This window comes from Rattus norvegicus, chromosome 18 (assembly GCF_021556685.1).
Source record: "Rattus norvegicus strain SHRSP/BbbUtx chromosome 18, alternate assembly SHRSP_T2T, whole genome shotgun sequence".
In the NCBI taxonomy this organism is placed as follows: domain Eukaryota; kingdom Metazoa; phylum Chordata; class Mammalia; order Rodentia; family Muridae; genus Rattus; species Rattus norvegicus.
Window position 1 is genome coordinate 26639790 of NC_141551.1, and position 71832 is coordinate 26711621.

At 42.5% G+C, this 71832-nt stretch overlaps 2 protein-coding genes and 3 non-coding genes across 6 annotated transcripts; 1 reads left to right on the forward strand and 4 right to left on the reverse strand.

The window, feature by feature from the left end:
- Nucleotides 1–3526: 3526 nt before the first annotated feature.
- On the reverse strand, nt 3527–31948 carry Etf1 (eukaryotic translation termination factor 1). 2 transcript variants are annotated; one of them, XM_087592881.1, is made up of 11 exons: nt 31865–31933; nt 31474–31704; nt 14821–14996; nt 14407–14546; nt 10610–10748; nt 10157–10347; nt 9694–9823; nt 8408–8563; nt 7955–8019; nt 6682–6829; nt 3527–5793 (listed from the first exon to the last, which is right to left on the reverse strand). In XM_087592881.1, exons 3-11 carry the CDS (start codon nt 14981–14983, stop codon nt 5711–5713), a joined length of 1215 nt encoding a protein of 404 aa, XP_087449007.1. In that variant the 5' UTR covers nt 14984–14996; nt 31474–31704; nt 31865–31933; the 3' UTR covers nt 3527–5710. The 2 variants fall into 2 exon arrangements, with proteins under 2 accessions (XP_087449007.1, NP_001008345.1); NM_001008344.1 differs by having other exon boundaries at nt 4863–5793; nt 31601–31704; nt 31865–31948.
- LOC120098404 (small nucleolar RNA SNORA26) lies at nt 9138–9253 on the forward strand. Its single transcript, XR_015643182.1, has one exon. It is a non-coding gene; the product is annotated as a small nucleolar RNA SNORA26 (small nucleolar RNA).
- A 5398-nt stretch (nt 31949–37346) lies between the features above and the next one.
- Nucleotides 37347–55500, reverse strand: Hspa9 (heat shock protein family A (Hsp70) member 9). The gene is given in 17 exon segments (NM_001100658.2): nt 37347–38132; nt 38361–38501; nt 38712–38804; nt 39171–39265; nt 40331–40448; nt 40972–41076; nt 41914–42141; nt 43240–43449; nt 47636–47728; nt 48140–48302; nt 49464–49570; nt 49663–49736; nt 50627–50751; nt 52303–52484; nt 53546–53633; nt 53847–53905; nt 55317–55500. Coding segments are annotated over 17 exon segments (2040 nt in total). The 5' UTR covers nt 55398–55500; the 3' UTR covers nt 37347–38054.
- On the reverse strand, nt 41364–41431 carry Snord63bl1 (small nucleolar RNA, C/D box 63B like 1). The gene has a single exon (XR_015643170.1). It is a non-coding gene; the product is annotated as a small nucleolar RNA SNORD63 (small nucleolar RNA).
- Nucleotides 42694–42766, reverse strand: Snord63l1 (small nucleolar RNA, C/D box 63 like1). Its single transcript, XR_015643169.1, has one exon. It is a non-coding gene; the product is annotated as a small nucleolar RNA SNORD63 (small nucleolar RNA).
- Nucleotides 55501–71832: the final 16332 nt, after the last annotated feature.

Here is a 71832-nt window from a genome sequence, read left to right on the forward strand (position 1 = left end):
GATAAGGGTGCACCACTACTCTTGGCTATAAGCCCCATCTGCTTTAAACCTCTCGATACATCAACATGTACTTAAGAACACTCTCTTACAAAACCACGGTAATTATTTAACCAGAGTGGGTTTTGTCGATAGTCCACCTGAGTGTTATCTGTCCTATCAACAATATAATTTGAAGAGCAGGGGCAGGAGTCAGGCAAGAGGGCTCAGCGGGGGAAGAACCACCTCCTACAGGCTGTCCTCTAATTTCTCATGTACTGTTGCATGTACCTCTAAAGGTCAATAAAAATATAGCTAAACACAAACAAACGGGGGCAAATTTGGCACAATGCACACGCCCGTTGCTCCAGCTGAGGCTGAGCAGGAAGCACCACCTGGAGCAGCTGTGAAGTTCTGTGCCTTTAACCTCAGCATTTGGGAGGCAGCAGATCTCAGAGTTTGAGGATAGCCTGGTCTATATAGTGAGATTCAGGATAGCCAGGGCTATGTAGAGATCCTGTCTCAAAAAACAAAAAGAGCAAACAACAAAAATTTTTTGAGACCAAGAGTTGGTGGCTAACGAAGGCAGGGTTGCAAGACCTTCTTTTCAGAGGAGGTGGGGTAGGTGGGTGGCAGCAGCCCAGTGTCCTAGTGGAGTGTATGCTTGTTTAGAGTATAGAGGGCCTGGCTCAACCCCATACAGCAAAACTAACTACAAGGACAAACACTACCATTTGAAAATTCCACCTAGGGGTTGGGGATTTAGCTCAGTGGTAGAGTGCTTGCCTAGCAAGTGCAAGGCCCTGGGTTCGGTCCCCAGCTCCGAAAAAACAAAAACAAAAACAAACAAAAACACAAAAACAAAAACCTGAAAATTCCACCTATTCTTTGATGAAGACATTGGATAAACTATCCCCCGCCCCCACCCTGAAACAGGGTTTCATGTAACTCAGGCTGGCATTAAATGTACTCTATAGTAGCTGAGGGTGACCTTCAATTCCTTGAACTTATCTCCATTTCCCAAGGGTTATACCTAAGATGCTGGAGGAATTCTAGGTGCCCTCTCCAAGTCATGGGATCTCCTTTTATTTATTCCCAACACTGGTGGGGGACAGGCTGGGCAGCCAGTAAAAATTTGTGGGAAAGAAATTCTAATGGTGTCTTCCAGACACAATTCAAGCTGGTGGGCACCTTGGAAAGCCAGTAAGGCTCGCCCACTTAAACCTTGCTGGCAGGCTTTTTTTCCTCTTAAAGAATGAAGGGTCTGCAATTCATGGCTCTGGAACCAAACAGAGCCCTAGAGTGTTATGTAATAGCTTGGGAACCTTGACAAAAACACCTGAGTTTTTCCTAAGGATTATATAATTTACTCTTGTCATCTTATAGGTGGTAGTTGAAACCTAGATTTCAGAGGGCAAAAGCCGAGCAGAGGTGAAAAGCCTCCTGGTTCTTCTATGCAGCCAACCCTCCTTCCTACAGTTGGTTGCCATAGTTTCTGCAGGTTTTAAGAACAAAGCAAGCGGTCCCAGAAATGTGCTGATGCTTGGTCGGAAAGCCTGCCTTTTCCGATGAAGCCTACACAGTATCCTGGTAGCACAGCGCCACCTTGTGCCCATCAGCATAAAGTCACTCTGGACACTTCCACAGAAGAGATTGATAGCAGCCACGGAATTTTGATAGCAAATCTCATCTTAGGTCTAGCCAAGCGCCAGGAACTATGCAATTCACATATCCCTATGAAACCCTTAAGCCAATCTGTGAGACAGGGTCTTGGCAGGTAAAAGGCTGGCTTGGAAAACTCATGTTCTCCTGCCCTCCGAGTGCTGATGTCACAGGTGTGTCATCACATGTAGCTCAGAGCCAGGACTTAAGACTTCTTGTGCTGGGGAACTGGGTTGGGGGAGACATGGCAACTGGGGCCAAACCCAAAGCTGTCATACATACTGGACAAATACTGCCACTTAACTACATCCTAGCCCTTTGCTCTGAGAAAGGGTGTCACTAATTTGTCATGGCTGACTTGTCATGCCTCCCAAGCAGCAGGGATTACAGGTAATGACTAGGTAAGGATGACCTTGCCAAGTTCTGAGATCCTGAGTTCATGGGCCAGGACACAGGGAAACCCCAGAGACGGACGTCTGCCTCTAATCTCCATTCGGCTCCGTGTCACACTGTGGCACCCAAACTGCTACAAGGAGATAATGCCCCTGCCTCACAGCTCTAACACCGTGTTTCCACTCCCCCTGGCTAGTCAGCTCCTACATCTCTTGAGTCCCATCAGGGTGGGACTTTGGCGGATGGGAATTCCAATTGGCACTCATTCAAGTTGGCTACGAGGGAGAAGCTGGAGTGGATCTCAAATTCCACCTTGGCACTTGGCCCTCAATTGACTGGACCTGTCTGGGAGTGTTGTGGTATGGGAAAGGGAGCTGGAGAAGAAATGACAGCAAGGGCTGCTGGCCCAGACAGGTAAGGGGTGCAGCCCCTATATCTGCTCTCCCAACAGCTTGTTGGCTTTGAGAATACCACCGAGGCATGCTGTAGGAGAACTACCTTTACTGTGCAGCCTGCTTGTCTGTTTCCAGAGGAAGACTGGTCTGGATACCTTCTGAGTGGACGAGCCAGCATGCCGACAGAGCAAGCTGCTGGTGGCCAAGTTTTCTTCTCAACTGGAGACAGTGAGCCACCTATAATTTGTTCTTTGTCAGAACAACCTGTAGGCTCCCAAACCTAATTTCTGCCCTGCCACTTGGACTGTAACTGAGTATTTTGCCTGCTTTCATGTACGTGCATCTCCTGTGTGCCTGGGACCAGTGGAAGACGGTCAGAAGGCAGATCCACGAGGACTGTGGTTACAATCTGCTGGGTGGCACCATGTGGGTGAACCTATGCACTACCTTCCCCTTTTCTTTTAGTTTTTCTGTGTAGTCCTGGCTGTCCTGGAATTCAGAGATCTCTGCCTCCCAAGTGCTAGGATTCAAGGCATGCACCACTATGCCTGGCTTGCAGTCAGTGCCCTTAACTGCTCAGACAACTATCCCCCCACCCCTGGACTAGCTATTCTTTTGTTTAGACAGGATCTTGCTATGTAGCCAAAACTAGCCTCAAACGTGATCTTTCTACTTCTGCCTCCAGTGCATGTACCACCACAATAGACTATGACCCCCTTTTACAGGACTCAAATGCAAGAGGACTAAAATTAACTTGAGACTGGGATAAAATTTTCACCTGTCTTTATGGAATACAGGGAGGTTTGAAATACCTTAAAACAAAAACAAAAAAATCAAAGCCAAGCATACGTAAATTGCCTTCTGACTTACAAGTACAGTGGAGGAAGCTATACATCAGTTTGGCTGTAGAAAGTGGAAGCTCCCTATGGCATATCCCTACAGCACATCCCAGGACCACAACCTCAGCTGTCCTTCTTAGAGTGAGAATAACTAAGGCTGAGCATTTATTAGGACGACTGATCTAACAAACAGAAGATTTAGTCCCTTGTAGTCCAGACTTTTCTAGGAATATTCCTAAAAAATCTCAAGCACACAAAATATATTCTTAAATATGGTTTAATACTCTTCTCCATTTCTGTACATCACAACACCGAGATTCTGCTCTTAGGGTCTCTCTGCAGAGGCTAGGGAGTGCAGGCTACGGTTTCACCCCTCACTTATGTGTGTTTGTATGCGTAAGTGTAACACATATCGGTATATATTGATACACACATCAATATATAATGCAATATATATCACCAAGGAGAACACATTGATTAAAGAAATACAAAAATTTGGCATCATTTCCAAACTTAAATAGTAAAAATAAAAACTAGAAAAAGAGCTGCATACCCTAAATGTATCATGTGAGACAACAAGCATATGCAAATGTAGTTTACATCCGATCTCTCTGGTCTTGTCAGTCACATCAGACCCATTTACAATGGCAAAACCCTAAGGTACTGCTGGGAAGAGTGTTCGCTTGCTTTTGGGTGTTCTGCAAACAAACAGCAGAGCCCAAAGCAAAAGCCTGCTCTGGTGAAGCCTCCCATGTTGGTGAACACTAAAGAATTGACTCTTCTCACTGGGGTTGAGACATTAGGTTACAGGACAGACAGTCATTTGGACCTCAGAGTACAGTGTGAGAACCAGAGCTTTACATTTGAGACATGCTCCCTTCATTCAAGTGAGACAGGATTGATTATTGGAACGATAGGCAGGTCTGTAACCTGGGAACAAGGAACTGGTTCAGACCAATAAAGCTACAAGTGACTGAGTCAAGTCAGTGAAGAGCAGCAGTCAGGCACTAAAGTGTTAAAAGTACCCAATTTGAAACCCAATGCACCCTACCACCCTGGTGTGTGCGCGATACCAGCTGACTGTAAAACCCGTGATCCTTCAAAGCTCACTGGGCACACTGTTCCGCACTGCTGCGGCTGGGCACACCCACTCTGTTCTCTGTCACCACCTTGAGCACACCATGACTGCACTTCAACTGGGTTTAAATCCGTCACAGCCCAGCGGTGAAGCCCGAGCTTCAGGTTCCCAGGCTCTTTCGGCTCTAACATGGTTTTACAGTCCACGGTGCCAGCAGCTGTGTCCTACCCCACCCGCCCCTGCCCTCCCCACCCGCCTCCATACTTTCTCATCTCAGAGGTGCTTGTAGATCCCACTTTTTGAAACAGATGCTCCAGCCCCACCAGGGGTTTGAGATATACATGCACGGTCATACGTGTCTTGTCTGTCGTTCCCGTGAAAAATCTTGCAGTTCATTTGAAAAAAAAAAAAATCAAAACATTCACATAATCTCATGCCATCCAACACAAGGAAGCACCACCACCTCCCTTTACCAAGAATAGATCCAAGCAAAATCATCTTTGACATTTTTTTTTTTGGTTCCACTTAAATTGCATGTTTTATTTCTCCCAACCCCAGCCATAGCATAGAAGCCCCATATATCCATCCCAGACTGGTTTCTAGTAGGCTGAGGTTATAGGGAGCCTCAGTAGAGCACCGTCTCCCAAGAGCCGGGCACAAGCGTTGCCCCCACACTGATGAAGCCAACAGTGCACTGGCCCCGTGTTTCCGCACTCAGTCTGAGTTTACAACACAACCTCACCCTTGAAACGGACAGTCTGGGAGTGGGGGTGTGAGGGAGTGAAACTGAAATTGCCTATTAGCTCACCCTTTTCAACATTAAACAGAGACCAAGAGAGAAACGGTTCCAACATTTCACCACATATATTTCTTCTTGTGCAGTCTAAGCCGAGAACGCCATGTAAATGGGTCACTGCGGAGGCAGCGAACGCAGCAATTTAGTTACTCTCCGATCAGAGGGAGAAACCAACCAGTATGATCTCACGTCTACTGACTTCTGAAGGTTTACAGCAGTTAAAGTATTTTGCTTCTATGTATGAAGGTTAAAAAAATCATTTTTTTCATAAAATACAAGAGCAACCAATTTTACCATCAAGTAAAAGTAAAAACTGGGATTCTTTTAAATTAGTCCAAAGTGGCATTTAGGGACTTGGTTGTAGGCTGCTGCGCTGACACCACGACAAACCAAAGTGTAGGGTTGGGTCTGGTTTTGTTTCGCTTTTCTTTTCAGTATCCAATGCTCACGGATTAAGTTCTGGAAATGTTCCAATTGTAAGGCAGGGATCTGTTTGGACTCCACCACGGGTATGCTCCTTGGGTTGAATGCTGGAGGGTGAGGCACGTTTTGCCGGACCCATGTCGACTACCTAGTAGTCATCAAGGTCAAAAAATTCGTCATCTCCTCCTTGGTATTCCATTCCCTGGAAATCTACTCGGTACCGCAAGATACCTGGCGAGACAAAGCAGAGTCAGTAGCCTGGGTCCTTAGAGCAGAGAGGGGCTGCTCTTACAGGAGAAGCCCACCCAAGTCCAGAATTACAGTGTAATCAACAGTGAGTTCCAGGCGTGGTGCTCACCATGCCTTAGTACTTAGGAGGCAGGGCACAAGGACTGCCAGTTTTGGAGGCCATTTGGGTGGCACAGTGAATCCCAGGCTAGCCCCTACTCTCTAGAGAGGCTCACAAAGGGGAGGGGAGGTAACTCAGTGAACCCCAGTGCAGGCTCCATTGCTGGAAGCCATAGGAATAGGAGTAGTCTCCTGGTTATCTCGTGACACCTGAAGGTTTGCAGGCGCAAAACCACATTCCCCAAAACAAAACATGGGCCCAGCAAGATGGTTCTGTAGGTAAAGGCACTTGCTGCTCTAGCTGACTCTTCAGGACGCATAGGGAGGAAGAATGGTCTTCTGACCTCCACATGCATGCCAAGGCACTCTTGTGCCCACCCAAATAGACACAAAATAATACCACCAAACTGCAGAGATTAAATATGACTGAAATACATCATGTGCGTGCCTGAAAAAAAAAAAAGGATAGTGGCACCTGTCTTCAGCACTTGGGAGGGGGAAGCAGGGGCATCTCTGTGAGTTTGAGGGAAGCCTGGTCTACAAAGTGAGTTCCAGGACAGCCAGGGTTCCAGAGAAACACGGTCTCAAAAAAAAAAAAAAAAAAAGAAAGAAAATAAAATGCTAATAGAAAACACTAAAAATAACCAAAAATTGGTCCAAAAGTAAGGAATGTAGCATCACATGTTGATCCAAACACCTCTTCCAGTAGAGGTGTCCTTAATAATAAACTATTTCAGGACAGCTCGGACCCTGTTTGAGCTTGCTACTCACCTCCAATTCCACCAAATCCTTTCACAAACTGTGATCCTTCTTGTGACTTATCTGTGACAATTTCTAGTGTAGCTCCAAATTTTTTATAGTTGTTAGCAAACCATTCCAAGAGGGGCATGCTCTCTATCAGCTCATGTTCCTGTCCAGTCTACAGGGCACACAAACAATGGCATTAGTCACTCAGCCTAGCACATAGCACACACCCAGTGCCCTGCCCACCATCCCCCTCCCCCTCACCGTTCTCCTATAAATGCACAAAACTAAGCATATCTACCAGTTCTTGGTTACAAATGAAAAGGTAGATAAACTATCTGAGTATTTTCCCTTAGGCTGTGGGCTTAGCAACCATTCTTAGGTGTCACCTTGATTCCTGTGACTGATTCCAGAAACTAGGGTGTTAATAGTTTCTCATCATTCCTTAACCCAGAAGAGACACACACAACAGGACAGCCTAAATAAATGAGTACAGCACACAGGTGCCTGGTGCTCATGAATTAGAATCACAATCAGGACCCCCGAGGAACAGCTAGTGCTCTTAACTGCTGAGCGCCTCTCCAGCCCCACCACCAGCCTTGTTTTCAGAGTCCAGTGTTGTGTGTATGGAGTACGCACGCCATAAGGCATCATGTAATGGTCAGAAGACAACTTGCTTAAGTCTCAGGCTTGGCTATCTCATCAGCCCCATTCAGAATATAAAGCAGCCATTTACACCTGTCTCGTTTAGGAAGGCAGCATTCATTTAAAATTATGGTGATGCATTTAAGCCTAGCTAAGCACAAAGGGGAGCTGATAAAATGCTCAAAGAACAAAGCAAGCCAGGCGTTGGCGGTGAGTGGTACTCGAAGGCAGAAGCAGGCATATATCTGAGTTTGAAGTTAGCCTGCTTGCAGAGTGAGTTTCAGAACAATCAGGGCCACAGAGAGAAACTGTCTCAAAGCTGCCCCCTCTTCCAAGCTAATACAGCAGTAAGGTCTCAAACACAGAGCTGGGACAATGCTATTCAAATTAAATTTCTGTTACTTCAAGGATAACAATGTTTTTCTAATTTTTTAACTTATTACTTTAAATAAATTAAAAAAATAAAAAATAAAAAAATAACCACTATGATCCTGCCCTCCTTGAATTCAGGCCGGCGCGAGGCGGTGAGACATTGTTCTCCTTCCATGGCAGTCCCACTAGAATAAAGCTTTGTCTCCAGAGCTGATGCTGTATGTTACCAACGCTTTAAAACTCTAGCTTTTTGTATGTTATCACTAAAGAAAACTTTACATACCTCTTTGTCTGTGAAGTGAGATTTATCCTTCTCTTGTTCTGGCGTTAAATAGAGAATTTTCTCCTCTGTAGTATTAAAAGTTAAAAACAAAAACAAAAACCGTTAACCCGGTTTGCAAAGTACTAACAGACATCAACTCTGTAGATCAGATAAGAACAGGACTCCTGGACTAACTCAACCAAACCTTCCCAGAAACATCTCAGCACACCAAGTACCTGGTACCCAGTACTTCGCTCCTATAAGGAAACAAAGACATCCAAGATGCAGCCCCGTATTCTTGGCTAATTTAGCTGTGAACAAGCATTAAATGCTAGGGTGGGTGGGGTATTGGGGGTGGCAATATCACCCATGACCCCATGCACTTCTATGTTCCTTTATAACTGTGCCTGAAACCACGGGATTCTGAACAGAGAAATACAACAGACAGCAACAATATGTTCCTCTTCTGTTTACCTTCTGTGCCTTGGCAATGAAGCACGTATCTCATTATATCCAGATTTTCATAGACTATTAGAATCTCTACAGCTCCCATTTCCAAAGCCTTCAGTGTGTCTTCAACTCCAAAACAGTACTTGCCCGTGTCCTGGCTAATTTCATCAAAGTATCGTCCTGTGAATTAGACATAAGAATAAAATATATGGTGCCTCTTGGTTTCCACGAACTTAACCAACTGTGGATCAAATATATTGAGAAAAACTAGCACAACATGCCAACATGTACTATGGAGCTAGGCTTGTGATGGCTGCATCTGCAGGGAACATAGACCTTTACCTGTCTTCATAACGCAAACGATAGCAGACTATTATTAATATAACATTTATGACATGCTAGGTGTTACAAATAATTAAGAGATAATTTAAAGTACATGGGAGGGTGTGCATAGGTTATATACAAACACTACACCACTTCTGTTAGAGCCCGTCACAGTTTTAGATTTTGGTATCCACAAGATTTGAAATCATTTCCACCAGTCCTAACTGCTAAATATTAAAGAGGATTCCACCACTTCTAGTCCCAGGCTTACCAGCACCAGAGCCTGTTCCTAATGCCTAGCTCTGTGCTGCCTTGGGACCATGAACAGGCACTCAAGACCCTGGCCTTGGGTGAGGAAGGCCAAGGAGACTGAAGGTTCTTGGACCATCTTTTGTTGACCTGCCTCGGTTCTCCCCAGTTGCGCGTTCCTGTGCCCCTTAAAGGTGGTGCTGTACTTAAGAGGCTAACACAGAAGGGTAAAGCAACTCTTCATAAAACCCAGGGAGGAGACTGTATGCCTCTTTGGATCCTGTGTGGGAGAAAAATAAAAATTCTACACAAGTTCTTATTTTTGGGTATACAATACTGGTCTTGTGGATTGAATCTAGGGCCTTGTGAATGCCAGGCGAGCACTGCATCAATTGAGCCACTTTCCCAATCCAGAGCCTCATCCTCAAAATCGGGCCAGCTGGACTCGTAGCAACGCAAACCTTAGCCCCTGGGGTATAGAGGCACATGCGTTTGTGTCCTGCTGATAGTTATTTTCCAGTAAAGATGTTTAATTTTCCATTCGTTTACTCTTTTTTTAGTTTTGTCCAGGACAAGAGTCTCATACACCCCAGGATGGCCTAACTACTGAGGCTAAAAATGACCTTGACCTCTTGTTTGCATCTCGACACTATACTGTGGGGATCACAAGTATGAAATTATATACCTGGCCCTTTCTTTTACATTTCACAAAATAAAATAGTAGCATTTCACTATACCTATTAATTTCTTCTCTTGAATGAACTTCACGTTGGAGAGAACTTCAGTAGACAATTCAATAGCTTGGTTGAATCCATTTTCACCACCGTAGGATATATCAACTAATTTTAAAACTTTAGATTGCAACCTCTGACACAAATAGAAACAAAGACATTAGGATCTCAAACACCTTTGCTGAAATCCCACTCTTGAACACCGAGCCATCTCTTCAGCCCCTCCATTTACTTTTAACCACTGTGTCGACTCTCCGGCCAATTTTTTTTTTTTTTTTGTTCTTTTTTTAGGAGCTGGGGACCGAACCCAGGGCCTTGCGCTTGCTAGGCAAGCGCTCTACCACTGAGTTAAATCCCCCCCACCCCCCCAATGTTTTTAATGGCTAGGAAGGCCACCACATGTGTAGGGCACTGAGAAGGAATGTATTTCACACACAGACCCCTGCCACAGCAGTCCCTTTTCTCTTACCTGGTCAAACATGTCAGATTGACTTAGTTCAGTTTTAAAGTCAGCTGATCCGGCTAAAACCAAACCAGCCACATTCACTTTGTCTCCAGAAATAAACAGCTGCACAGCAGTCTCTGCTACTTTCCGAACATAGTTATGTCGCTTTTCCATTCTTAAACGGGCAAAACGCAAGGCTGATTGACCTCCTCTGCCTTTGACACAAAAGTGGTGGGAAAAAGGTAACTATTAAGAAAGTACAATATGCCTTATGAAGCAAAACCAAAAGAACCAGTCAAGCTAATCACTACCTGTTACTGTTCAGCACTAACACGCTTATTTACAGTGTATTACTACTTTTTTTTTCTTTTCTATTTTTCGGAGCTGGGAACCAAACCCAGGGCCTCTACCACTGAGCTAAATCCCCAACCCTGTGTTACTACTTTTAACAGACAAGTAAAAGGCATCTCTATGTACCGTGTTTCTTTGGGAGATCCACAGTGAATTTGTGCAGGACTTCTCTGGTGTTTCCTTGGAGCGTGCCAAAAAGAGCACCACTGCCGTCTATTACAATAAAACCAAACTTGCTGTCATCTGAGAGTAACGCTGTAAGAGCCTAAAACACAAACACAAGCACTACACAATGAAGTCCAAGGCTTAGTTAACTCAACATGGATCACCCTCCCCGAGACTGCTTTACAGGCCTCGGCCGTCATACGTAATGCTCATGCAGAGCGGAGGCTTCCATTCTGCAGGGAAGGAGAAAGGGACGGATTTACTGTTTACAGTCAGAGTCAGCTCTAGAGATAAGATGGTGATAGTTCACACTGTGCTGCACAACTAAAAGCCTAAAAGCAGTTACAGTTCTGTTGTTTTTAATCTTTCATTTATTTTATGTACATGAATGCACTGTCTTCATAAACAAGAGGGCATCAGATCCCATTACAGATGGTTGTGGGTCACCATGTGGTTGCTGGGAATTGAACTCAGGACCTCTGGAAGAGCAGTCAGTGCTCTTAACCACTAAGCCATCTCCCAGCCCCACAGTTAAAATTCTTATCTGGATTTTGCCACAATAAAAATTGGAAGAAACTAAATAACCCAAAACCTATACTTGGGTAGGCAAGATTTCTTAGCAATTAAAGGTGCCTTGTGACAACATCTGGTCCCCAGAACCAATGAGGGAGGACAGAATCAACTCCACAGGCAAGCCACAGGATCTGTCCCCCTTGACCCTCTCCCTCACCCGATACACACACAATCCACAAAATCTGAAGTGGAAACAGTGTCATTCTAGAACTCCAGCACCTGGGAGGCAGACATAAGAGGATTTCAAGTTCAGGGGCTGGAGAGATAGCTCAGTGGTTAAGAGCACTGACTGCTCTTCCAGAGGTCCTGAATTCAAATCCCAGCAACCACATGGTGGCTCACAACCATCTGTAATGGGATCTGATGCCCTCTTCTGGTGTGTCTGAAGACAGTGACAGTGTACTCACATTCGTAAAATAAATAAATGGTCCTGCCAAAGCTGGACGCCACCCCCTCCCCCAGGTGTAGGGGAATGTCAGGGAGGGGAGGTGGGAAGGGGTAGGTGGGGGAACGCCATCATTCAAGAAGGGGGATCGGGGATGGGGGTTATGGACGGGAAACCTGGAAAGAGGATAATATTTGAAGTACTTAAAGACACACAGAGAGGATCTCAAGTTCAAAGCTAGCCTGCACTGCTCAGTGAGAGTCTGTCTCCAAAGCCAATCAACCACCTACAAATAAACCAACCAAACAAAATGCCAGCAAAACACTAGTCTCCCCCTTTTCACTTTTATCACTTAACTTAGATGTAGAGTATAACATCTAAATTAAAGATCAAATTTAACATCTTGGTTCTTGTTTTCCTAGCATAGTGCTCTGAAATGAACCTGGCAGGACTCTCACACTCTTAGCCAGTGTCCTACAAAAGCCAAGTTGCAGTCAACCTAACTTTCTGCTACTATCATGGCCTTCAGCATTACTAGATGGTACTATCAAGGTAAAGTAATCTGCAAGCTAATTCTATAGTAACAATGAAAGGAAAATAGTTGTGTCTTAAAAAGAAAAACCCACTGCTCTCAACTGGAAAGGAGGGTTTTTGTTTTAACATGGGGTTTGGCTTCTCTGTGTAGCCCTGGCTATCCTGGAACTCACTCTGTAGCCTAAGCTGGTCTTCAACTCAGATCCACTTGCCTTTGCCTCCCAGCACTGGGATTAAGGCATACACCACCATCACTCAACGAGTTTTAAAGAGATTTATTTTCCTATCTCTGCCTCTCCTGAGAGGCATAGAGCAGCCTTGGGACTCACAGACATATTTCCTGTGATGGCCTGAGACCTAAGGACTGTAATATTCTGCTTGCCACATTCTGGTCTCTTTAGATCTAAGAAATTACTCATTCCTTTTTCCTTTTTAACCAAGAAACAAGAAACTAAATCAGGTGTGGTAACATGCCTATATCAGCACTTGGGAAGCAGAGGCATGAGAACTGAGCCTCACATGCTAATGTAGGCCAGACCACAAGACTCTAGCTTAATCAAAAAAAAAAAAAAAAAAAAAAAAAAAAAAAAAAAAAAAAGAAAGTCAAGCATGGTGGGATTTGCTTGTAATTCCAAGCACTCAGGTGGAGTCAAAGGAACAAAAGTCCAAGGTCATCCTTGGTTATATACTTTTGAGAACAACCTGTCTCAACGAAACAAACTCTAATAGGGGCTGAGGAGTGGCTTAGTAGGTAAGGTGCTTGTTATGCCTAAGGACCTTCCAGGTGAGAAATCGGGCATGGGGGATACTGGGTGCTGGGTGTAGCTGAGTCTACACCCTTAGCCCTACTAATCATTTTAATGATTACTGGGAGAAAGGTATTTATGCTAATTTAACAGCTGAGCTATAAAGCCAGACAGTACAGCCACTGGGTACTTTTTAAAAACAGAATGACCCAAAATCTGTATTTGTTTTTAAAAACAAAGTTGACATAAGCAAATGTGTCGAACAGAATTGCTAAGAGTCAGAAGAGGCCTCTGCCAGGACACCAGAGGCTCAGAAAAAAATACAGTTACCCAACTGGAATTGGTCTTCCTGTCAAGTTAGCAAAACCACCCACTGTAAACTGTGGACAAATGTCAGCTCTAATCCCACTGCAGAAGTCTATCTCAGGGTTGATGAAAGGCAAGAGACTAAAGTGGAAGCCAGCTGTGAATTCCTGATTGCTTACTGTTGACTGATTCAGGTCAGTCTAATGAGGTTTCTTTTCCACTATTAATGTTCATTATCGTTAGCTCTGTCACTCAGGGGTCATAAGAACAGGAAAGAGAAAACCTGTCACTAAATGCACTCTATTTGCTTATTTCCCAATGATTTGTGAGCTTAGTACTAAAGGTGCAAAAGACTAGAGACAAGTGTCATGGGAATAGAGAAACAGTCAATCAAAATCAGTCAACCACCTGCCTCTAACAAGTTATCCAAATCCAACTTAGCACCTTCCTCAAACATCAAGAGTAGTATAATGTCCGCACATCATTTTGAAAATAGTCATGATGGCCAGGCGGTGGTGGTACACATCTTCAATCCTAGCACTCGGGGGGCAGAAGACAGGCAGATATGTATTCAAGGACAGTCTGGTCTTCAGAGTGAGTTCCAAGACTGCTAGGGCCACAAAGAGAAATCATCTTGAAAACCAAAATCCAAACCAAGTAGTCGTGATGGAGGATGCCCATAATCCCAGGTAGAGGCAGAAGGATCAAGAATTCAAAGCTAGCCTCCTCGGAAACATGGACCCTGTTGTTGTCACACACACACACACACCACACACACGGTAAGAGAAAAATACCAATGTAAAAGGTTACAACTGTCAATGGCTTAGAAAACTGACTTCTTAAAAGATTAAATATTCTACAAATATAATCTATAAAAATAAAAGGAAATGGTTACAAGCATATTCATCCCTGTGCATGAATGTTTAGTGATATTATTCTGAGGCCAAACTGGAAATAGTCCAAAGGTACCAACCAATAAACACAGAAACGATGTCGATTATCAAAGATCACCGAGTATTCAATGGTAAAGTGGTCAAACAGTACAGATATCTGCTACCACAGCCTTAAAAATGGGCAGACCGTAGGACTCGTTCTATGAACGCACAAGCCAATCTATTAATAGAAAGTAGGTTAGTAGTGGACTGGAGCTGGGAAGCTAAAGAAGGAGAGCAGCTGCTCCTGGGCCCTGGTGAGGCCCTGGCCCTCAAGCTTACCTCTGTATGAAACTTGTTGTCGCACAAATACAATGATGTGTTAATTGGTTTGAAAGGTTCAAAGTCAATGTTAACTTTCTTTTCCTTTCCTTCTTCTGTTACAATTGTTCCACAGTAAACAACCAGACCATTTGGAGGTACTGCAAAGAACAAAAATAATTTCTCTAATTATTCCTACAGCCATAATTTAAATAAAACAGAAACTCATCCTAAGACTCATCCTCATTGTAAAGCTTCTTCCGAGATGTTTCAGTAGGATTTATTCCTTAAGTATAGCAAATAGTATTTAGCACTCAGTGTATAGTAAATAAATCAATCAGTAACTAGGTAGCTGAAGGGCAGTGGTGGCAGCTGGCTGGTCACAGCAAGAGAGCCAGGCAGGACAGAGTGGCAAAGAGAGAGAGAGATGCTTACCTTTGTTATAAAGTTTGAGTCTCTGTTGTACAGATGTGATGGCTCCCAGGACTGAAAGGCGGTTTACTCGTGACTTAATGTTAGACGCAGTTCCAAACTCATCTGCTAACATTTTTGCCACTCGTGAAATCTGGTCTTTGGGAGGAATGATCAGTGATATCATGCTCGTGCCATTGCTGGAGAAAGAAACGCACACAAGTTTAAATTCATGCTTACCATTGATAAACTAAGGTAAGACATTCCTAAGACACGTCATCTGAACAGACTGAGAGGCAGCAGCTACCTCCTGCTTGCACATTTCCAAAGAAAGCTACCAAGGGCCAGCGACAGTTCAGCAGACAGTAGCTGCTCAATTACTTAACACTGAGATTAGCCATGTAATGAAGGCCATCAAAGGGACAGCCAGGAAATATCTCCTTCTCAAGGATGAAAAAGGAAGGTTGCTGGAGGACCAACAAGCTGGAATTTGGCAACAAATGAAGCCTGCCAACAGTAGAGGCTGAGATCCCGGTGGCTCTTCAGTGGACAATGAAACAAATCGTCCCAAGCCCAGACAAATATTTCAGTTGCTACTACCCCTTTCTGAAAATCCTCAAATTCAGCATACCTACTGCTTTCTTGATAGGAGAATAATGCAATTCACAAACATTGCAGTTATTAAACAATTTCTAGACTACAGAGATCTTCTTGTCTATGTACTGAAATAAAGGGGTATGCCATCGAGAATGTGTTTTGATTATATTGATTTAGTTAAATTTTTAAAGAGGAACACAGGGGTTAGAAGCACTTGTTTCACTATCATAAAGGTTTGGAGTTGGGATCCCAGAACACTCACAACAAGTCAGGTGTTCTGCACAAGCCTAGTAACATCATCTCCAAGGAGGGGACAGACCAGAAAATCTATCAGGCAACTCATGTGCAAACACAAATTTCTAAAAGAGCTATACATTCAAAAGCCTGGTTACGTGTCCACACTAGTTCAAATATCTAGAACCAAAAGATGAGACTGAAATATGACCCACAGAGAATACCACCTCTTTAACCTATACTTCCAAGATCTGTATTATTGGCTGCAGTTAAGAAACACCTAGCTTGGTTGGGGATTTAGCTCGGTGGTAAAAGAGGCCCTGGGTTCAGTCCCCAGCTCCGAAAAAAAAAAAAAAAAAAAAAAAAAAAAAAAAAAAAAAAAAAAAAAAGAAAAAGAAAAAAAGAAACACCTGGCTTCAATATTTCTAGTTGTTTTTGCCTAGCAAGCATGAGGCCACAGGTTCAAACTCTAACATTAAGGAGTAGGGTAGAGTACGTATCAGCAGCAATATAAACCAGTTTTTGTAAGTTGAAAAGCGTTCTGAAGACTAGTTTACAATGTGAATATACTCACCTTTAATGCCCTATACACAAAAGTGAGTGTCAGCAGGTAAAGGCACCTGGCCCATCCTGTAGCCTTAGCACTAGGAAGGTAAAATAGGATTCCCCAGAGCTCACAGGTTCAAGTGGAGACAGTCTCACAACTTGAGGTGTTGAGTAATAAAGAAAAATAGCTGGCCAGAGTCTCTGGTTTCCACACACGCACATGCATGTGTGTACCACACACAAAGATAACATATAAGATGGGGGGAAAATGTCTGAAAACCACGTGGTATGATTTCATTATGTAGAGCATGTAAAGTCTCAGCATTCAGACAAAGCACAATCTGAACTAAAAACTGACAGAGACCAGGCACAGGCACATGTGCAAGCAGATGATCTGAGCATGAGACCATCCGGTCTAACAGCGATTCCCAGGCCTGCCCAAGGCTACACAAATAAAGGACACCAACAAAAGGTAGCAAAGGACATAGGTCAGTGGTAGTGTTTGCCAACCAAGCACAAAGCCTAGGTTCAATCTCCAATACAAAAACAAAATAAAACTGGGCAAAGAGTTTGTGAATAGACGATTTTGTAAAGATTATAGGAAAGTTGGTTCTTGGGTCTGCTGTGGCTCCCTATCTGGAAGGTAAAGCTGTGTACTGTTTCACATACAGTTTAGTTATACAGGAGATGGAAAGATGACCCTTGCTCTTCCAGAGGATCCAGAATGTTCAGTTCTCAGCATCCACACTGCAGCCTACAACTGTCTGTGACTCTACCAAATGGAGACCCCTGATGTCCGTTTTTGGCTTCAGTGGGTACTACAAGCACATAGTGCACTAACAGACATGCTGGTAAACACTCTCTTAAGAGTGATAAGACAGTGTTGGCCTCTGATCTCCATATATACAAGTGACCCTTCCCCTTTAAAAAAAGACAGGAGATACAGGATGTAGAAAAACAAAAACTCAATACTGTTATAGGTGTAAAATGGAATGATGGACACTGGTAGGATGGGTCAGTGGGTAAAAGTGCCTGCTGCCAAGTCTGATGACCTGAGTTTGATTCCTGGGTCTCACGTGTGTAAGGCAAGAGACAACACCTTTAGCTTGTCCTCTTAACTCTGTATGAATGGAGTGGCACGCATGTGCCTACACGATTAAGTTGCTTTTTGTCAGTGTTTTAGACCGCAACAGATGACCAGGACAGAACTCTTAAAATAAATAAATAAATAAATAAATAAATAAATCAAATCAACAAGTCGAATCTTTTAAAGGGTGTTATGTTTTATAGTACGAAAATTATATTTAATAACAATAAAAAAAATCAGCGTGGTGGAGGTGCACGCTTTTAATCTCAGCACTCAGGAGGCAGAGGCAAGTGGGATCTCTCTGAGTTTGAGGTCAGCCTGGTCTATAAAATTATTTCTAGAACAGCCAGGGCTACACAGAGAAATCTTGTCTCAAAAAACAAAATCAGTTAGGGCTAGGGGATAGCTTAGCTGATAAGACTGCTTGCTGTGTATGCATGAAACCCTGGACTCAATCTCCAGCACTCCTCTAATATAAACACTGGGAAACAGAGGAGGGGCACCAGGAGTTGAAGGCCATCCTTGCTGCATGTGCTCATGCATACAACCCTAATGAATGTGATGGATGGACAGACCAGCATACGTACATATGTACAAGAGGACTAGCTGGGAAAAGGAGGCAGACTAGGGGAGAGAAACAAGAAAAGGTGCTGGGGCATGGTGGCTTAGGTCCAGGCATTTGAATGCCCTACGTGGTGGCACTGTTTGGGAGAAATGTGTCCCTGGAAACGTGGAAGCTTCAAAGACTGGTGCTGCTCCCAGCTTATTCTGCTTCTTGCTTGCGGTAGGAGATGTACGCTCTCAGCTAATTCCACTCCATGATGGTCTTAACCTTTTAGAACCATAATAAATAAACCCAAAGAAACTCCTGCTTTGATAGGGGGATTCCAGAGGGGAAATCGGGAAAGGGGATAACATTTAAATTTAAGTAAAGAAAATATTCAAATTAAAAAAAGAAACTCCTGTTTCAGTGGTGCTTTATCAGAATAGAAAAGTAACTAAAACGTAGGGTGTAAATATGATACTAATAATGCTTTATGTACATATATGAAAACAGATAAAACTCATTTTATATTTATATAATTCTCGTGTACTTAAAGATCAGAGGCTTGAGACATGGCCTTGCAGTTGAAAGCTTCCAGAGGAAGCTCAATTTCCAGCACACAAATGGTGGCTGGCAACCATCTATAATGCCATTCATAGGGCATCCAAGGCCACTAGGCACGCTTGGGGTGCAAGGACATACACACCCTAGCTTTAAGGCTACAGAAGCAAACAATTATTAGTATCACAAGAATAGGTGGGGTCAAATAAACTGAGAATGAAGATACTTTCAGAAAAACGTGAACCACCCCCTGCTACCTATAGAAAGCCTATAGGTTTTCACAGAAGCCTTAAGTAGGGGCTTTTTTGTTTTAAAGACTGTGTGTGTGTGTGTGCATGTGTGTCTGTGTTGGTAAGAACTTTGGCAGAGAAAATTATTTTTTTAAGTGTATGGTGCTTGCCTTGTACACAAGCCTGTCTATGTATGACTGAATGCCTGGTGCCTCAGAGGCTAGAAGAGGGCATTGAATCCCTCTGGAACCTAGGCTTTCTCTGAGAATTATCAGTGTTCTTAACTATTGAGCCATCTCCCTGGATCCAGATGAGAAAATTTAAATACAAACCATTTTTTGTGTGTTTTTTTCCTTATAAACAATTCTCAAAGAAGCATAAGCTCAGAATCTTTAGGGACCACAGGCCTTCTCTTGAAAGGGTTCTGGTCTGAGCCAGCACTGAGATGGACCTGACAGAAGGTGATGTTAAGAAGTAGAATGAAAAGGGCTCTGAAAACAGAGAATGATGGCACAGAAACCCAAACCCAAAGGACCTGAAGCTACGTGAAAAGAAAGTCAGAGCAAACCGAGTGAACCCAAAATGCCTCACAGCCAGATGATGCTGTGCAGAGAAACGACCTTGAGATAAACTGCTATTTACTTTCCATGAAGATGGCTTAAGATGATAAACAGTCATTAAGCAATTTTGCTGTAAGAACTGCAGGGCAGCCTACATGCACACCCACTTAACATCCCAGAGAAGATTAAGCAAGTAAACACGTAGTGACAGGACGAGACCTCATTCCTGGAGTCCATTGCTTAAAAGGTTCAGAAGTAGGGCTCAGGGCACGCGGTACGCTCCCTAACCCATCACACAGGAGACAGACAGACAGATCTGAGTTCAAGGCCAGCCAAGACTACACTGAAAGAGCCTGGCCCGTCTCAAGAACAAACCACAGGTTCAGATGTATATGTAGTTTGCCAGAAATTTTTTGGTTGATATATTTCTACCAAGATTGCTAACTCTGAAACATACTACCTGAAAGTTTAAAACTGGCTCCATGGATAAGAGTGTTTTCATGAGGACATGAATTCATATCCCAGAACCTACATAAAACATGTGTCTGTGGGGCTGGGGATTTAGCTCAGTGGTAGAGCGCTTACCTAGGAAGCGCAAGGCCTTGGGTTCGGTCCCCAGCTCCGAAAAAAAAGAACCAAAAAAAAAAAACAAACAAACAAAAAAAAACATGTGTCTGTAACCCTGGGGCCGTGAGATGTAGACAGGCCTTCCGGGACTTTCGAGCTGCCACCCTAGCTCTAAGTCTCACTTGTGACCCTGTCTTTTCACCCAAAGATGCACGTGTCCATCCCTCTCAGACCCACCAAATCTTAGGAACAAAACTACCTTTCACTAGTTTCCATGTATAGCTCTCTCTACTCTGTAGGGGGAAACCTTAAGTTTCTGAACCCACCTTTGTAACACATTTGACTAGAGCTGAAATACAGATTATTAAAAACAATGCCTTATGTGGGAATGGTGGTGCCTGATGTACTCCAAAGGCTTAGGAAGTAATAGTTGAGACTATTAAAGTTACCTCATGCTTTTATGCTGGCTTTAACACTGGCAGAGTAAAGGGCCCTGCCAGGAAAGTTTTGGAGCAGATGCACTCATTTAATCCACAAGCAGCCAAACTTGTCAGACCAGTCTGTGTAAACACAGTAAAATCTAAAGGAAGTTAAATATCTCATGTTCATGTACAACAAGCACCTATTACGAGAATGAGAGGGGGCTGGAGAGATGGCTCAGTGGTTAAGAGCACTGACTACTCTTCCAGAGGTCCTGAGTTCAAATCCCAGCAACCACATGGTGGCTCACAGCCATCTGTAATGGGGGCTGATGCCCTCTTCTGGTGTGTGTGAAGACAAGGACAGTATACACGCATGTGCGAGTTAAGATCATCAGACACTAGGAAAAAAGAAAATGTTCTCACTGGAGAAGCTAACCGCAAAAGCCAAACTAGAGAGTATTCTCATGGTTGCCACCTTCCCATCGAGATGTCTGGGTCTGCACACTGGCTGGCCTGGAGCTCACATGCAGACCAGGTCACACGCAACGCAGCTCTGCTGGAATTAAGAGTGTGTACTACTACTGGGTCTGCTTGCTGTTTCTAATTCTAATAGTCTTTTGTTCATCTTCTCTGCTGTCATTATATCCCCATTCCAAAATCAAAAAACCTTAAGTAAGAGCCAGTGAGGGGACTGGAGAGATGCCTTGGCAGTTAAGAGTAAGAAGACCTGGGGTTTGATTCCAACTATCCACATGGTGGCTCACACAGTGCCTAGTTCCAAGGGATATGATGCCTTTTCTGGACCCTGAGGTCACCAGGCACTTGCATGATGCTTAAACGCCTATACACATAAGGTAAGTTAAATAATAAACATTAATTAAAGGAGAGCTAAATGAACAAACAGCATTCGGTAGAGTAGCACAAAACAGCTCAAGCCAATCTGGGTCACATGGCAAGACTGTGCCTCAAAACCCAAACACACACACACACACACATAACACACACACACAACACAACACACACACACACACACACACACACACACACACGTAAGTACATACGTAAAAAGTAGTAGGAAAAGAGCGAGCACAAGGTTGGGGAGGTAACTCAGTGAGAAAAGAGCTCACTCTCTGCAAGCATGGTGATCTGCACTGAGTCCTCAGCACTCACGTGTGGCAATGCAGGCCCGAAACCCCAGAACTGAGACCGGGCAGAGATAGGGAGAGCCCTAGAGCCAGTGGGTGGGGGGGTGGCTCAGGGATGAAAACACTCACCCTATGGGCTGGAGGACCTGAGTTTTGAATTTCCAGAACCCATGTAAAAAGAACAGCCCTCCCTCCTCTGGTGAAAGGAAAAGCAGACTGGAGGTTTCTCACAAACTACGTAAACAGGAAGCCAAGCAACAAAGAAACCCCTTCTCTAACAAGGTGGAACTGTCACACCTGATGCTGCTGTCCTCTGACCTACACGTGTACCCCACACACAGAGGAAAAGGACAAAGAAGTCCTTAGACGGCATGCTCCAGCTAGTAGTGCATGCCTATAACCCCAGACTTTAGAAGACAGAGATCCAGGAGGATGGCCTAAGTTTGAGGCCAGCCTGATTTACATTCAGTTCCAGGTTAGCTTGGAACCAAGACCCTGTCTCAGCCAGTGAGATGGTTCATCAGGTAGCAACCCCTGGAAGCCACATGCCAGGAGAGAACAGATTGTTTTGACCCCCCCAACCCCACTCTTTACCACAAAAAGAAATGAATGTAATTTTTAAAGAACACCAGTGAATCATGTTGTGTAGCAATGACTCATATATGTCTTAACAACTTCAAGGCAGACCTAAGAAACAAGCTAGACACAGATCAACGCCGAAGACAAAGAAAGCCCCCAAGCCCAAGGTCCTCAAGCTCATGAGGGTAATTTCCATTATCAAAGAATTCTCTTCAATGATTTACCCAGAGGATTAACTTCTGGGAGACACAGGGAGGAAAACCTTGTAAACGGGGTAAATACACAGAACAAACACAACCCAGAAAGGAAAGATTTAGACAGCTAGTAGCTTTCCCTTCCCTCATTAAAGAACTGTCGACAGGGAAGTTTCCCTACCTCAGTCAACATCCCAACACTACCTACTGGAATATTCCATCAGGAAGCAGCAGAAGCTGGAATACTTTTCTAATTTTCTCAAAATAATGCAATAGAAGGAGACTGCGATCACAGCCAGTCTTAGCATCTCACTGTCAGGCTCTAGCCACGGAGCTATGAATGAAAACCCCTCTTTTGTGACCAGTGTGGAAATACTCTGAAACAAAGCAGAAGTTACAAATCTCCCATAAGTTATCTTTTTAATCCACACTTTCAGGATTGCTATCACCACCAAATGTTCATTAAAAACAAACAAAACTGGAAAAAGACCACTGGCTGCTCTTCCAGAGGACCAGGGTTCAAATCCCAGCACCTGCATGGTGGCTCACAGCTGTCTGGATTCTAGTTGGAGGGTCTGATGCCTTCCTTTGGTCTCTGTAAGCATACTCATGGTGCATAGGATACAACCTCTATAACTTAAAACTAAAAATTAAAAGAGCAAGCATGGTGGCTGGGCCCGGCAGAACACACCTTCTATCCCAGCACTCAGAGGCAAACTCTTGAGTTTGAGGCCAGCCTGGTCTACAGTAAGCTCCGGCTAGAGTGAGACTCTGTCTGAAAATAAGCAAAAACCAAGGTAGTGTGCATAACAAGAACATAGATTTGAAATGAGAAGATGGGGACAGAAACTGTGAAGACCTCTAGACCTGCCTGGCATTAGACAACTAAATATTCTCCAGACTTTAGTTTTATCCGTGGAACGCCATTAGTAGCTTTTTGTCTCATTAAGAGGTTTGTTATAGAGCTAAAAGGCATGCTAGTTACTTATGCTTGAAAAAGTAGTTTTAATTACTTAAAAACATCAGGGACTGGAAAGGCGCTCAGAGGTTCAGAATGCCTACCGCTCTGGCAGAGGTCTCAGGTCTGGTTCTCAGCATCCTCACAATGGCTCACAAACGCCAGTAACTCCAATTCTTGGGAACCCAATACCTTTGTTTGACTTTTGAGGGCTCTAAACACATGTGCCACACACCCATAAACTTTGGGCATGCATTCATAAAATAAAATCAGGGCCAGGACATAACCTTTTCGTTTGTGCTTGGCTTTACCAAGACCCAGTTCCATGTCCAAGCACAGCAACTAGGAAACTGCCTGTAACAATCACTGATCTTAACCTTGCGTCGCCTTTCCAGCCCCACTCAATTCTTAATTAAATTCTATTGTGCCAACTTTACTAGGCAGGCATATATACAACCTCCGCTACTATTTCAGCATCCTGAGGTCAGTACCAACAATTAACTAATACTAAGCCTTTGCACTCAATTTGAGGCGACTTTGCTTTTAAACAAGAATGAATTTTAGGGACTGAAAAGCTGGCTCAGCCATTAAGATCAAGCACTACTCTTCCAGAGGCTGAGTTCAATGCCGAATATCCAAATCAGGCCGCTCACAACTCCCTGTAACTCATCTGACTCATCTCTTTGGGCACCTGTGTGTGCACACGCACACACATACACACAATTAGAATATATTAATAAATCAAAGCAACAAAAATCAAAGATTTTGGGAGCCCAAGACTTTAGCTCGGTGTAAGAGCACTTGTCTAGCATTACAGATCTTGGGTTCAATTTACAATACCACAAAATTTTTCTAACAATCAATCTCAAGGATAAAACAAGAAAGAATGAAGCACCCCGGCCACAGGGAAGTAGAGACAGGACTGTCAGTTTCAGAGATCTTACGTCAGAACAATGAAATACCGCAATGACAGCTATTAAACTGCAGTCACAGCTTTATTCTCCCATGCCAAAGATTACCTATCAACCACATAATACAGCACGAATGCCCAATTCGACTTTTCTGCAGTGCCTTGAACATGCTAAACATGCACAAAGTAATCTTCTCTTCTGAGAAAAGGTCTCATTGCTCAGATTGGTTTTGAACTGGTGATCCACCTGCCCAGCGTCCTCGATTCTGGAGATTACAAGTATGGTTAGGTTTCCTTCTCACTTGACTTACAAAGTAACAATCCTTAGAAAAAAACAGGATCTTAACTGCTCTGCCACCTTCCCCCTCCTTGGCACTAACATTAAAAACAAACTACCTGACTTGCTAAGATACTTTCTAACTTTTATCTAAGTATTTAGTTACATAGTTTCCAATACCTCATTCAAGACTGTAAACTGGGCTTGGGTTACTCATGCCTGAAATCACAGAATTTGGGAGGCTAAAACACCAGGATGCCTATGAGCTCTAGATTAGCCTAGGCTAATGACACCCTGTCCCAAAAATTCTTGTCTGCACTAACCCCTCAAACTACTATGTTACTCAGTACTTACTGGGACTGAAAATGGTTTGTGTCACCATTCCAGGGATGGTTAGCACACCATGTTCTCATTAAGAAAAAAAAAAAAACCAAACCAAACCCTTTAGCCCTGTGGTGGTGGCACAAGTCTTTAATCCTAGTACTTGGAAGGCAGAAGCAGGCTGATCTCAGTAATCTAGTCTACAAAGTGAGTTCTAGAACTGCCAGGGATACAGAGAAACTCTGTCTTAACTCCCTCTCCTTCCAAATAAATTTTCTAGTCAGGTGTAGGGGTGCACCTCTTTAATTTCTCAGCTCTTGGGAGGCAGAGGCAGGTGGATCTGCCTGGTCGACTGAGTGAGTTCTGGGAAAACTAAAGTTACATAGACAGACCCTGTCTCAGAAAGACAAAACAGAACAAAAACAAAACTAGGGGGAAAAAGATATAGCACCAAGGAAGACACCTATAAAAATGCTAGCACTTGGGAGGCTTGTATAAAAGGATTGTAGAGAGCTCAAGACTAGTGTGGACAACAAAGCAAAACCCTGTTTCTAAACACCAAACCTAGGCCGATAACTCCAAGTTATCTGCAGGGCAAGAAAGAATTGTCAGGAACCGCAAAATGCCACGCCCACTGAACATAATAGGAACAGCCACAGAATAAAGAGAGTAGCTAAGGGTCCAAAGTATGTCATATGGCAAAGATAAAGCCTGTTATTAGAGGCAGATTCACGGAGCTCTTGGCGCCTGAGTGGGAAGTCACACATAAGTTCTAACCTGATAGAAAAGAGCTTCAAACTTTCCAACCCCCTTACTCCCTCTTAAGATAGCAGGATGCTAAAGAATGAAGACACCTACAGAATGTATCCTAGGAGAAGATTCTATTCTGAGATTCCTGGAGAGTAGAAATTGCTGCTGGAAATGATCAACTGGACAGACCTGGTAACTGGCAGGCAAAACTTTTCTTCCCAACCTTCAAGCAGAATCTAGACCATTAAAAACCCTGCTATAAAGTTAACAATTAAGCAAGTATCTTATCATAACTGGCATGCAGCAACACCCTCAACCCTTAAGTTCAAAGAAAAATATTCATCCTGTTAAAGGATCCAATTGGCTTATCTGCTTACTTCATTCCGCTTTATATGTACTCTAATGCACTCTTGCTGACTGAGGAATATGTCTAAAGAGTTTTCCTTCCATGGAAGAGTAACTATATCCTACCACAATGCGAAGTCTGTCAAGACTTGAAACTCAGAGTGCTTGCTTGTTCATTAGATCTATGTGTCCAGAATCCCACAGCTGTTTAGATCTGTTCTGAAGGAGAGTGTGGAAGGTATCCGAGGAAGACATCTTATTATGGATGCTGTCCTCAACCCCTTCCCTCTTTGCCCCTTTCTTTCTGTGTGCTGATGCACACGGATGCCAGAGAACAACAGCTTTTCTCAATTGTTCTCCACCATAATTTTTTGAGACCGTCTCTTGCTGAACCTGCAATCAGCAAGATTCGCTGGCCCATACTTTCCTGTTTCTATGCCCCCAGTTCTAGGATCACAGGGGCAAACTAGCACACTCAGCTCTCATGTGGGAGCGAGAGCCTAAGTTTGTAAGTACTTTTATTAACTGAGCTGTTTTACTAGTCCCCCAATATTTTTTTCTTCAGTGCTCAGAATTAACTTTGGGCCTTTGTGTATGCTAGGCAACTGCTTTATGACTAACTTGTATTGTGAACCCCATCTCTCTGTTCTCACCTCTTAATATAATGATCTAATAGGTTATTTCTATTTTTTGGTAGGACTAGGTAAAGGATTGTACCCAGGATCGTCAAGCACTATACCAGAGTGACAGCACGATTGCTTTTTATATTTTATTTTGAGTCCGGATGTCATTTAGTTACTCAGGCAAACTTTGAACATGCAACAACCTCCTGCCTCAGCCTCACAGGTAGCTAAATTAATCCTGTGCCTTTAGATCTAGTTCCTTTAAGATATTTCTAAAGGATCAATGTATGTAACAGGAAAGCACCAACATTTGTAGTTGGGAATAATGGCACATGCTTATAATCCCAACGAATAGTCAGTGGAGGCTACTTAGTAAGGCTCACTGTATGAGAAATACAGTGTTAGACATTTTAACCCTCATTACATCATCACTAACAATCCGAGATTTCTATGCATAAAAATCAAAACTTAAAATAGTCCAAACAGACCACTGCAGTTTTATATTCTTTTCTTCCTAAATCATATTCTAATTATTGACTCTTAATAATTTTTTTTTTTTGGTTCTTTTTTTCGGAGCTGGGGACCGAACCCAGGGCCTTGCGCTTCCTAGGCAAGCGCTCTACCACTGAGCTAAATCCCTAGCCCCTAATAATTTTTAAAATAAGATAGCAGTGTAGCACACAAGATAAGAGATGAATAAAAGCCCCTTTTCAGAAGCTGGATCTTTAATGCTCTAGGTAGCTATATGATCGCCTATGAGGAGAACTGTCAAAGTATGAGATAAGCCAGGAGTACAAAGTGAGTGAGATTCTTTCTTGTCTCTGAGGGCTGAGGTTTGGGGCATAGAAACAGGGTGCTTGCTTAGAATGGACAGGTCTTGAGTTCAATCCTTTGCAACAGAACCAGTATCATTAAAATGGCTTGGAATGTTCACTCAGTGGTAGGAGTCCTTGTTCCAAACTGAGTTCAATCTCTAATATCCTTCCTCAATACACATTTGCAAATGCAGAGTATACAAAACAGGAAAGGAGGGAGGAGGGAGGAGGGAGGGATGGAGAGAAGAATGACAAGAAAGAACGACTGTAAGGTCATTACTTTGCGGACTTTCTTTTTGGAGGAAATGCTGAAAACCATACACAAAACTAGATCCTAGCCCAGTCACAGCCACCTTGTTCTGAAAAGCCCACACCACTTTCTGAGTGTATCTTATATCCTTCTGAGTAACACATTCTCTCTTAACCCTCACGCTTAAACCTTACTAAAGTATCTTTAAAACCCATTTAAAAAAGAATTTTAAAAAATATTGAGAAATAAAATAACACCAGTTTAAAAAATACCCCCCCACCCCAAGATAGGAGAAAAATGTGTATAGAACAGCCTCCTGTAGCCAACTGACCTTGAACTAGGGGCCATTCCTTTCTCAGCAGTTAGAGTGAGGCTGGTCATGGTGACTCATGCCTGTAATCTCTGCTCTTGGAAAATGGAGGCAGGAAGACCAAGAGTTCAAGCCTAGCCCAGAACGCAGGAGACCATATCTCAAAGAGAAAAATGAAAAGGCCTAGAAATGTTCATCTGCTCTAAGTTCCTTACTTGAAATCAACTGTGGCTCAACTCACATGGTCCTAGATCCGTTTCGGCCATGTACACATTTTTCCTTAGAGCGGACTTTGGAGACTATCTCAAGAGTAACCATAAACAGAGTTGGGAAGGGAATCTTTTACACACACACACCCCCAGCTGGTTATCCTCAAGTACACCCCATACACACACCATACTCAACCTCACTCAAAGGACAACAAAGCAGGTTCAGTGGAACCAACTTCAACCAGATGCTATGAAACAGGGTCACTCCGAGTTCTCCCTTTAGTACTTTGGCCATTTCACAAACAATTCGGCCTGCTGGGCTCAGAATAAATATTAAGACTAGTCCTGTAGCCTGGCGGTGTCAGTGCACACCTTTAATCCCAGTGCTCAGGAGGTAGGTGAGGCCAGCCTGATCTACAGAGTGAGTTCCAGGATAGGCAGGACTACACAGAGAAACTGTCTCAAAAGGCAAAAGAACAACTAAAAGACCAGTCTTGGAAATTTTGAAGAACACAAAAACAGCACATTAGTTCACAAGTTAGAATCTGCATATATTCGGACTACTACACAATTACACGTGTGGGAACCAAAGCTTAGAATAGCCCATCACAGGTCAAATAGGTCTCTGCAGCTTATGCCCATCTTGTTTAACAGTTTATACCATGACATTCAGAACAGTAGGTTATCTAAAACCTCAGCCTTATTACTGTGGGTATCAAATGGTGACATTTATTGTTGTGAATAATAAATGACATGTATTACTCCAAAGTGTCTATGACAAAATGCTCAATAATTTTGTGGTTACCTCATCCTGTCAATGTGTTTTAACTATTGAGTCCATTTTGTGGGTAGTTCTTTTTAAACTATAGTACATTTGGTTATATACCAAAAGATAACCACATATTGACTGAGTAAACTTCAAAATTACTTATTCTGACAAACTGTAAAATTAGTGTTTAGGGTGGGTGCAGTGATAGATAGCAGGTATGAACAAAGACATGCAAATCTGTATGAGCTGGAGGCCATCCTGGGCTATATACTGAATTCCAGGCCAGCCAAGGCTACAGCAAGAATCTGACTCAAAAAACAAAACAAAACAAAAAACCCCTAGCCCCAGAACTTGACCTAAGGTAGGGGAAAGCCATCTCTTCAAAGTTGACCACGCACATACAAAGAGAAGAGCAAAAGTTAATGGGACAGGGGAGGCACATCCTAGACCTACATCCTAATCTAGCCCACAAGTTCCTTTTCATTTCACAGACAATTCTAGGCATCCATCACTACTTTCTGTCCTGTGCTAACTGCAGCTGACAACACACTTCAGTTTTTACTACTGAAGTCCAACTGGAAGACCCCCAATACTGGTGCATACAGATCCATTCGCCATGCAATTTGTCTTTCAAGCTCACCACAAGTGAATAGTTTAGTATTAGCCAGGCATAGCAGCACATGCCTGTAACACCAGCACCTGGGGCACAAAAGTAGATCAGGAGGGCAAGCTAACTTCAGTCAGTCACATGATGAGTTGGAGGCCAGCTGGCTTAAAAAAAACAAAACAAAACAAACAAACAAAAACACTATTTTTTGGGGTACAAAACACTATGAAAAGCTAAAGCCTAACACAACTCAGAATGAAAACTAAATCTTGCCACTGTACTAAGAAAAAAAGTTCTGAGCCATATACAATAAACTTTTGAGTCCCTGACTTAACACCAGAAATAGACAGAACTTTAATATTTACTATGTGCTCAAGGTGCAACCAAATCCTTGATAAATTAAGCAAAGTAGGACAAAATGATAAACCATATTGTTTAGAATTCCTAGCTATTTTAGACAGCGTAATCCTGACTAAAATATTCTTTAGTGTGTTTCAAACCCCACTGAACTTCTCTAAACTAGAAAATAAAGTTTCCAAAGGCTTTTAAGAGAGCTTTAAAACTTCATGTAGTTAGGAACTAAGGCTAGGAACGAATAAATCTAAGAAAAATGAATGTAGCTTAGTGAACAGTGTTATCTTCAATGTTACTTCACTCAAACAAACAAATTAGTAAGGAATTCAAAGAATGCATTGTATCCAAATTCGAATCCAAGAACCTGCCTAAAAGAAAGCGCCTGGACAACCTACAGGTTCAATTCCAATTTGTAACAATGTTAACAGAAGTAATCCATAAATGTCAATACCCAAGAGAAAGCTTCAAGTAACACAACAGAAGACAGCCTATTGAAACAAAAGTACCTGGCTAATTCTAGGCATCACAACAAACCACGATCTCTATCAACATTCCTAATACAGTATTTTTACATTGGGATTTTTATCTCCATTCTACCACACGTTACGAGTTCCTATCAGAAAGTCTTTATATTCAAGTAAATTTAAAAAAATACCCTAAGAAATAATAATAAAAAAACTACCTTCAAGTTTTTACAATTCATCAAAGGAATGAGCACACTAAATATGTTCAAACTTTCAGAAGTCTAATCCTTAACAGAAATAAGTGTTCCTCACTTATTAAGAATGAAGCACTACAGCAAAACCATAGAGGAATCAACCAGAATCCACTTAAAAAGTTAATGAGCGCAGCGCTAAGGTGGTCATGGTATCAATGTCAACCTATCCACCAGTGACAAACTCCGGCTGAAAACCAGAATGTATCGTTTGTGTGCTAAAAGTGACTTTCTACATGGCATCTGAAGAAAGTCACTCAGTTATAAGAATGCTCTGGAGTGCAGGATTATACAATGTTCCACTTTTAGGGTGAGGATACCCTAAGTAGTAAAAAGTTTCTTAACTGGCAAAGTAACAAAACATAGCAACACATGGTAGAAACACACCTCTGGCACACTTTCGCACAAAACAAACATATGGCTACTTTCAACCTTATTCACACACCCAGGGACACACCTACGAATTCTTAGAAAAACTTAAGAGACTCACTTATAAAAACTTAAGCTCACTTTTTTGAATTTCCACAAGCACTGTTACTCCATCAGGCAACTGGAGAGTGACTGTCCCAAGAAGTTTCACAGAAAAGCCATCAGGGACTCTATTACTTGGATTTCTCTTGAATATGCACCTAACAGATTTGTTAACAAAAACCACCACCACTCCATCCCACACACGCTGGCGTTTTCGGTTTATAGGCGGGTCTTGGAACAGCTAAACCCAGGAAGCTCCGGGTAACTAGAAAACTTAGGGGAAGTCATCTTCAGAGAGGTCTATGACCCAGAGAAATAAAGGGGAGCTAAGAAAAGGAAGGTCTCGTTTGGCCGACTCTCTTTTACACCCTATCAAAACTTCACCCACACGGGACTTTAGGTCTAAGTGGGGGAGGCCATTTTAATGAGGCCTGGCTGAGAAACGTGAAGGGAGAGGAAGAGAGCAAATCAGGGTAGGGCGTTCGGAAGGAACGCCAAGTTACTTTCCCCCAACAAGTACCCAAGTTGGGTAGCAGCACCAGGAGCCCTAAAAGTGAGGAGCTGGATTTAAAGGCCCGAGAAGAGTACAAAAGTAGCAGTGGCTTTATCCGGAGAGAGGGCCGAGTGATCTGAGCCGTGGGAGCCAGGCTCATTACCACCAAGAGGAGTAAGGACTTCTTTTCTGGCCAGCCGCGCCGACCCTCGCCCTCCAGTCAGAGGCTACTACCCAGAGGTCCAGAAGGCGGGAGTTGGCTAGTGCCGGGTTCTCCTCATCCGGCCATGCGGCGCGGGGGCGGCCATCCTGAGGGGTCCGGGATCCAAGAGGGCACGGGGGTGCCGGACGCGGCGCTCACCCGCGGGCCGCCTCCAAGCTCTTAATGAGCTTCTTGATCTTCCAGATCTCCACGTTCCTATCGGCAGCACTGGGGTCGTCCGCCATCTTCTCGCCTCCTCCTCCCTAGAGCGGCCCGGCGGGGCCCGGAGACACCAAGACCACAGAGTTAGCGCCGCCGCTGGGGCAGAGCGGCCCCCTTCTTCACCACCCCCCGAGCTGCCCTCCTCTCCCCGCCCCGACGGCCCGCCGCATAGGGCGCCGGCCTTTCCTACGCCCGCTTTACCTAAGGGCCCAGTCCTGGGCGGTAGCGGCTGCTCCTCCCCGGCGGCGGCTCCGCGGCGGCGGCGGCTCTGACGTAGGACACCGGCTCCCTCTCTCCAGGCAGCTGCATGTGTTGCAATCCGCTCACATGGGGCCTCTGATCTCACTTCCTCCGCCAGGGGCGGAGTGGAAGGCGGCGGGCGGAAGGGAGGGGGCCGGTGCGATGAAGAGAGGCTCTGCGCGCGCCGCGACTTCCCATTGGCTCTCCGCGTCTTTGCTTACAAGAGGCAATCTGATTGGCTGCCTCTGCGGCCTCGCTGCCTTGTGAGGTATCGGCCGGGGAGCGGGAGGTCTCGTCTTCCTTCCGGCCCGGCTCTCCAGGAGGAGGAAGCGGGCGGAATTCCGTGGCTCTCGCGAGCATTTCCCCAGCTTCTATGGGCTAGAATGGGGGTGCTTCTTAAAGGGAGAGAGAGAGAGGGACAGTTGTCGTCTTTCGTTCTTCCCCCTTGACCCGAATGGATATCTGAAGCTCTACGACGCAAATCTAGTTTCTCGGACACGTACGTACGAACGTGAGGTCAACGGCGTTAAAGAAGCGTGGAGGAAACGTCTCAATGAGGTTCAACTTTATCGCTTGCTGACCGAGTGCGGCGGGCTGTTTGTGCATCGTGTCTTCGCGAACAAAAGTTCAGAATCCTGGCGATAGGTCGAGATCAGAAACTTCGCCGATCCTGGAGCCGATCGACTGCTCAGGGGTGAAGAAATGTTTCAGTGCTAACTAATATGGGTTCACTTTGGATTTAGGACTTTTGGGGCTTGAAGGAGTCAGGGGTTGCCTGAGATTGGAGACCCAAGATATCTGAGAGCATGCGTGTTTTGTTCTTAACTGTTGATCGTGGAGGTGGGGAGAATTAGAACTTTTACTTTATGAGTTAAGCTTTCCAATTGTCTCCTTTCGCTTAACTTGGGTGCATTCAAATATTTGACCTCGAAGCAATTACTAGATCTCGTTTTTCTAGGAATAAAAGTGAACAGAGTAAGTAATGAAATCCTAATGGAGTTCACAGTCTAGTTGAGTTTATAATCGCTCGTAATCTTTAGTAGACTTTAGTGTGTTTGAGACAGGATCTTGATGTTGACTTTAAACTCTGACGATACTCATGCCCCAGTCTTCTGAATGATGGGATTACAGGTGTGAACCACTAAGCCCAGATAATTTTTTCATATATTTTTTTTTTGGTTCTTTTTTTTTTTTTTCGGAGCTGGGGACCGAACCTAGGGCCTTGCGCTTGCTAGGCAAGCGCTCTACCACTGAGCTAAATCCCCAACCCCTTTTTCATATTTTATATGAAAAAATAACTGCAGAAATATTTAAGTACTTTAGGAACTCCGAGAGTGTATGACAAGAAATCTAATTCTGAAATGAGGCATGGAGAATGAGTAATTTTGTCAGAGGGAGTCTAACATATTTGAGGAGATACTAAAAAGGCAGAATGCTGCAACAGCAGGGGAAGAAGACATTGGGGCCAAGCCTACCATTTGAAAGGCAGTGGATTCATCTGCAGGATTCATCATAGCAGGAAGAACCAGAGGACACACAGGTCCAGGGCCCAGAACCCTCCTTGACCTTATTCCATGTATCATCAAGCTGTTATTCTGTATCTTTTGTAATAGCCTTTGGAAAGGATAAATTGTTGCCTTGAATTCTGTGAGCCACTCTAGCAAGATATCAAACCCAGCCAGACCTGTCAGGTGCATGCATAGGTCTTAACCTGGAACTCTTAATGGGCATCCAAAGCTGGGGTAGACTAGAGACCGCCCTCTACTTGTGGGATCTAGTGTTAACCCCAGGTAGTGTTCGAACTGACCTGAACACCCAGCTGGTGCTTAATATGGAAAAAACTTAGGCCTTTGGCCACAGAGGTTGAATGTAAACAGTAGAATGGAAAGTGTCTTTCCTGGGTATTAAGGATGCTGGAAAACACTGTACCACCTAAATGCTCTGTATCTGCAACCCTTTCCTAAGTTGTCTTTAAGTGATACATTGTTGTTGCCACGCTGTTGTTTTTCTGCCCCAGTGTCCCACAATAGATTTTTGTATAGTGGTAGAACATTCGCCTGGCATAGTAACAAAGCTCTGAATTTCTACTATCACTGGGAGTGAAAAGCCTGTCTGTGGTGCCTGCTTGTAGTTCTAGCTACACCTAGAGTAGTCTGTAGCTACTTACACCCACTCTACAGAGATTGAGATGGTCAGTTCAGTTCAGGAATTGGAGAGAAGCTCAGGAAACATAGACTACCATCTCAAACAAATAAATTGGACCTGGGTAGCAGGGGAAGGCCTAAAATTCCTATTCTTAAAAAATCGAGGCAGGAGGATCTTGAGTTCAAGGGCTGTCCAAGCTACTGAATAAATTTAAGGGCAGCCTAGGCTATGTGACCCTGTCTCAAATGAATAATTTTTAAAAATGGAGTGGGGTTGGAGGTATTGGGGCTGGTTGTGGTGTTGAACACCTTTAATTCCAGCACTTTGGAGGCAGAGGCAGGCAGGTCTCTTGAGTTCAATGACAGCCTGCTTTAGCGATACTAGGACAGAGGGCTATACAGAGAAACGTGTGTGTGTGTGTGTGTGTGTGTGTGTGTGTGTGTGTGTTGTGGACGACACGAGGGTCGGGGTGGGGTGATCTGACAGATGGTTCAGCAGCTAAGAATATTTATATTGGCTGCTCAAGAAGAATGTGGGTTTGATCCCAGCATCCAAATAATGGCTTTATTCCAGTTCCAGGGCACATGTGCACATATATACATGCAGGCGGACACATACACATAAAAAAATTAAAACCATTATGTTTAAAAATGACAAACAATGAAAAGGCTGGGGCCCTAGTTGAGTGACCGTGTGTATGCTAATTGTGTGTAAAGCCATTCCTCAACACCCAGAAAAAGTATTAGTATCTGGTTTTACATTCAGTGCCTGGTTATTTCTGCTTTAAGAATTTAAGACATTATTTTAGGACTCATGTGCTCTGATCAAAGGGATTGCTTTTACTGTTTTCAAGACAGGGTCTAACTGCACTCCAACCTGGCTCCAAACTTAGGGAGTCCCTCAGCCTCCTAGATGTTGGGATTACAGGTGTGAGCCACATACTTGATGGAAGTCTTAATATGAATTATATATGAAAATGAATCAATGTTAAATCTTCTGATTTTGATAATTATGGGGATCATATACAATGCATGCTGAAATACTTTAATGGTTAAGCATGAATATGAAATGTGGAAGGTAAATGTTAATTCAATCTGTATGTAAAGTGTTCACTATACTATTAATGCGGTTTTTGTTGTGTTCCAGCTTCTCTAAGACTTAGATTTGAAGGTTTTAAAGTTGAAGGAATATTAATCCACTCATGAAAATAGCATAATAGAGAAACCTAGAAAGTAAGAAAGCTGTGGCTTTAATAAATCTTTGAGGTAGGGCCTACAGGAAGTTGCTTATAGATGTGAGGGTTGTACCCGTCTGAATGGATTGATGCTAATAAAAGAGCTTGACGCTGCAAGCTCAACCACTTGCCTACTCTGCCATTACATTTGTGAAATAGTTGTCAAGACTTTCAAGCCACCAGACATACCAGTGCAGCACCAAGCTGACAGGATTGCTGCTTATTCTGGCCAAATTATGCTGCCCAGGAAGCATCACTTATACTTTGGGCTTTACCAATTTTTTCCTTTATGATTAAGAATTTCTGTATTTCTGAGCATGGTGATTTAAACTCCACTGCACAGCTGTTCCCAAAACAAAAATACCAACAAAAGCCTTTTGTATGGGGGCTGTCAATGGAGCTAGTTTAAAACAAGGTTCTGAGTTTGATCCTTAGCAGCAACACACAAACAACAAAACAGCATTGTGTGCTGGGGGATTGCTCCCAGGGGCTTAAGCTCTAGGTTCTATCTCCAATGATAAAAAAGTAAATGCAGTCAGGTGTAGTGATACATGCTTATAACCCTACCACTCAAGTTAAAGGTTTGTTCAAATTTGAGGCCAGCCAGCCTGTCAAAAACTAAGCCTATAAAAAACTTGCTAAGTTTCTGGGTTTGGTAAGTTGCACCCACTACCACAGATGGCTTGATGTCTATAATGAAGTATTGGTGGTTTGCCTCCCACATATTTAAGTATACTACATGCATTTGCCGTGTAACTAGGCAGCGGGTACCTGATCCCCTGGAATTGAAAATTAGGACAATACCAAGTGATATCGTAAAGTACATGAATCTATTTGTACTTTTGCTAACATTTTTAAACAAAAGGTTTGGTTTGAACAACCCTAAGTTTTGGTGTATTTTGCCATACATTAGACCAAGAGAAGAAAGGTAGATGGAAGACTTCAATGGGTTCTAAACCAAGTACTTAGAAAATCAGAAGGGGAAAATCCTTACAACAGTTTGCTTTCCAACATGGGTACAAATAGTTCAACAAGCTCAAGGGTCAAGCAGAACATGAAAACTGAGATTTGCTGCTTCAAGTCTTTGAAATTTGGACCAAAGCACCATTGGTTGTCAGAACCTTGATTTGTTTACACATGAACTAATTACTTATTTTAAAAGATTTATTTATTTATTATAAATGAGTACACTGTAGCTGTCTGCAGACACACCAGAGGAGGGCATCAGATCTCATTACAGATGGTTGTGAGCCACCATGTGGTTGCTGGGATTTGAACTCAGGACCTCTGGAAGAGCAGTCAGTGCTCTTAACCACTGAGCCGTCTCTCCAGCCCAAACTAATTACTTATAATAGCTGTATATCCTATTTTTCTATCTTGGAAACCCTAACCTGCTTTGAAATGTTTGAAATCAGGTGGGCTTGGTAGTACATTCCTTTAAACCTAGCATTCTACATAGTGAAACTGTTTCAAAAAAAATAATAAAAAGGGATTTATGTAGGAAGATCAACAGCACATAATGGCCCATGAAGTGCCACCAGATTCACAGCTGCCTATAGCTACAGCTCCAGGGATCCGTGCACATAACCATAGACAAAAAAATAAATAAAAAAGGACTATACAAAGTTGTCTTTCTCTCCAGGACAGTGGAGAGAACACACACACACACACACACACACACACACACACAAAAAAGGGTAATTGTTCTGAGTCACTGGAATTAGACATTAGGACTTCTGAATAATACTATATTCTTTATCAACTCTGCTCAAAATTTGTTCAAGGTAAAAACAGCACTTAGTTTTTTCTAGATAGAAGACTACAACAACTGGATTCGTTTATGCCAGTATTTTATTAAGACGGGGTGTCTCATTGTGTAGCCCCGCCTGGCTTCACACTGCTTCCTGAGTGGGCTTCCACATCCAGCATACATGCCAACATGTTATTTAGTCCCTCACCATGTTTAATTTGTTCAACCTTTTAGCCAGTGTTGATTTTTTACCTCTACTCACAAACCTGATGGTACAGTCATAGTCCTTGAGCTACTACCATTCACAAAGGAGATCAAGAGGCTTTCAGAATTTTATTAAAAAAAAAAAATCCAGAATGGATGAAAAAGGAACAATCATCAAGAATATAGATGTCAGACATTGGCCACCCAAGAGGGTAGCTGGAGAAGTATGCCTTAGGCCCATGAGAGGCTTGTATAATTCTTGATAGATCACTTTAAGCTATGGCTAACACAGCTGTTATCCATTGACCTAACTTCTGTACCTATAGACCATGACACAGAGAGCTTAGTCTTGCAAGGCATCAGTTGAAGGAGCAAATGTACACACAGGTCATTTATAGCAGTGCTCTTGGTCAACAAGCATCTGCATATGACCTCAATTCAAGGTCCATGACAGATTACCTCTACTGCATGTGAAATGGGCTTCCATCTTGAAAACATAGCTACTTCAGCACAAACCAGATTTACCTAATAATGATTGGTACACAGCCCCATCCCACCCCTTTACGTGCAGCTGAAAACAGCAGGCTAGTTATAGAAGTGTGAACCTGCTATTGCTGACTTTATTACCATTAAATGAGTTATAGCTATTGTCACTGGATTTATATATTGTCACTGGATTTATATATTAAGGAAATTATATATAGAATACTGCAAAAATACAGTAAAAAGACTGAAGTTTGCCCCTTTTCTGCTCAGGAAGTTCCTTTACTCCCAAGCTTCATAGTATGTCGTCCTGGCTCCACAATGCACTGCCACTATTACTGTTTCTCTTCCTTCTGATCTTCCTTCTGTTCCCCAGTGCTAGAACTTCCAGAACCTTCCCGTTCAGATGCCATCTGTTGAGAAAAATACTTGAGAATCACTAAGAAGCCACAAGTCTGGTCCCTGTTCAACAGGCTTCATTCATCATACAGACCTCGCCTTGTACTGACTCCCCTCCTCTTGTACAGCAATGGTATTCCCTACTATTCTGTGACATTCTACTCACAGTATCCTCAATTCTATAAATGGTTATACAGGGAGCCCCAGTCATTAGGCCCCAATTACCCCTCCAGCCCTTGTACCTTTTTATATGCCATTTCAAAGAGTTTCAATGATGCCTGCTGAAGGGAAGATGCCGCCTGCCTAATGTTTTCTCCTGTTTCACTGTCCTTTCGAGCAAGGAGTTCTCTCATTTTGGAAATCTCTTCCTTTAGCTTGTTGCACTGGAAAATGCAAAAGACAATCACACACACAAATCCTCTTTTCTATCTAGGTCTCTTGTCTCATTACATGTAATTTACTATTCATATTTCTAAATAGTTTTTGCCTCCCCACCTACAACCCTTATTCATATTTTTAAGAAACTGAATCACTATCAAACCCAAAGGAAAATGAGATTCAATGAGCCAGTGAAAATGTTTTTGAATTGTTACCTCGTCAGCAGGCAACTGGTCCTTGAATTCTTCCATCTTGGTTTCTGTGTCATGAATAATTCCTTCAGCCATATTAACTGCTTCAACACGTTCCTTAGAAAAATTATTAGTTCAACATAATAAACTTTTCAATTAACCAAAGTTTCATTAGCTTCTATAATAAGTGAGAAGTTACTCGCCACAGTTTATTAGCTGAAGTACTTGGCATGTCTTTGAGCCAAAGAATTGAGCTGGCTTTTGTGACATGGAAATTTTAACATTGGATGACTAAAGAGAACATTCCAACCCAGTATGTGCCCGTGATCCCAGGTATCAGGGAGGTTGACAAATGTGGGGGTTGTCTCAGACATCCTGACTACACTGTGTAACTCACGTTAAACAAAGACATTAGGAGATGAGAAGTGAGAGAAGGTGGGTATCTGTAACCTGCCCAAACTTGAGCTCAACAAAAGCAATCACCTTCTTCCTCCGGTCTTCTTCAGCGTACTTCTCTGCATTTTTAACCATGTTTTCAATATCATCTTTGCTTAATCCACCAGAAGACTGGATTACAACTGTAGTTTAAAGGGAAAAAAAAAGGCAGCTCTTTAGTTCCCTTCTTTTAATGCATTAAGAAATTACTACACTCGGCATGGTGGTACACACACACACACACACACACACACACACACACACACACACACACACACACCCACCTTTGATTGCAGCATTGAGAAGCAGGAAGATCAGAGTTCAAGACCAGCCATGGCCACAGACCACCACTATTTATATAATAAGGAATACTTATAGCCTTGTAAGTAAATTGTATAGAATGATCCAGTGATCTGCCTCCAACAAATTGCTACTTCAGCAATCCACAAGGTCAGGCTTGCCTCTGTTTATACCCCCTTTCATGTTATACGTATAGAAGCTCAGACATCTGTCCCACGATTTGGAAGAAAGAGGCAAGCAGATCTCAAGAGTTTTAGTCTTGTCTACCTAGCAACTTCTAGGGCATCCAGGGAAACAAAGTGAGATCCTGTCTCAAAGCCAAACAAAAACACCCGGGTGTCTGGAAACATAACTCTTTATAAGTTTAAGAGGCAGCTAACCATAAAATAAATAAATAAATAAATAAATAAATAAATAAATAAAATTTAAAAAAAGGGGGGGGAGGAAGCTTTGTGCTGGAGGCATGGTTCAGTGGTTTAAAAGCAACTGTTCCCCCCCCCCTTTTTTTTCGGAGCTGGGGACTGAACCCAGGGCCTTAAGCGCTCTACCACTGAGCTAAATCCCCAACCCCAAAAGCAACTGTTCTTGAAGAGAAGCTGGGTTTAAGATTCACAACTGTCCATTGCCAGGGGATCTGATATCCTGTTCTAACCTCTGAAGGCAACAGACATGCATGAGGTGCAAGAAATACACGCAAGCAAACACCCATACACCATGTAAAAATAAGTCTAAAGTGGCGACGTACATTAACAACCTCCCTAGGGGAGAAAGGCTGTTTCCTGATAATGGCCACCTTCCCTTTTTCTTTGATGCTAACCAAACCTAGGGCCTCACATATGCTAGGAAGGCGCTCTCTATACTGGGAGACCTCCTTAGGCTCACACGTCATTCACAGTCTAAATACTTACTCTGTTGCTCACGTCCTGTCCCTTTATCTTTGGCAGAAACGTGCACAATCCCATTGGCATCAATGTCAAATGTAACTTCAATCTGAGGCACTCCACGAGGGGCTGGGGGAATTCCAATCTAAAATAAATATCCAGAGTGAGCGCTTTTGAGAGGCCCATGTACTCTCATTTCGAAACAGGCCAACCAACACTTGCTTCCTAAAATAAGTGGTATCTTCACTGAGTGTACAAAAACGTGACATTTAAAGTGATGGTAGTAGTTTTAGTGCTTTTTGAAAGCAACTGGGCTTCAAGGAGTTAATGACCATGATGGCTATATGTGCCTAGAGATTACAGCAAATGAGGAAACTTCTTTACTGTAGCAATGCTGACCATTAAGTGATTTTGAAATGAGTAATCAAGATAAAATTTAACTTCTGAGTTAGCATTGCTTCTGAGTCTGAACATTTACCAGGCTTTTAACATTTTTAAATTTCTGAAAACACAAAGTACTTTTAGGTAAAAACTAAAATCATGAGTTTTATAATTCACCTACAAAAACTTGTCAAAAACAACACAATATGCCTGTATGTCAGCAGTTTGGAGATTAAAATGTTAACTTCGCACACCAAAATCATGACATCCAGGATCAAAATACTTACCAAAGTGAACTGTCCTAGAAGTTTGTTGTCTCCGGCCATCTCTCTTTCCCCCTGACACACTTTAATCTCTACTTGAGTTTGTCCATCAGCAGCAGTAGAAAATACCTAGGGAAAAAGAAAACCTGGTAATCTTGATTTAACTATACCTATTATAGAGAAAAGGCTAACGAGAAATTTATTCTGATACTGCGTAATTCCTAATGTCTATAACTCTCAGGACAAAGGAAGGGCAGAAGAAGAGTTAGTTTAAAAGGACACACAATAGCTATTGCTTCAGCTAATTTAAGCAAGTTATGTTGTATAAGATGAGGCTTTAAGCCTTAAAGTTTAAGGCAACAAAACAAGGTTTTAAATACTTGTTTGCCAGTCCAGGAAAAGAGGATCAGAGACAATGTGCTCAGTAATAAGACGTCACCACACTTTCCTTCAGAATGATGTGTTGACAAATACATCACTGCACAAACACCAGAACTAGAGTTCTCAAGGAAAACTGACAACTAAATTAGTCTAGAAATATAATATTGGAGACATGTTCACACTACTCAGAGTAGGCAGTTCTCAAACTCTAAATTTTCACTCCTCAAGGCCCCAAGTGCTGGCATGATTTAAGAGCCACAAGAAGTAATTCTTCATCTAAGACCATGTCATGCCCATAAATCCCTGCTTGGTAGTGCATCATTCTCCCAGAAATCAAACCTCCTCCCATATCCCTAGCCAGGATTTTCTTTGCCTTTGATAACAGAAGACTACAAGGATTTTGGTAGCAAATGACAATAGCCTTTTAAAGGCAACTGCTAGTTGAGGTCTAACAACTTTTCCAGGAACTGCAAAAAGCAAACAAACAGCCAGTCTGCTAGTATAGACTTAGAAACAAAGTTTTAAAGAAAAAGTTCATACAGTCACTGGAAGCAGAAGAGGTTAAGAATAAAGAATGGCTCTTACCTGGCTCTTTTTGGTTGGAATAGTGGTGTTCCTATTAATAAGCTTGGTAAAGACACCTCCAAGTGTCTCAATACCTAGAGAGAGGGGAGTGACATCCAAGAGTAGCACATCTGTAACATCACCAGCCAACACACCTCCTTGAATGGCAGCTCCAATGGCTACAGCCTCATCAGGATTAACAGCTTTACTTGGGGCTCTGCCAAAAAGATCTTGCACAGTCTGCTGAACCTAAGCATCCGGAAGAAAGAACCTGTTAGTCAACACACAGGGCAACTGCTGGAGTGGAACAGAACACTAATATTCCTTCCAGACAGCAAGTCAGAGAGATCCAGGTTCAAGACGGCTGACTTCTTGTTTGTGTGTGACTTCAGAGCATCTCATTCACTGTCCACTTAGAGAATAGTTTATTTCAGTAATCTAGCTTCCCAGAGGACATCATTTGAAGCGGAAGGCACATGACAACAAGGAGTTATAAAATATAGTTTTCATATTCTACACAATTGACCAATTTGAAGTAGTAATGTCAATTCTGCAGCTGAAAAGAGTAGTTTTTGAGCCTGTGTATTAGAGCTAACAAAAGTGAACATCACCTTAGGAGAATGGGTTAATATCTCATAAACCAGAATCCTAGGTCTAAGCTTATTTTGAGCTCATTTTCCAACATCCAGGTGTTTCAAACAGAGAAAAAGAACAAACCACTACCAGAATAAATGCATCACTAATTTGGGCCTCAGATAATTCAATCTGGCTACCAAACCCCAACTGCACCTTCAACAAGTCTGTGCTCAGTTATTACTTCTCTACACATCTGCTTTCAGAATGATGTGTTGATTAATAAAATGCATCATTGCACAAACCTTTGTTGAAATTCAAGCAGCCCCACACCCCCTGCAACCACCAAGTACTACTGGGAAGATGTGTCCAAAACACCCCTCCAGGGACTGGCTACTATCAAGGTTTAACAATATCTTTACCAGAGTAGGATTAGGATCCTCCCTGCTACCTTTTCTTGCATCCTTTATTCCAAATAAACTATATAAGCTTTTTTTTTTTTGAGGGATTTGTATGCAAGATATAATTCTGTATGTAGTTGCATCTTACCTAGAATGCAAGGCCATCCTCCTGCTTTATCCTCAAGTGCTAAGATTACACAGGCATGAGCCCTCACAGGCAACTAAAAGCACTTTTTGGTGAGTCTGGTCTTACCACCCTTTAAAGAACACTAGTAGAATGGATCATATTCCTGTCCACACACAACATATCCCATTTGTCCCAGGAATGTAATTATGTATTCATTCCTCTATGAGGAATACCATGAGTCCATACCTTGGGCATCCTCGTCATGCCACCAACCAGGATCACTTCTCCTATGTCACTCTTGCTGACTTCTGCATCCTGCATAGCTTTCTGACACGGAGCAATAGTTCTCTTGATTAGATCTGTGACAATGCCTTCAAACTGAGCTCGAGTCAACTTCATATTCAAATGCTTTGGTCCAGAAGCATCCATTGTAAGGTATGGCAAGTTGATGTCAGTCTGCACGGGAACTACATGTCAGTAGGTAGCCAGCCCGATTGGTACTTTGATACCCCCATTCAAAGTTAAAACCATAACCTTGGACTTGAAAGGCACATAGGGTAGGCCTTACTAAATGAGTAGCTACCAAGCACAATGATTCCAAAGTAGAAATACACACTACAGACTCTATTTTAATGGAGTCTACACATAGTAACAACGAAGACTGAAGTAGACAAGCTTAAAAAATAATTACCATTTGACAAATATAGAATGGCAGAAAAGATCTTTAAGAACTATATTATGACTGAGCAGTGGTGGCACACGCCTTTAATTCTAGCACTAAGGAGGTAGAAACAGGCGGTGAGTTTGAGGCTAGCCAAGAGAAAAACCAGCCCACAGAGAAAACAAACAAAAACAAAAAGAACCATATTGTGGGGTTGTCTTTCACATTAAGTTTAAAAATTATCTCATGTCTGGACTAAAAAGAGAGCTCAGTAGTTAGGAGGACTTGTTATTCTTGGAGAGAACCAGAGTTCAATATCTAACACCTAGCTAAGGACTGCCTAAAGTTCCAAGGATTCTGATTTCTCTTCCACCTTCTACTGGTAATCATCCTCAATTGCCTTCTTCCATTCCCTCTGCATACATAAAAATAAAATCATAAAAAAGGGAAAGAAATCACACATGTATAAAGAAAACTGTTCTCAATCAACCTCTTCATCTTCAGCTATACTGAACTCAAGGTCAGTCTGATCTGCAAGAGACTCGTACTGCCACTATACCCACAGAGAACTGGTTACTGTATTTAAAAAGGAAAAGCCAATACCTAATCCTAAACCCCATAGCTTGGGGCCATAAAATGTACAATTAAGGATTTTTAGAGTTGATATGGTGATACATATTTGTATGAAAATACCTTAAAACTTATCCTCTATTATGTGTAATATATACTGAAGCGTATATAGCACATTATCTAATCTCAGCACTCAATCTATTTCATAGCAAATAAATACATGTTCATGTGTATGTAACTAGAAGAACAGTTTAAAAATTAAACTAGTGAAATTCAAAGACTGCTATTAATAGTGAGGACACATCCAGACCCCTCAACCCCCTAAGCTGCTTTACACTTTTATCAAAGGCTAATAGAATATACAACCTGAGAGAAGATAAGTACTTTTCTTCAGGACAAACGACCTTAGACATAGACAGTTAAATACGTCATAGTCAGTACACTCTCCATATAAATAAGAGTAATCTATATTGCTCGAAAAGAATAATGACAAATCAGAAAATAAGATCAATGTTGTCTGGCCATTTTGTCAACAGAAACAGTCTCATTCAAATTGGCAATCACTAGCCATATCTAATTACTGAGTACTTTCTAGGACTAACTACTGTGTGTGTGTGTGTGTGTGTGTGTGTGTGTGTGTGTGTGTGTGTGTGTGTGTCTGAAGTCTAAAGCGGGGCCCCACTATGTTGTTCTGGAGGTCCTAGAACTACGTATAGCAGGATGACCTCAGACTTCAAGAGATCCACCTGCCTCTGCCTCTCAAGTGTCATTACATCTGGCATGGGACTACTAACTAACTTTTAAGATAAAGCCATTCTAGGACAAAGTCCTGCCTGCCTTCCTCACTTTAAACTCTACCACTTTACTCTCATTAATTCACAAATCATAATTTGACCATGTTTAGTAATTCTAGGTTCTGTACTTAATGATTTTGAGATGAACACCAACCCACACCTATGTCTAGGTTTACTATCTCCTCCATCTGCACCCAGTTTTTCCAACCCTTCTCCAGTCTTTACCCATGAGCTTTAAACATACTGCCACACTCAATTTTCTCCAAAACTCTTAAAAAGTGCTACCTAAACGTATGTAGATGTGTACATACTACATAAACACAGGTATCTACAGAAACAAGACAGTGTCGGCTCCTCTGAACTGGTGTTACAAGCAGGTGCTGGGAACCAAATGGAGGGGACAATGGCAACATCTCTCAACAAGTCATCTCTTCCCTGCCACCTCAAACTATCCTGTCCTTAACATGCTGTGTACCCCAGTTGATGTTTTTTCAGTCTCAGAGTTCTCCCTCACACACAAAGGGTCTCACTAATCAGGCAAGGCTGACCTTAAACTCATCTTCGCGCCAGCCAGCACACCCAGCTGTCAGGTTCCTGTAAAACTGACACCATCTTCCTGCTTCAGCTTCACAGTGCTAGGATTACAGATCTAACTTGTCACCTTTACCTTTAAGTTATTATTTAATGCATGGTCCTTACTATTTACTAGTATATATTCATCTGGTAAACCTCACAACTGTAAGAAAAATTACCATTTGTTGGCCTCAGTTGTAGGTTAAAAAGAAAAAGTGAAATGATTCATTCAAAATCAGAGCTAAGAATCTTAGGAGTGGACTGGAGACACCAGTGTTTAAGAACAAACCATTAATCCCAGTTATGTGGGAAGCAGAAACAGGTGATCTCTGTGAATGAGATCATCCTGGTCTACAGATTCCCAGGACAGCCAAGCTATACAGAGAAACGCTGTCTCAAAAAACCCAAACAAAAAGCAAAACCAAAACTAACAAAAATTTCATTTGATATTAAATATTCTAATGTCCATCTTTCCATAGTAAACTAGTAAATCTACTGAGATATTTCTAAGGATTCATTTTACAGATTTACAATCACAGGTGTACAAGGATTTAATATACTTTACTAAATACTAGAAAAATAATATCCTTCAGTAAGATACAGACTATATAAAAATAACCAACTTCTTCCTCTCCAAGTATCAAGTTCTGAGATTTATCAGCTATCTACTGGCAGTTCAGCATACTCTTAAGCCACAACCCTAAACACTGTCATATAACAGGGACAAATGACATGATGTCAATACCAATAATGAGTATGTTCAACTTTCAAACAATGAAAATTTGGAAGCTAGGGGAGCTCAGAGGTAGGTAGGTTTCCTATATAGCATTCAGGTTTCAACAAAAGTTAATTAGCAACAACGAAGGAACCAACAGTCCCCTAACCTCCTACTGGGAAACAAAGTAACAACCTGAAGCAGTCACAGCTCTGCGATCACAAGAACCCAGCACTGGACATGGGAATTCCACCCTAGCCAGTACACAACCTACATCTAACAAGGAAGTCTACTTTATGAGTTTACGCTTGGTTGCTAAGACAACGAAGCTTCACCTGGCAGAACTGTCAACAATCTCAGAACTCGGAGGGAGCAAATCTGTTTTACAGCTCATTTTCTGGAATGGTGATCCAATTTATTAAATGACAGAGAACCAGCAACTCACAAAGCAGTAGATTACATTTAAAACATTTTTTCCAGGTTAGTAATTCCATCTCTTCACATTACTTTTACTAATGCCTTGCCTTTTTTAAAGAGATGCTGAGATCTATGTGCACTCGAGCTAGTTCAAATCATGGAACCCTTTTGCCTCAACTTCGCATGTACTGGGATTACAGTCATGCACCATGAACTTAAAAAAAAAAAAAAAAAAAAAAAAAAAAAACAATGCCTCAGGGGCAAACAGGTACAGACCACTAGTAGGTGTTTAGACCCTGGGTTCAATTACGAGCCCCAAAGAAATAAAGCCTGTTTTTCTTTGTTAGAGACAAGTCATGCTACATAGTACAAGTTGGCTGCAACTCAGTATGCACACAGACTTGCTTTGGTAATAATACTCTAGCCTTAACTATCTCACCAGAGTTTCCTTTTTGCAATACTGGGATATAAAAGGGATATACATGCTAGCCAGGTCCTGTACCAATGAGCTATCATCTCCTGATCTAAAATTCTCATCTTGCTGTTTGTGGTGATATAGGACTTTAATCCCAGCACTGGGGAGTGGGTGGGGGGAGAAGGAAGAAAGAGGGAAATGAAAACACATCTTTAAAGTAAATTACTGATGTCATTCAAATAGGAGCATGATTGTTATTTGGCTCTAATATATCTTTATAATCTTTCATTAAAATCTTTTAGCTCAGGGATGGACAGACTCAGTGGTTAAGCCCTCATCCAGAAGACTCAGACTCAACACCAACAGTAACATGGCAGTTCTGATGCCCTCTTCTGGCCTCCACAGAAACCAAGCACAAATGCAGTAGATGCACATGCAAGCAAAAGATACACACACTATTCAAATATGCTCAGCACTGGGCATTTTCCATCCCTCACCTGTACAGATGAGGAGAGCTCACATTTAGCCTTCTCAGCAGCTTCCCGAACCCTCTGAAGTGCCATGTTGTCTTTGGTCAAATCAACCCCTGTCTACAAAGTAGGATTAGTGAGACAATTATTACAGAACTGTAGTAGCAATGTAGAACACATTTTTTGTTTGCTTATTAAGGGGCCAACCCTTTATTAAAAAAAAGTCACCTTTAAAGATCTGTAGAAAATAACCAAGTATTAATAAGTTATCTGATTTATGTCAGCAGACTGAACACCACCCATCAATCTGTTTTTCTGAGTTCCTAAAAATTCCTTCTCCAATACTGTAACCAAGGTCACTTGGTCTTTTGTTCCCAATCTAATCAACTAAAATGGTTTATTTTACCCATTAATGTGAAAATGCAATTAGTTACCTTAGTGTAGAAAAACTATTAACAAAGCAAAAACCAATGTAAACAAAAATATTCTCAACAACTCAAGGCCTACACATTAACCACAGCAGTAACTAACCTCCCTCTTGAACTCCTTGACAATGTGCCGTAACAAAGCTTGGTCAAAGTCTTCACCTCCTAAGAAAGTGTCCCCATTGGTGGATTTCACCTCAAACACTCCTTTCTGAATTTCCAGGATAGAAATGTCAAAGGTTCCTCCACCTAAATCATATACAGCAATGCTAAAAAATAAATAAACAAATAAATAAATCCCAAGAAACAAAACCTACTACAAAAGAATGAATTACTATACCAAAGTTTAATTATTAACCATGTTATTTTCCTGAAACATTTAATTAACTGTAAAATGTAGTTAACAACCTAAGTGACATGCCTGTTAACATATGGTATCATAAGCATGCAATGCAGACGAGTGACATTAGTAACACACACAAACTACAGTTTCCAAAGTATTTGTCAACAGGTCACCAAAAAATTATCAAGGGTCTAAAATGAACAGTACAATGGTCTTGAATTAATGATCAAACAGATTTGGAGAAAATAAAGTACATTTTTTTGTCTAAGCATAATGCTTCCCTACACGAATGGTTAATGCTCCGGGAAAAATCTTATAGCTGATATAATTTAGTTCACAGCACAAGTCAGGTGGCGGTAGTGTGCGCCTTTATCCCAGAGGTGGGGGAGGCAGGCAAATCTTTTCGAAGACTGCCTGGTTTACAGAGGAAGTTTCAGGACAGCCAGAGTTACATAAAGAAATGGTCTTCAAAACAAAGCAAAACAAATTACAAGCACAGGGCTGTCAGAATAGATGGCTTCTCTGGAGATGTCTGGTTCCAAGCCTGATCAATCCCAGAAACCTACACGGAAGGAGAGAATCGATTCCTCTAAACTGTCCCCTGATCTCCACATGTGCACTGTGCTGTGAACATGCCCCACCATACACATAATACACTCTACGTGTGGGGGCTGGAGTTCCACAGCGAAGAGCGCAAACCAGTTTCATTTCAAGTCCCTACATCAGGCAGCTCACAACCACCTGTCATTTCAGCTCCAGGGGAATCTGCCATCTCTGTCAGGAATAAGATGCATATACCTATATACAAACACATTATAATGGAAAGTAAAACTAATTTTTAATTAACAAAAGAGAAGGCCAGCCAGGTAAAGGCACTTGCCACCACACGGGACAAACAGACCCATAACCTATTTTAGGGAAAGGCAAGAACCATTTCACACAGTTTATCTTCTGACCTCAATATCCATGCCATGGAACAAATGGACAACACATGGACCCACACACACACACACACACACACACACACACACACACACACACACACACCCCCCATAAACGAGGTAAGGATTTTACTGTATCAACTCACACTTTGTCTTCGGATTTGTCCAGACCGTAAGCCAGAGCTGCAGCTGTAGGCTCGTTGATCACTCGGAGCACATTTAGCCCAGATATCTGGCCAGCATCCTTAGTGGCCTAGAGAAAGTAGAAATAAATCTATCTTTCCATCCTTTAGCTCAGGAACCCTACCCCGACTCCCAGCAAACAAGAGATCTAATTAATTTTACCTGTCGCTGTGAGTCATTGAAATAAGCAGGGACTGTGATCACAGCATTTTTTGCTGTATGGCCCAAGTAATTTTCTGGGAAACAAAGAATAAAATGCAATTGTGGTACTATGTTAGGGGAAAAAAAAGCAACGAAATTATTAATGAAGCCTAATATTCCACATCTGATCCTCTTGTGGAGCAACAGACTCCTTTGTGACTTAACGTGGAGAAAAACCATGGAGAAAGAAAGAGTGGGTACTGTTATCTAGTAGCTTGTAATCTAGCATCTGGGAAGCAGCAGGAGAAACATGAGTTCAAAGCTGTCCTGGGTTACAAAGCAAGACCTGCAGACAAAGTAGCTCATGCCTATAACCTTAGCACTCAGAAAGCTAAAGACAAAGATCACTATTGAGGCCAGTCTTGGATACAAAGTGAGTTCCAAGACAGCATATAACTACAGTATGAAATTTAGTCTCAAAAAACAAATCACTCTAACTACCTTAGTACGTAGATGGCTACAACTGTAGAATGTGAAGCTGAAGCCAGCCTGGGATTCCCACCCTGTGTTGATTCCGACTTCCCAAAATGTCTGAAGGTCTGGGAAGTGCTTTTGTCCAGCTCAACAGCAGAGATGTTGGTGGAAAGTCCAAATCACCTTTAGCATTTCAGGCTCGACTTATCAATATCCAGTGACCTTTAAACTTAAGTTTACCGTGTAGCTTTCTGGCTTCTGACACAAAACACTACCATGCAACCCTACTGGGGGAAAAACAACTCCCAGCAGGTATCATTAGGAAAGTTAAACGCAATTTGCAGATTAAGTATGAAGAGTCTCAAAGTTTTGCCTTTTCTAAATTTTTCTATGCAAAAGGCTTAGACCCCATCATGCACAGAACATGAGGTTAGTCAGTACTACCACAGAGACACAAACAGCAGAGACATGAACAGCACGTCCTGTTTCCTAGATGTGAAGTAACCCTCACCTGCAGTCTCTTTCATCTTCATCAACACAAACGCTCCAATCTGACTCGGAGAATAGAGTTTTCCATGAGCCTCCACCCAGGCATCACCATTGGAGGCACGGACAATTTTAAAGGGAACATTCTTACTTAAAGATAAAAAGAATCATGTAAGAAAACTATCCTGTGAAACTTACTACTGCAAGGACATCACATATCACATCCATTTTAAATTGTACAATGACCAGGTAGTCTCTAAGAAAATGTTACAATAAAATACTACCCAGTCACAAAACTGAAGTATGAATGCAAAGGAAGATGATGGATGAACACTGACCTAGGCTAACTTAAAGCTAACCAGGTCTACCCAACATTTGTGTAAAATTCATACTCCACCCCCAGACCTTAAAGGACATTTTTCAGGTGTTTTCTGCTTCTGTCTTTCCACCATGCTAGTCCTGGGGTAAAACTCAGATTTTCAGACTTGGCAGGAAGTGCCTTTACCCTCTGAGCCAGCCAGCTAGTCCATCCAAGTGAGTCTCAAATGTTTAACACACACCTCAAACTTACTTAATAAAAAACAAGGGGGGGCCCTGCTGGAGAGATGGTTTAGCAGTTAAGAGGTTCCCAGCAACCACATGGTGGCTCATAACCATCTGTAATGGGATCCAATCCAATGCCCTCTTCTGGTGTGTCTGAAGACAGTGACAGTGTACTCACATACATAAAATAAATCTTACTTTGAAAAAAAAAAAAAAAGGCAGTTTCCTAAGAAAATATAGATAATAGTAAACTTGGGGTGTTTTTCTAAATTTTACTGATTTCGTATATATTGGTGTTTAGTCTGCCTGGCCAGGTGGTGTCAGATTCCCAGAAACTAGAGTTACCAATGGTTTGTGAGGCACCATGTAGGTGTTAAGAATCAAACCCAGATCCTCTGGAAGTCAGCACTCAACAGCTGAGCAGTCCCCAGCTTTTCTTCTTTTTCTTTTGGTTTTTCAAAACAGGATGTCTTTGTGTAGCCTTGACTGTCTTGAAATTCAAAAATCTACCTGCCTTTCTGCCTCCCAAGTGTGGGATCAAAGCATGTACTACCACTACTACCTGGCCCCTATTTTTCACTTTTAATCTCAATTTAAAGGAAAAAGGGTGCAAAATTGGACCAAGGAGATAGCTTAGCAAATAAAGGTTCTTACTGCCAAGTCTAATAACCTATCTTCAATGGCCAGGACCTACATGGTGAAAGAAAATGGACTTTGTGCAAGGTATACGCTGGCCTCCTGTCACATGACAGAGGATGAGTGACAGAGGATGACCATACTCACAAACAAAACAAAAATATAATAGAAAGGGTTGGGGATTTAGCTCAGAGGTAGAGCACTTGCCTAGCAAGCGCAAGGCCCTGGGTTCGGTCCTCAGCTCTGGGGGGGAAAAAATAGTCAGGCAGTGGTGGTGCATGCTTTGGTCTGAGCGCTAGGGAGGCAGAGATAAGAGGATTTGAGTTTGAGGCAAGCCTGGTCTACAGAATGAATTCCACGAGAGTACACACAAAACCATCTCTCAAAAAACTAAAAACTGCACTCATCTGGTGGGATGTGACTTTTCCCCAAGAACAATAATGAGACAGTGGATCAAGGCCCCCACAGAACTGGGATCAAAGCCCCAGCAAGTCTGGGTTACTGGTGCTTCCTAGTACTCACGTGTCTTTCTGTACTTCAGGGTCATCATATCGTCGTCCAATAAGACGCTTTGTAGCATAGAAAGTATTGTTTGGGTTGGTGACAGCTTGTCGTTTTGCTGGCATACCAACAAGTCGCTCCCCATCTGGTGTAAAGGCAACCACAGAAGGGGTAGTTCTGGCACCTTCGGCGTTCTCCAGGACCTAAAATTCCCAAAGACACTGTTTAAAGTACTAGTCACCACTGGACTCTTGGTAGCCAAGACTTGAGATACAACCACAGCTTAAACTGTATTTAAAATAAAAATGCTGAAAGGATAATGCACTAAACTGGCATGTTTTATTGTTGTGAATCCTACAAAAATACCATTTCAAATATACGCAGAAGACTATAGCCATACCACCTTTATTATGACTACTGTTAATTACATACAGAAGCTAAAATTTCAGACAAAAAAATAGAGAACAGCATAAATGAGGACAACGGAAGGGCTTATGTTAGTACCAAACATGTGGGGTTTCAGCCGGTACCCAGTGCAGGCATGGGTAAAGAAGCAGGACAACTATAGATTCCCAGGAGCTCTAAGCCTTGACAACTCAAAAGAAAGTTTGTGTATTCTGCTGAAGAGGCTTCAACAACCTTTACATAACACAAATGTGGAGCTCTCCTTGTTTCTAGTGAGTAGAAGCTTCCGACCTCCAGTCTTGCTGGACTCCTAACACAGCAAGCCATTTCAAGTCCTCTAATGACATCACCACCAGTTCCCCAAAGTCCATGTTTCACTTGTACTCTTGGAAGTTAGATCCATTTAATTATGAACACCCAAAGGTTAATTCCTAAGTCTTAAAAAAGCAAAAGCGGTTGGGGATTAGCACAGTGGTAGAGCACAGGGCCCTGGGTTCAGTCCTCAGCTTGGGGCAGAGGGGAGCAGTGGGGCAAAAGCAGGCTTTAAATGCAAATTAGAAGCCTAGAGTGGTTAATAATGCCTGTGATCTTAGCACTTAATACTGTACCCTTGAAGCTGGCCCAGGATACAGTATCTCAGGAGGAAAAACCAGCACCAAACTAAACACATCATTGCTTGTTTGTAAGACAGGGTTTCTCTGTGTGGCCCTCGTTATCCTGAACTCACAGATCCCTCTGACTTTGCTGGGATTAAAGGTGTCCACCATCAAGCTGGGCTCCGATTTAGCATTCCTGTGTACTTAATGCCATTCCTATGTACTAGATATCTAAATGACCCCGGGCTTCAATTTATTCTCACCTTGGCTTGTTTGCCCTCCATAACAGCCACACAGGAGTTAGTAGTACCCAAATCAATTCCAACAACTGCACCCTTGATTGCTTCTGACCTGTAAGAAATGAAACACCATGGTCATCTTAACAATGATCTCCAATGTCAGGAAGAACTGTTTTATGTTGGTGTTAACAGTGGCACACTAAATCAACTACAAATACAAACGAATAGTTAGCGATAAAGAGGAATAGTTCCATGTTAACAAATACACCCATCATAGCTGAGGTTCAATGTGTGTTTTTCTCAGAGAGAGTGAGGTTATACTTACGCATAATCCCTTCTTGAAACAAATCTAAAAGCCTCATGACTAAGGCCATTCCAGCCATCCTGGGGAGAAAAAATATTGCATCAGCCACCAACTACAAAGACTCTTGTTTTTTTTCCAATTATTCTGAAAAAACTCATGCAACTTTTAGTCCTTAGTATGTAAAATACATAGATTACAGATCACATATCTACAAGTTTTCCAGACTTGTCTGGTAAAATTAAGCATACATAAAATTGTCTTGAATTGCCACCACTAAAGAAAAAAAAAATTACATTGCAATGGATGTACAACTTTGACATTATTTATCTTGTACCAGTATCTGCTGTGACAAACTGTGATGCTTAGAAGCAACTCTGGCCTTTACCAACAAGCCCCCCATAAATTGTCACTCAATTTAGGACAACCTGGAAGTGGGCAGAAGTGCCTTGCTCGAACACAAACTCCCGTGAGGGGAGGGGGGGAGGGGGAGGGGGGAGGGAGGGAGAGAGACACTGAGACTGTGTGCGAGAACCACTTTTGCTGAACACCTGATTAAGGAGACACCAAAAATTTCAAAATTCAGTTGACTGGCCTAATGGCAAATGCCTTTATTCCTAAAACCTCAAAGCCAGAGACAGGCCTGGTCTAGAACAGCTAGGGCTACACAGTGAGACCCTGTCTCAAAATAAACTCACAACCCTGTACACCTCACTTCAATAACGTGTGCACTGCAAGTAGAGATTTAAAGTTCTCAGATACATTTCCACTGGCCTGGTCAAACAATTATTTTGGAGAGTTTCAGGTCTCAATCTCCAAAGACGTACTTTTTCTTATTTCAGATCAAAATCTTTTTTCTACTTGTTATTATAAATCACAAGTAAATCGAAGGAAAAAAACCTCTCTATCTTTGGAGCTGGGTGTGCTCGCCTTCAATCTCAGCCCTCGTGGGGAAGAGACAGGCGCGGGGATGTGGGGGTGTCTCTGTGAAGCCCACAAAGTTAATTCCCGGGCAGACAGGTCTACAAAGAAACCCTTTCTCAAAAATATAAAGTGAAAAGTCAAAGAATGGAGTTGGAATGTTGGAATTTAATTTTCAGTTCCTAATGTGGATACCCCCCACTTCTTCACAGCAGCGACATTCTTGAATATTTACAGCAGAGAAACTGTCCATCAACCCTCAACAGTCTAGCGTACATAGTTCTGCGTTTCCAGTAAACTATACCTACTGTCTAAGACCAAGCACATCCAATGTGCTACAGGTTAGAGGGCCACTACGTCGTGAATTATTGGGGTAAAGACTTCAGAACGCCAAGGATTGTGACTCAGCATAGCTCGAGGCTAAAGCCCTCAAAGAAGGCCAACAAAGACTATCGAAGGTCCGTTACCTTCCTACGCTCCGGATTTCTCCTAGAGTCTGACCCCGAAGGGCAAGGCCTGCCTTACTCGAGTCGGGGCCTGGAGCCCCTACCGGAAGGCATGGCAGCTCCTCACCTGGTGACGGGCGGCGGCGGGACTCCGGGACGCTGTGGTGCCCACGAGACGCGCGGCCGCGGCTCTGCTGGCGCTTATCATGGCGGCTGGACAGAGGGCTACGAGGGCAAGAACAAACACCCCACAGACCCGGAGCTGCGTGCACGGCGGTGGCTACGCTTCTGGAACCCTCCAACCACGTGGGGTGGGGGGGCGGGGGCTGGCCGCTGCAGCAATGAAGCCCGCTGTTCTGCTGAGGCACCTAGCGTAGTGCCTGACCAGAAACTTCCTGTTTGCTGCTCCCGGAATCGGCGCACGCCGCGAGCACGCTCCTCAGAATGATCGTTGAAAATTTCCGTTCTTTCATCACGGCTTCTGGGGCTGTGGGAACAGTGAGAAGGGAGCGGGAGAAGAGAGACGTACAGGCATTACTTCAGACAGCCCCGGTCCTTGAGGCAGGAAAGACTCAAGGTCACACGGGATAAATTACGAACCGATTACAGTCTCCTTGCGTCAGTTGCGCAGAAGGAGGGGCCTCCTGCGCCTGCGTCGTCGGCTCCGGATGAAGCCCTGTAGCGCATGTGTAAGGGGCGTGGAGGAAACGGGTTAGGACTTAACTGTAGCGTTTATTGGATACTCCAGTGCACGCGAATTTACTGGAGAGTACCGGGGGCGCGAGCTCGCGCGCTCACTGGTAGGCGCGTGGGAGTTTTTCCCGAGGCCGCTACTTGCAGCGGGCGCCATCTTGTCCTCAGGCGTTGATAAGGGGACCTTTGTTCTCACCGTTTATTCATAGCTTCAAGTATGCACACCTGTATATGCGCGGTCTTATGGGATCTGATGTCCTCTTCTGGTATGTCTGAAGACAGCTACAGTGTACTCACATGCACAAAATAAATAAATCTTAAAAAAAAAAAGACTGTCTTGAGAAGGATGAGGGCTCTTACGTGAGCTCTTAAGGTTTGCTGGGCCAGAGGCGACTCTTTTTCAAACCTTGCACTTGCCAGGTGTTAGTTATACTGTGACTTTTTTTTTTTTTAAGACAAGGTTTCAGACGGGGTGTAAATGGCTGGGCATGGGGAGAGTCTCTCTATATGGCCCTGGCTGTCACAGAACTAGCTATATAGACCGGGCTGGCCTTGATCCCCCGCCAGTCTATCCCCGGAGTGCTGGAATTAAAGGCTGCACCACCCCACCCAACCCCAGTGTTTTACTAGCCTTAGCTATGTGGTGGTTTTGTAGCTTTTGTTGTCCTCAAACTCAAGGCTGACCCTTTCGAATGCCTGGATTACAGATGTGAGGTGTGTCTGTCCAGAGACTTTCAGGGACAAAACCTGAACAAATGTTGTGTCAAGTTTTTCTCGATGGTGGTAAAAACAGTTCAGTGATTCAAAGACAGTGAAATAGAACTTGGTTTTGGAGGTAAGCAGTTTGATATCAATAGAAAATAGTTGGGTAGGAAGTGGTTGTACAGTTCTGTGATTCCAGCGGCCATCTTTGATTTCATCACTCGTTCCAGGCCAATGGGCTACATGAGACTATCTCAAAGAAAAAGAAGTGAAAGTAGTCATCACTGTAACAAGTAATGAAGAAAGTGGTGAAATTAGGAGATAAAATACAGTTTACATTATGAAAAGAAGGGAAGGAAAGATAGCTGGGAATGGTGCTGTAAGCCTCCAGCACTTGGGAGGAAGTAGAATCAGAAATACAAGGTCACCTTTGGTGATATAATTAGTTGGAAAGCAGCTTGATGACACTAAGAGACGGTGAACCTGTTTCAAAAAGGGTTAATAAAATTAAGTTAGGACAGACATTACAATTACATACATTTTTAAAAATGTCCTCGTGTGGGGTTGGGGATTTAGCTCAGTGGTAGAGCTAAAGGCCCTGGGTTCGGTTCCCAGCTCCGAAAAAAAAAATGTCCTCGTGTGATAAATGCTTGTGTTCTATCAGACATGTGGAGGGTCTGATTTTAACATAGCTACATAGTAAGACTGTCTCAAAAAGTAAAAGGACTAGAATTGTATCTGAGTTGTTAAGTGTGCTAGCCTAGAAGGTACTAGGCCATGAGTCCATACTCATCATCCCTTAAATCAGGTTTAGTGGCACAAACTTCATCCCAGCTTTCAGGAGGAACATTTTAAGTTCTAGACCAGCCTGGGCTATATTACCAGTAACAGGCTACATAGGAGTCTCAAATCAAAAAGGAACCTCTCGCCTCTCTTCATCAAATTACACTTGTCATTATATCCTTACTGATCTAGCACTTGAAGAAATTACCTAAGAAACTACATTGCCAAGGCCAAAGTTAGATTGTTGACCCCCTGAAAACAGTTATTCTGCCACAGTTTCTTGAAGAAAGAACATCAAGAGGAATGACAGATACTAAACACTAAAACAAAAGTTGAAACTGTTGCACCTTACATTGACTATAACAAGAAGTAAGGAAGGCAGGTGAAGATAATTGAAGCCAGTGTATTCATGTAAACTGGTGTGCCATTTGTCTCTGAGACTGAAGTAGGAGTTCAAGGACAGCCTGGGCTACACAGCAAGATCTTATTTTAAAAAGATTAAGTTGGCCTAGCATAGCCAAAAGCTTGAGGCCAGCCATGACTATATAGTGAGTTCCAGAATGAATGGGTCTCTAAGATAGCAAGACTTTGTCTAAAAGTCCTGAAGCAACAACAACAACAAAGGTAAGTATTTGCTTTTCTTCTTATTCCACATACTTAAAAGCCAGAGTGAGAGCCCTGGAATCCAGTGTTATATATCTTATTTAGTTTAATATCCCAGACTTGCCTCAAATTCACTAAATTTATTTGAAGCATGGAACCTAAGGTTATATGCAAAACCTCTACTGAGCTTAATCCAGATGATTGATACACGCACGCACGCAGGCACGCGCGCGCGCGCGCGCGCGCACACACACACACAAACACACACACACACACACACACACACGTGATTGATTTTCCTTATGGTTTTGTCAGGCCATTCAAAAATATTCTTTATGACCACAAGGGGGAGGATGTGGCAGGTAAATGTTCAAAGCTCATACATGACAATACTTTAATCTTACCAGCGTGAAGGAGAGCCTTCTGAACTGACTGCTTGCAAATGAGCATCTACAGCCTGAAGGAAATAAATTGAATCTAAGGAGGGTTCAAGTGACTGAAATGGATAGCGAGATCCATTGCCCAGTGATACAGTTTACTGTACAGCATTACGTTTGCTTTCTCTGTTGGCATTTGTTATCCACTGAAAGGGAAAGGACTAATGCATAATTTGCCTGAGGTCCAATGTCTACTGAACAGGAGAAGGGATAGTCCAATACCTGTGCATAACACACAGAGATGACACTTGTTCCCTTTCTTATTTGACCCAGTCTCGCTGCGAGTCACTGTCTGACCTCTCGTTTGCTATATAGACCTCAAAGAACAGGTCTGCCTGGCTCCACCTCCGTTGTGTTGGCTATTAGAGGTGTGCACCACCACACATGGTGCTTTTTTATTTTTATTTTTTTAGACATGGTCTAAGTTATACTATCTGGTATTGAGTTGACTCTGTTCGGAGTGTGTATATGTGAATGATAAAACCAGGATTTGAAGCCAGTCTGTCTAACTTCAGAACCTGCACTTCACAGCATAACCAAATGTCTTTACTTTTGTGTCCACATATATATAGGTGAGTAGTGAAATACTGACTTATTCCACTGATAATAGCAGTAATTTTAGGTGGTAGAATAAAGAAAGAATAGTAAAAAATGTCTATTATAGGATAACCACAGAGAAATTCAGGGTATATGTAGGTAACTCAGCAGTAGAGTGCCTACCAAGAGAAAAATAAGGTGTCTGAACTTAGTCCCCAACCCTGCAGAACATACAAAAAAGGTTGAGAGAAGATTTAATCTGTGATATAATCCGTAGGATTTATACTATAACTTGTAGACTGTAAGAACTAAATATTATTTTGAAAAAATTTGAAACAGGGCCATGTCAAGTGACCCAAACTAACCCTAAACTTAAAATCTTCCTGACTCAGCCTCCCAGGTACTTGAATTACAGATGCTCACCACCATCCATGACTGGGGGGAGCACTTCTGGAGTTAACGTTGGCTGACTTCTTGCTTGTGATTAATCATGAATGAATCTGACAGACATGTTATACCCTGCCAAGTTCCTCCACTTATGCATACATCCTTGAGAGACTGTTCAAGCCTGAAGAAAATGGCCTTAGTGGAACATAGATACTGTGTACTATAAAATCACCATGTAAGCATTAGTGTTTCACTTCCTGGAAGTGGTTGTGCTTGTGTTGCTTGCTTTTAAAAGCCACAGAAAATACACTTCTCTCTGGCATGGTATTGGCCGCAGCCCTCCCATCTTGCGTCTTCTTCCTGCCTTTCCGACAATCCTCCTCACTCCCTTGTTCTCTTGTTGACTGACCAGCTGGCTCCAGCACATGACTACCTTTATGTTTTTAAATCAATGTCTTTTTAAATTGGTCACTTGGAACACATCTTTTCAATCCCCTCAAAGATAAATGTCATGTGGTGGCACCTTCCATATTCAGGAAATAGAACTGTGGGGTACTGTAGGAATTTGTCACTTTGGTTCTCCTTGCAACTTTTCGTGTCCCTGAAACAGATTTCAGGAGTCAGTTCTCAGGCTTTTCTTTTGGTATTAGCTACACTGCACTGGGGAGGGGGCATTGTGTAGCTTTGCTTTCTACTGAGCGTCCCTCTCGAAAAACTATTAAATCAGGTGATGTCTCTGTGCCCAGGAATGATGACCCACCAACTTGGCTGCCTTCTGATAAGGGAAAACAAGAACTACAATACATCAAAATAAGAAGCCATGATGGATGGTGGTGACAAATGCCTTTAATCCTAGAACGTGGAAGGCAGAGGCAGATGGATCTCTGTGAGTTTGAGGCTAACCTGGTCTATGGAGCAAGTTCTAGGACAGCCAAGACTACACAAAGAAACCCTGCCTTGAAGTACAACCCCCCCCTCTCCCCAGAGATGTCACTTTGATTAGCTATGACATCTACATCTTCAGGAATAATGTTATACTTAGAGGTTGACGTTATCAGTCTTGCTCTGGATTTTCCTTCATACATGGAACACAGTTGCATATAAGGTGACAGACCTGTGAGAAGACTTATTTGTAGGATGGGTAGGAATGACAAAAGCAGAGATTTGCTCTTTTTTTTTTTTTTTTTTTTTTTTGGTTCTTTTTTTCGGAGCTGGGGACCGAACCCAGGGCCTTGCACTTCCTAGGCAAGCGCTCTACCACTGAGCTAAATCCCCAACCCCCAGAGATTTGCTCTTAATGAGGAATTGTGGTTCATACTTGTAATCCCAGTATTTTCAAGGTGTAGCTATCTTGGCTACATAATGAGTCTGATGGCTTCCTAGGCTATATTTGTTACTGAGCTCATCTATTGAACTGAGTTGCTAAAGTGCACAGGTAATCCAGAGACTGGGTATGGCTTTGCACTGCCTATGTATTGCAACTTGGCATAAATTCCAAAAAAGAAGTCTGATTTGCCCTGGTTATGGTTATGTAAATACATATGTAATAAAATAAATACCAATGGAACAATCTTTCTAAAAGATTTTATATTAAATTTGAAGGTTGATTATATGTTTATGTTCATATTCATGTGTGTATAGTGTAGGAATTGAAATTAAGAACCCATACATGTTGAGCAAACAAACAAAATAACAACAATAACAATAAAAAAATTGAGTCATACCCCTAATCATTACCTTCCTCTTGTTCAAGTAATTTTCCTACCCATAATTGAAGACTTTTTAATTTTCAGTTTTTCCCCCTATATCCTTTTGAGTGCTAGTGGTTCTATATTATTTTCTTTTACTTTTCTTAGGGGTGTGTGTGTGTGTGTGTGTGTGTGTGTGTGTGTGTGTGTGTGTGTGTGTCTGTTTTGCCCACAGGTATGTATGTGCACCACATAGGTGCTTGGTACCTGAGTAGGTCAAAAGAGTGGGTCAGATCCGCTGGAGTTGCAGATGATTGTGAGTTACTATGTGGATACTTAGAATCAAACCCAGGAAGATATTCTGCAAGAGCAACAGGTGCTCTTAACCACTGAGCTATCTTTCCATTCTATATATTCTTTGTTGTTTGTTTCATTTTTGAGACACTGTCTACGTAGCCCTGGCTATTCTGGAACTCACAGAGATTCACCTGTCTCTGTTCTCAAGTGCTAGGATTGAAGGCATGTGTCAGAACACTAAGCCTTAGCCCATACACTCTTAAAAAACAAAAGGGAAGATCACTATTTACAGATGTTTACAGTGCAGGGAGGGACTTCTGCATTCAGAACCATCAGCAGTTATGTCTATGTCTCTATTTCTTGATTGATGGAGAACTTTGAAAATGAAAAAAATTGCTTAGCATTTCAGTTTTTTTCTGTTCATTCTTTTTAGTGTCAAATTTCTAAGCCACAAACCTTTTCTTTCTTTTTTTTTTTCCTGTCACTTTTGTGTTCTCCTCTCCTTCTTGATATTATCTAAAGTTTTCTGTATGTCATCCTGGTCTTGTGTTTTTAATGGTTATCTGTATAGTTATATTATTTCTTGAGATAGTTTTTATTCCACTGAGTCCCTAGATTACTACCTCCTCCTCTTCCTCCTCTTCCTCCTCCCTCCTCCCTCCTCCCTCCTCCCTCCTTCTTCCTTCTTTCTTCTTCCTCTTCCTCCTCCTCCCCCTTCCACATTGGTATAGGGAAAGATCTGCTGTATCTCTAAACTATTTCTGAAGACATCAACATTTCAGTTTCTTCATTTTGAGGGTATACACAGGAAGCCACAGAATACAAGGTACTGAACTGTCTTCTCTCAAGTCAAATGTCTGTGGATCTGGCTGGGCCACTTGAGAAATCCCAGCAAGAAGCCTCATACTGCACTGAGGAAAAATTATCCTGACAGAGTAGTTATTTCTGACTCTGACTCCAAGGAGTCACTTAGGTTTGTCTATTACTGCGTTGTTGAGATCATACAGTTCAAGGTTGTGATTAAAGCGACTTTTACTGTTGGCCTCTTTGTTTGTAAGATATGGTAGTGAGTTATAGTTATTTCATCATTTGAAGGTAGTGGTTGGTTAAAGCCATTTTTTCTCCAAAAGGCCAGTTATTTAGATTTTTTTTTCTAAAACTTCAGCTTCAGAAGAAAGGAGCTATAAATTCTGTGGCATGGCTGTCTTATCTGTCTTGGGAGTTATAGACTATACATAGAAGACAATTCGTGTACCTCTGCATAATGAGATGAGTTTTATAAGTCATAAATCCTCAATTGCCATGCAGGTACTGTTAGGTGCCAGGTTTAGAAAAGCTGATGTGGTCGCCAAGTTGATGAATATCATAAATCACTCATGCTGAGGTAGCCCAGAAGCATGCTGTCGTCTGAAGCCGGCCAATTTCAAGGTGGTTGTTAAACACAAAGATGTGAGTCCCTATGATTGTTTTTCAAACTCAAGTGACATTTTTGTTTGAAAATTAAGACCAAATGATCTTTGAAAGCCAAGGTTAGTTTCCTTAGGCTCTCCTTTCACTGTCAGAACATCTATCAATAACAATGACTTTTATTCCCTGATGCCTGAATTCTATCTAAAATGTATCACAAACATTTGTAATCCAGATTCTTAATGTTAAGAGATTTAATGTGCTAATGAGACTTAGAGATTTTAATAAATCTTGCTTATTTTTAGAGGGGGAAACCTCTCTGGAGTTGAGGGGGCTACTTTCTTCTATATTTTACATGAAGTTGCCATGAATTAAAAATAGACTGTACTTAGGTAAGTATAGCCCTCTTCCATCCCGTGAGGCGGGGAAAGAGGCAGGCTTAAAGAGAAGTCATCTCCAGGACAGCATGGTCGAAAGTGCGCAGTCGAAAGTGGACATACCCCTCTAAGTTCCAGACTGTCCCAGAACTAAGGTGATTTTTGTTTTGTTTTTTGCCATCTTCTAAAGGCTCCTCATTTGGTAAATGAAGAAAGCTGCTTGATTATTGTTAAGATGGAAAACTACTACTGTTTTTGGTTAAAAAAAAAAAAAAAGCACTTGGTCGTAGTGAAAATTGTAGGGAAAACTGAAAAACGGTTTTGACAGATAATTAAAATTTCCAAGGTATGGTTGCCATCACAGCTATAGAGCTCATGACATATGACTCCTTCCCTTTGGTCTTCCTCAGTACCCCTTCTGTGGTGACTGTGCCTGGGCCAGTTCTCAGCAGAACCACTTATGTTCTCACTGAGTGCAATCAAGTTCTCACTTGGGCTTTGGGCTGTGATTTAGATGTGATTTCTCCTTCCAAAGACTCACATGCTGAAAGCTTGGTCCTCAGTGTGGTAGTATTGTTGAGGGGTAAGCCTCAATGGAGATAATTGGGCCAAAGGGATACTGACTTCGGAGGGATCTGATAACCTCCTTGGGCATCAGCACACACGCATCACACATACACACAAGTAAAAAAATAAAAATATATCATTTCTTTGTGCTTCTATTCTTTTTCTTTTTTTTAAGATTTATTTATTTATTTTGTATATGAGTACACTGTAGCTGTCTTCTGACACACCAGAAGAGGGCATCGGATTCCATTACAGATGGTTGTGAGCCACCATGTGGTTGCTGGGATTGAACTCAGGACCTCTGGAAGAGCAGTCAGTGCTCTTAACCACTGAGCCATCTCTCCAGCCCCTCTTTTTCTTTTTTAAAGAACTATTTATGTATATGAGTACACTGTCACTCTCTTCAGACACACCAGAAGAGGGCATCAGATCTCATTCTAGATGGTTGTGAGTCACCATGTGGTTGCTGGGATTTGAACTCAGGACCTCTGGAAGAGCAGTCAGCGCTCTTAACCTCTGAGCCATCTCTCTAGCCCCTGTGCTTCTATTCTTTATGTATTCTTTCCCCATACTCTAGAATGCTGTCTTTCTTATCCAAATGTCAACCTTCTTCTCATCTCATAAAACTTAAATCTCACCTTCTCTGGAAAGCCTAATCTGGCTTGCTGAGACAAAGTTTGTCACTTGAGTCTTGGCATTTCCAGAGCATTTATGCAGGTTTGTCATGACATACCACATAGGATTTAACTATCTGTTAGTGTATGCTCCTTCTTGATAGATGGTTGCTATCTGAAGGGTAGGATCAGTTTTAGTAATCTTGCTATTACTAGTACCCTATATGTATGACATAAGTAAAAACATAGTCATTAAATCTCGTTTATTAATATGAGCCTGCCCACCTGAGCACTAGCACATAGCCTTGGGAGAGGACAAAACTATTTAAAGTTGTATTTCATCATAATGTATGGATGCTAAGACTGACTCACTGCATTTGCTGGAATCCCTCGTAGGCATGCCTGTGTAGAGAGCAACAGGCAAGAAGAAACTTCCTGAATCCTCAGGGAATTCTGGGATCTTTCTGTAGATTCTGAATAAAATGGAGCCCTGATCTTCACGTCTGCATAATATCACTAGAATTTCTGTCCTTATTTTCTCAGTACATTTATCCAAATTCTTACTTTTTCACACTTGAACTATAGCAATTATGGTAGGTCTGACTCAGTTCATAAATTCATGTGTGCAGGAAGTACCGCATTTATGTATATTCCTGGGAGGGAGATTTTTCTCTATGTCTTTGAGACAAGGTTTTTCTATGTAGCCCTGACTGTCCTTGAACTTGCTCTGTAGACAGGTTGGCGTTGAACTCTGATATCTGCCTGCCTCTACCTCCAAGTGCTGTGATTAAAAGCATGTGCCACCATTGTACAGTGCTATATTCTTAAATAAAGATAAACTCTAATTATATGCTCTAATTCCACCTGACTAGTATAAATATTTTTTTAATTTTAAAATTATTTTTAGCCAGGTGCGGTGATGTACAACTTGAGTTCCTGGCCAGCCTTGTCTACAAAGTAAGGACTACACTGAGAAACCCTGTCTCGGGAAAATATTTTTAAGTGTGTGCTTGTCTGTGTAATGTGTTTGCAGGTGCTTGGAAAAGCCAGAGCTGTCACATACTTCTAGGCAGTTGTGAGCTGCCTGATGTGGGGCTAGGGGTTTGAGCTGGATTGTCTGGAAGAGCATTACGTGCTCTTAACCACTGAACCATCTCTCTAGTCCCTATGTTTGTTTGTTTGTTTGTTTGTTTGTTGAGATTTATTTAAGCCAGGTGTGGTGGTGTGTATGCCTTTAATTCTAGTTCTTGGGAGGCAGAGGCAGGTGGATCTCTGTGATCTAGTAATAAGACCAGCCTGATGTACAATAAGGATAAGGAATGAAGAGAAGGGGCTGGGTTTCATTACTGCTTTAATAATTGTGTTTCCTTGGTTTGCATCAACAGGAGCAGCCTCCTAGTGCTGCTGCCAATGCTGGAATGTACCCTAGTAATGGTGCTCAGGCTGCATTTGTCAGGGTAGATGGCCAGGGCTGCTCTGGGTAGTTCATTCTGCCTTTACTGTCCTTTGGCTTCTATGCATGCTGCCCTGTTCAGCCTCACCAATAGGCTTCTCTGTTCCAAATGAAAATAAGCTAGGCCTTCTTGAACAAATCAGCCTCCCTGCCACCTGTTCAGAGTAATTATCCTTCCAGTGATCTGTGGTTAATGAACACGATGGAATTCACTCTTAGCAGCTTTACAGGTTGTAAGTTGTCTTCATGCAGACACACTGACCAGACCAACTCTAGCTCACACAACAGTATCTGAGAAGTGGAATGAAGAACCCCCTTGCTTTAGCTATCAAGCTTTGATGGGTACTTTACTTCTCCTACATAATTTTCCTCTGACTTCATAACAACCTTTCCTGCCAGCCATATGTATTGATTCAGTGATAGGGAATGGGCAGAGGAGACCAGCCTCATTGGGTGGGGAGATGATATACTTGTGTGTCCATTTTGTTTTCTTGAGGGAGGTGCTGGGAATTATTGGGCCCAGACTCTGCACATGCTAAGCATGTGTTGTACTATTGAGTTGCAGTCCTTGACCCTGGTTGCTGTGTGGAGTTTTAAAAAAGGACTTATTTTTATTTTTAAAAGTGTTTTTACTATTTATTTACATATGGGTGTATGTGGGTGTATGTCTGTGTAGATGCATGAACCTGAGGTTAGGGCATTCCAAGGAGCTAGAGCTACAAACAGTTGTAAGCTTGAAGTGGGTGCTGGGAATTGAACTTGGGTCCTCTGCCAAAACAATGTCCTTAACCACTGAGCCACCTCTCCAGCCCCATCATTTATTTTTGATTATCTCTCTGTGTGTGTATGAATTCTCACAGACACCAGAGGTGTTGGGTCATCTCAAGCTGAATTTAGAGTTGCAGGTGGTATGAACAACCTGATGTGGATGCTGGAAATTGAACTTGGGTCTCTTTTTTTTTGGTTCTTTTTTTTGGTTCTTTTTTTCGGTGCTGGGGACCGAACCCAGGGCCTTGCGCTCCCTAGGCAAGCGCTCTGCCACTGAGCCAAATCCCCAACCCTGAACTTGGGTCTCTTAAAAGAGTAGTTCATGAGCCATCTCATTGATTTAGTTGTGTTTTTAATATTTATAATCCCCTGGGGCTGAAGAGATGGCTCAGTGGTTAAGAGTACTGATTGCTCTTCCAGAGGACCTGGGTTCAATTCCCAGCACCCACATGATAACTTAAAACTGTAACTCTAGTTCCAGGGAATCTGACACCCCCTCATACAACTGAACATAAAATGTAAAAAATATGTATTTATAGTCCCCTAATTTCCTATTGATCCTCTCAAATCCTTCTTAAAAATATTTTCTTTTAAAAGATTATGTATATATGGAGTGAGGGTTGCATATGCCTGCAGAGACCAGGAGAAGGCAGTAGATTATACTCAGGAGTTAGAGGATCAGGAGTTCAAGGTCACTCTTGTCTACATAGCATACATATAAAGAGTAAGGCTGGGGTTGGGGATTTAGCTCAGTGGTAGAGCGCTTGCCTAGTAAGCGCAAGGCCCTGGGTTCGGTCCCCAGCTCCGAAAAAAAGAAGAAAAAAAAAAGAGTAAGGCTGGCTGACCACATACGATCCTGTCTAAACAATAACAGCAATAGCGAAGTTCCTTTTTACTGGGGCTTCACTTTAGATATACACACTCTTAAGTTGAAATCTCTGCTGAAACTCGACATTGCAGAGTAGTTACTGTATCCAGGATTGCAGGAAACAGGTAATTTTGAGTAAGAAGGAAAGGCAATAGCATTGTTTTCCTTTCTCTTGAGAAAGTTTTTAATTGTCTTTTATCTTAAACATGGACCCCATCTCAGTCAGAGCAGATAAATGGCAAGTTTTAAGAACTATGATAACTCTGGATGGGCCACAGACCCTAGGCAATAATTAAATAACCTGCAGAGGAGGCTTTTTCATAAAAGTGACAGAGATGAAAGGCTTGATGAAAAGAAGAAAAGGCTAATTTTGTCAGCATTCTAAATGTCACTCTTAACTGTCCCCATCCTTATCATGGTTAGAGTCTGTGTCTATTGCCTATGGAATTTAGGCAAGTCTGTATTATAGTCCTTGCCTGAGTGATTCATTCCCCAGGAACTGTTAGAGATACAGTTGTATTTGAGTCTGTGTCTATAGGTTTACAATGAGAAGAGTACGTGTCATCTCTTTTGATGAAATGGCTGGATATGCATATCTTTATCATCATTCAAAGGACATCTTGGTCTCCAGGTTCAGAGCCAGAGGCCACCTTACAAGGAACTAAGGCTTTCACGGAGAGCTGCTGTCAAGCCAGCAGGTGGAGTAGCAGCTCTTTGTATGCCTTTAGGCCCACCTGGGCTGGTACTGTTGGTGATGTAAAGTCCAGCTCTGGCCAGAGGGGACAAGGCAATGAATAAAACTGATCGCACCACATTACCTTGACTGTTATCCTATCTGCAGAGAGCTTTGCTAGCATATGATTCCCTGTGCAGGCTGTTTTCATGTGCCTCTCTGGAATTACTACAGAAGCAAGTGTGAGGAGTGGGTGTACTCCTGAAGTGACTGTAGGCCATAAGAGAGGGGAAAGAAGAGAAATGACAGAGCTGAGGCCTGGGCAGCGGAGGACTTAGCCTGATTCCTTTATACCTGGGAAACTTGAGAGTACCCAAGCATAAATCTAGTGGCCTTTGGTAGGAAAGGGTATTGTGTGGCACTCTATTCCTGGGTAGATATGAACAAGTATCTATCCATACCAGAAAAGGAACATAAAGTACTATACCACCAAAATCCAACTTGGCTAACCACTGAGGTTTTGTTTTGTTCGAATATTGTTTTTATGTCCTGTTTATTTTGCTTTGTTCGTATGAATAAAATTGCCGGTACAGATGTATATGCACCACATGAATGCCTGTTGGGTGCCCTGAAATTGGGGTTATGGATGCCTATGAGCCACCATTATGGGTGCTGGGAATCAAACCCAGATCTTTCGCAAGAGCAAGGAGTGTTCTTACCCATAGGTGACAGCTCACAAAAGCAGGAAACCTCAGGCACACAGCCTGAGGAGCTCAGCAGGTTGGAGACTGTCCTTTCCAGGTACCTCAGTTGGTCTGAGCTTCTTACAGCTGTTTGGTCTGTGACTCTTCTAAGCAGTTTAGCTTGTCTGAGAGTGACTCTCAGCCGTCTCTTTTTGGTTTTATACTCTTGGAAGGGGGGCAGAGAGGCCTAACGAATCTGGTCTGTTTCATGAACTTCCTAGGCTGTTTTGTCTTACCAGTTTTCCATCCTGCAGGATGGAGTGTGTCACCTCCCCTTAAAATATTCTGTTTTTTACTCCTTGTGAACACCCAGTCCTAAGATATCCTGTTGTTTCATTTCCTTTTTGCATTGTATATCTTCAGAAGTTTCCCTCCAAGCCAAAAGGTTTAACCTTGGAGGAAACTATTATACACCAAAGCTGAGTTTTCATCTACTGATGTCGTTCCTCCCTGAATTACAGGCATTGGAACTCTCTTATTAAAATCTATAGAAATGATTTGGGGCTAGTAAAATTTAAGTACCTGCTACAAAGTTGAACAGATGGCAGCTCATAATAAATACTAGAGATTTGGATGGTGTTCTCACTGAAACCTCTGCCCTTTCCAACCTTCAGGACATTTGTGAAATGGAGAGTTTTAAGGCTTTGATTTTTAAAAAACCTACTTCAATTATAGTTCTTTAATATTTCAACCTCTCTTCAGGCCTACCACCCACCAGAGGAAAAGAAAAGAAAGGTTAATAGGAAATGGGGGTTTTGGACCTTTTTTTACAAATAGTTCTTTGGGGCGATTCTAATCTTCAATGTCAGCAGTTCAATCCACTACCAAAACACCAAACATGAGTCAGCAGTGGCATCTCCATTCAGAAGGAACTGTGAGGCCCCCCAAGGGAACAGCACAGTCCCTGGAAGCAGCAAGGAGCAGCCAGAAGGCCCTGGCTGTCTTTCTCCCCTATGGAGTCACAAGTGAAGATCAGTAAAGAAAGCAAGGCAAACCAGTACAAGAGTATTGTCAGTGAAGACCAGCAAAGAGTTACAAGGTGAACCAATGCAAGACTGTCAGCCACTGTTGGGTTATACTTCTACTCTTTCCAAACATCACTTGTTCTCTCGAGCCTCTGCTCCAGCAAAACATCACATGCCCTTTCACCACGCAGCTTCCAGAAAAACACCACATGTTTATTCTCAGCAAAAAATCCTTTCATGTGTCTGTTTCAGCCAAACGTTCTCTCATAAGGCAGCTTCCAGAAAAACATCACATGAAACAATTGAGTCTCCAGTGAAACCAGAAATTCCCACTTCAGAGAGTTCTCTCTTTTTTCACAGTCAGAATGAAGGAGGAGCAGTAAATAAGCTTCTGTTCTGTCTGGCCCAGAGCCTGTGATTGTCCCTGTGTTAGCGCTCTGAAGGGACAGGCTTCTGCTATGAAAATGTTACGGCACTAAGGGGGAAAGTATTCTGGCAGTCGGAAGCCAGGAAACACCACAAAGTTACACTGCACAACCTCACAAGAGATACATTGGGAGGAACTCAAGGCAACTCACTGCTCCAGTGCGAAGCAGCAAAGAACAGAGCAGGAGGCGGGTTTATATAGGGTTCTGTGGGAAGATGCCTTTCAGGGTGGAGATTTCCAGGCGATTGTTGAGATTTCAAGTCCTGAGCTTGAAGCGATCCCAGGGATTGGTGGAATTTCATGATCAAGGTTTGGTAGGTTTCTTTCTCTTGGCCCTGGTCCCCAAATTGGGATCAAGTCAGGGCCAGGGTGTTCTTTCCCTGGCCCTTTTTACCCTATAGTTCATCTGACTTGTTTTAGTGAAACAGCTTAAACTCAGAAATAGGGGTAAATCGGGGGGCTCAACAGGAGCCCTTTCATAAACAAGTCTTAGCCATTGCAGCTTGTCCTGGAGCCCAGACAGAAGGCCTCCTCTTAGGCATCTGGCCTGGCTCTGGCTCAATCCTGAAGACTGTCTGTAGGAGGTGTAGTAAGGGTGCTTGGAGTCCCTGCAAAGCAGGTGGTGCAGTCTCCTCATTGAGAATCAAAAGTTGTCTGGCAATTCTCTTGGCTACAGGCCTCCTTAAATTCTTTGTAGAGAAGAGAAGGTTCTGGGAACAAGAAAGCTGCTGCTGCTCTTGATGAAAAAGTCAGAAGGGAAGAAACTGAAACTAACAAGGGTTGAAGAGAACTGTCTGAGTGAGAGGAAAGAATGTTAATGGTTCTGCTCCCTAGTGTCAAGATCTGAGCTGGGTAGGAGCAAACATTAGTCATGTCAGCTGTCACCTACGGGGTATGTTATCAGGAATGAGCTTGCAAGTCATCATATCCTGATTTTCCCGGATCAAGAAGTAGAGCCTGCTAGGTGTTGTGGTGAGGACCTTTTATCCCAGCACTTAGGAGGCAGAGGCAAGATCATCTCTTTGCTTTCAAGGCCATCCTAGTCTACATAATGTGTCCCAGGCCAGCCAGAATTACATTTAAGACTGTCTCTTTCCACCATCCCCACTCTGCCCTTTCTAGCCCTTTATTTCTGTTCCACTGTTATGAATCCCTGTGAGATATGGGTCTGGCTCTGTCTGGGAGGGATAAGAGTGAGCCCACCCAACACACACATCTTTTATTAAAGATGGATTCTTTTCTCATGTAGTCTGAATAAAGTTTACCCTCCTTCTATTCCTAATTCCTCCCCACCTCCTCTCCCACAGGGAGACACTCCCTCTCTATCTCATTAGAAAAGAGCAGGCTGGGGTTGGGGATTTAGCTCAGTGGTAGAGCACTTGCCTAGCAACCGCAAGGCCCTGGGTTCAGTCCCCACCAGCTCCAAAAAAAAGGAAAAAAAGAAAGAAAAAAGAAAAGAAAGAAAAGAAGAAAAGAGCAGGCTTCTAAGGGATAAAATGTAAAAATATCGTAAGATATAACAAACTGTCATATTGAAGCTGGGCAAGCCAAACCAACAGAAAAAAGACCCCAAGAGAGGGCAGAGACCCACTTGTTTATGTACACAGGAGTCTCATGAAAGCACTGAACTGAAAGCTATAGTGCATGTGCACAG

Excerpts from the sequence above, each read along its gene's own strand:
- Etf1 (NM_001008344.1), bottom strand. The coding sequence starts at position 31,686 with ATGGCGGACGACCCCAGTGCTGCCGATAGGAACGTGGAGATCTGGAAG. Across the intron at positions 14,547-14,820 it reads ACTCAAACTTTATAACAAAG|TACCTCCAAATGGTCTGGTT; the intron begins GTAAGCATCTCT and ends TGTTCTTTGCAG. Across the intron at positions 10,749-14,406 it reads ACAACAAGTTTCATACAGAG|GCTCTTACAGCGTTACTCTC; the intron begins GTAAGCTTGAGG and ends TTTGTGTTTTAG.